The sequence below is a fragment of the Pipistrellus kuhlii genome, unplaced genomic scaffold (assembly GCF_014108245.1).
Source record: "Pipistrellus kuhlii isolate mPipKuh1 unplaced genomic scaffold, mPipKuh1.p scaffold_m20_p_3, whole genome shotgun sequence".
NCBI lineage: Eukaryota > Metazoa > Chordata > Mammalia > Chiroptera > Vespertilionidae > Pipistrellus > Pipistrellus kuhlii.
Genome location: NW_023425529.1, coordinates 103,753,417 through 103,814,364, shown reverse-complemented (window position 1 = coordinate 103,814,364; position 60,948 = coordinate 103,753,417). Strand labels below are relative to the sequence as shown.

At 40.8% G+C, this 60,948-nt stretch overlaps 1 protein-coding gene across 4 annotated transcripts; it reads right to left on the bottom strand.

Moving 5' to 3' along the window:
- Positions 1-5,573: 5,573 nt before the first annotated feature.
- On the bottom strand, positions 5,574-47,044 carry RUBCNL (rubicon like autophagy enhancer). 4 transcript variants are annotated; one of them, XM_045588625.1, is made up of 14 exons: positions 46,538-46,767; positions 43,976-44,715; positions 36,947-37,029; positions 36,029-36,239; positions 28,348-28,449; positions 27,806-27,866; positions 27,119-27,251; positions 24,904-25,049; positions 21,542-21,606; positions 10,990-11,228; positions 10,613-10,674; positions 8,844-8,997; positions 7,923-8,013; positions 5,574-6,074 (listed from the first exon to the last, which is right to left on the bottom strand). In XM_045588625.1, the coding sequence occupies exons 2-14, from the start codon at positions 44,493-44,495 to the stop codon at positions 5,962-5,964; spliced, it is 1,980 nt and encodes a 659-aa protein (XP_045444581.1). In that variant the 5' UTR covers positions 44,496-44,715; positions 46,538-46,767; the 3' UTR covers positions 5,574-5,961. The 4 variants fall into 4 exon arrangements, with proteins under 4 accessions (XP_045444581.1, XP_036313800.1, XP_036313803.1 ...); XM_036457907.2 differs by having other exon boundaries at positions 43,976-44,588; XM_036457910.2 differs by lacking the exon at positions 28,348-28,449 and having other exon boundaries at positions 46,538-46,764.
- Positions 47,045-60,948: the final 13,904 nt, after the last annotated feature.

The window sequence follows — 60,948 nt, the reverse complement described above, 5'->3', positions numbered from 1 at the left end:
CACTCCTGGCTCACAGGCTCTCACACCCCTGCATTTGCTGGCACAGCTCATGGCCATGTGGACCCCAAACAATGGACTAATGGACTATAACCAGCCTGCTTTCTGTTCCACCATGGAACAGAAACTTTGGACACTGGTTTTGCTTCTAGATCTACTGAATCTCCAGCTGCATATCTTCCAGGACTCGATTATTCCTCTTAATTGGGACTTTGGAAAACCAGAGATATAATTCCACACAAATAAAAGTCACTCATTCTCATGTACAAGTCTGAGAAAATTCTTCATCTCGAGCTATCATTCCCACTAGCAATAGAGAAAGACCATTCACGGTCTTTCAAATGACACAATCTCCTAAAGGTGAACTTTACTGCCCCCTGAGAGCAATAGGCAGCCAAGCACAGCTGCTTGTGGGATGGAGCCAGAGGTGACAAGAGAAAAGGGGCAGGCTCAGCCCATCACCAGCTATCCCTGAACCATCATACCAGAGCAGAGCACCAGGGCTCTGAGAATTTAAAATTCAAACTTGTCCTCTTGGGACCTGATGAGAATATATTCATCATGGTAAGAGGATATGTCATACTTTAATTTTTAACTATTGAGCTATATTGTATGTGAGCTGCATTTGTTTTCCTGGATAGCCTCTGCAAATGTTAGTGGTGAGTCTCTTCTCTCTGAGCCTCTGACACAGGCCCCTCCCTTTCTCCTCCACTGGATTATCTAGCCCCTGAAGGTGAACCAAGGCTTTCTTACCCCGCCCCCCCCGCCCCCCCAGCTCCCCTCTCTATCCCAACTCAGGAGCTCTGGCACCTGTTATTCTCCCAAACTCTCATTCTTAGTGGATTGTCAAGCTTTCTCACAGAGGGCTCAGTGTTAGCTCTAACCTCTTTCTCAGGTGTGTCCCTTTCTTAGTTAACAATGCTACCTTCCTCCTAGATGGCTCCACAGCCTCCCTTATCTTCTAGGACTTTCACTTGCAAACCTCCACACCCCTCCAGGCTCAACTTGCAGGTACTGTGTCTCCTCAGTGTCTTTCCTACAGGCTGGGATTTGGATGAGATGAATAAGGCCAAATTGGGCTAGTGGATGGTAGAATCCTGTCTTTATTTGAAATTTTGAGATTTTCTCATTGACTAGAGGCCTGGTGTACAAATTTGTACATGGGTGGGCCCAGCTGGCCCACCCCGATCAAGGCCAATTGGTGGGGAGAAGGACCAAGGAAAGTCAGCTGCTCCCCCCTCCCCCCGAACTCCTAGTTGAGGGGACAATTTGCATATTACTCTTTTATTATATAGGAGGATTTTTTTTTACATTAATTTAAAAATTTGTATAAAAACATGGCTTTTATTAAATACAGAGTTTTGGGGTTTCCCTTGAATTTTAAACCTAAGATGAATGCCTCAATCATTTCACCCTAGTCCTCTCCCTGTCACCCCGCTTTTTCAAACTTCCCTCCCTTTCTGTTTCCTCTGTGACAGCCCTCAATCTCCAGTCTCCATTCCCTGCTGTGATCCATCCTACAGTTGCACTCAGTATTTTCTTCCTTGAGTGGAAGTTGAGTTGTGCCCATCTCTTCTTCAAATTTCTTCAAAAAGAGTCTAACTCCACTCCCCCCACTACCTCCATATCACTGGGCTCCATGTCAAAGGTTCTGCTAACCTTTCCAGCTTCATTCTCAGCAAACCCCTCAGTTCTATGCTGGTCTACTCAGCCTTCCCCAGAGAAGCCTGTTACCCACCACACTGCCTCTGTGCTGCTCTTCCTGGAGTCCTTCCCCTCCCCTCTGTTCTCCTCCCATCTCCTCCCCTCCCCTCTCCTCCCCTTTCCTCAGAAAATATACACTGTGACTTCTATTTACTTTACCTGTCACCCTGCTCCTGCCAGCTCCTGCAGTGGGCACCTTGATTGCAGAGTCCATACCTTGTTCCCCATGCCCAGGGCTGGATGACAGCACTGCTGACTTACTATTTGGTGCCTCTTCAACCTCCAGCTGGAGCCTATACTTTGACAGATATCTTAGTCACCTCCTTCATGGCTTCTATATGGATCTTTCTCCACAGATCTTCCCTCCACCTGATGGATATCCCAGTGATACCTCAGACTTAGTTTGAAAATGGAGTCTTGTTCTTGACTGGCTTCCTATCCCCTAGGATTGTATATTACAGACACCTACAACTAAGGGCTGCAAAAGTGACCTGCCCACATTTGTTCACCTGCAGTTATTCCAGGATATCATGACACCATCTATTCAACAGCCTCTCTCACCCTCTGAGGTCCTCTACATGAAGCTGGAATGAGGAGGGGCCTAAGAACCTGTCCTCTGTTTTATGCAGATGCCAGCATGGGGCAGGTACAGGCGCCCTTGCTTCTCAGCACCAATCCCACTTCAACCCTGTGCAGACAAGAGAAGAGGAGGGTGTTCTTAACACTCATAATCAGGTTCTTAAGATTTATTTTAAGATATATCTCAGTTTCTATTACAGCTGAATATTAAGATGGTTTCATCTGTCTTTCAATTTGTGAGGTAACAGTGAGCATCCTCTACCTCCTTCACCATGATTCAAACCACTACCTTCCAAATTCATGGCTGTCTCCTAAAACCTGAGGATAGGCAGCTCTCTCCAACACTGAGAGCTGAGGTAAACGAGACAGTAGTATTTAGTTGCTAATGCTCTATTTTGGGGATCTCTGTCTATATAGACATCCACTAATCTACACGATGGGGCAAAAGTAGTTTTATATTGTGAGTATGTGAAACACAGTTATTTTTGTTATTATTTATTAATTATTGTATTTTCCATCCAAAAAAACTATAAACCTATTTTTGCCTCACCCTATATAGATAGTATAGTCTTTTATGTTATATTTTAAAGTCCATTTTCTGTGTCTTGATGCCTGAAGGTATGAGGTCTAATACTTGATAATGTCTCTTTCGGCACACCAGTTCTTCTACACAGGCTACTTAATCATCATTGACCTAATGACTCCAAATGGTAGATGTATTACCAAAAGTTTCTTAACAAACTGAGTGGTTTAGCACAACAGGAATGAATTCTCTCACAGTTATGGATGCTAGAAGTCCTAAATCAAGGTGTCAGTGGAATTGGTTCCTTCTGGAGGCTCTGAGGGAGAATCTACTCTGTGCCTCTCTCCTTGCTTCTGCTGGTGGCCAGGAATCCTTGATATTCCTTGGCTTATAGACATATCACCCCAATTTCTGTCACTTTCACATGGTATTCTCCCTGTGATTTCTGACTATATCTCTTTCCAAATTTCCTTCTTGTTATGAGAATACCAGTTATTGGATAAGGATCCACCCAAATCCAGTATTACCTCATCTTAATTCATCTTTAAACACTCAATTTCCAAATAAGATCACACTTAAGGTACCTGAAATTATAACTTCAACATTTCTTTTTTGGGGGGAGGAGAGGAGGAGGAGACACAACCCATTAATAGTATTATTCAATGTTCTCAATCTCATGTTAAATTTAGAATCAGAGAGTAACTAATACAAAGATATTGAATAGGTGGCATAATTCAGTGTTTTTAAAAAATATATATTTTATTGATTTTTTTTTACATAGAGGAAGGGAGAAAGATAGCTAGAAACATCGATGAGAGAGAAACATCAACCAGCTGCCTCTTGCACATCCCCTACTGGGGATGTGCCCACAACCAACGTACATGCCCTTGACCGGAATTGAACCCGGGACCCTTCAGTCTCCAAGCCGATGCTCTATCCATTGAGCCAAACCAGTCTCGGCACATAATTCAGTTTTTAATTTGCCTGCTTGTACTAGGCCTGCTTGTACTAGGCCTTCATTTCTAAGCCTGCAGACAGTTATTATACCCAATTTTACAAGCAGAGATTTGGATCATTTAAGTAGCTTGCCAAGAGTCACATAGGTAGGAAGTAACAGATCTGAGAATCAATCCAATAATTCTCACTCAATTCAATATACCAGAACATCTTTGGGATACCTCACCACTCTCACTTCCTTTATACTCTCCCCTCATACACTTAACTGCAGCTGAGAGTCATGGCTACAAAGAACAGGTTACTGGAATTTCCTAAGTGAGGGCATAAAATTAATCATTGGGATCACAGCACTGCAACTCAATGTCTCTCAGTGGGTGACAATCTGATGAGAAAGATCAAATCTTCATCTTCTTTCTGGAGGCCAAAGAAAAGTAGCATGGAAAAACCATGTAAGGAGTAAATGTATTAAAGAGCAATATATGTTACAACTAATTACTTCCCTACAGCGTGTTGCATGCGAGCTGAAGCCACTTTTCTGTTCAAACAGGCACCTTACTGGGAAGGAGACTTTGTGACCATAATGGGGAGGCACCTGTCTCAGCCAAATCCATACAATGGTTATTTAAATTGGTTTATTCTTGCTCAAAATAAAGAAACCAAAAGCATTACTTCCTGAGAGTTGCTGTGCCCTCTTCCTCAACATCAAAGTTGTGTCATACACGCACTCATCGGTGCCTTATAGACACAGCACCAGAACACAGAGACCTTCAAGCAATGCATAAGCCACAGCAACTTCCTCAAATCAGTGCAAGGCAATGTGAGAAACCACTCAGCCCAATGCCACTAATTAGATTGAAGCAAAACTTACAAGTTAAAGTTGTTTTGCTCATATTACCCCAAAAGAATAATACAGAAGTAGGAACATGGCTTTGGAGGCAAGTCAAGTAAAATGCCAACCCCACCAATACCATGCACTAATTATGGGGATCTAGGTGCATTACTTCTCTGTTTGAAGCCGCAGTTTCCTTATTGCAAAATGGAGATACTGACATGAACCTCATAGAGCTGTTATAAGGAATATCAACATTCCACTCTGACCTTGATTCGTAACATAGACTATAAGCTCTGGGTAGGAATAAAATATTTTTTATTTTTTTATTTATCTTATTTATCTCATCCCATGTAATAATATTTCTTTTTAAAAAGTCATGGCTTAAATAATAAATGGGAGCAGAGATCTGGCAGAGGCATCAGGATGGGAAAACAAATGACAGGTTGAGAAAACACCACATTGATAGGACATACTAATTTCTTTAATGTGCTCAATATTATCCAACTGAATAAAACGCACAAACATACACACACACACGTACACACACACTCACACACACGGGACTGGATGGGGTTAGGGAACAATTTGTACTACTTTATCACATTGTTACTAGTAATATTTTCTCACACCTTATTTATGTCTTCAAATATCTTATGCTCAACTTTATCTTATGCTCAACTTTATGAGACAACATCCTAAAGGGCAGGATAAAGTTCTACTCACACATGCAACCCTTGACTGAGTGTGTTGAAGAAATGACAAAAAAACAACTTTTGATTTGAGCCATCTGAAGGAGCGCCATCTAGTGGCCAATGATTCAAAGAGCATCTCCACAGGCAATTAAGCAACTCAAACTCATCTTGAAATAGAGGTAACAGCAGAAGTAATGTATACTCTCTATACAAACCCTGAAATAAAGTTTGTAAGACTGATACAATACAAAATGGTATTTAAGCCAAAATCAAAGCTTAAGCAAAGGTATTTTTGGTTGTATTTTTATTCAGTGAAAGTATCAATCCATTTCACAAACAACTTTACAGGAAGAATGGAGTAATTCATCATGTAAGTTAAAATTCATTAAAAAAAAGCTCTAAAATTAGTTAAATACAACTATGCAAATACATTATTAGTATAAAAAACTCTTAAAATAAATAGTATCAGTGTTAATTTGTAAACAAAACTGCCAGTAACAACCATTTGCTTAATGACAACAAATCTGCATTGTTTTAAAATACTAAAGATATAATAAAGAGAATATTGACCATTTTTTTTCTTAATATATAATACTCAATATCTAAAATAATGTTATCAATAACAGATTGGTGTTGTCATAGGCGTGTTGAACAATCTTTTTCATAGTACTGGGGCATCATGTCGCTGCAGAAGGCAAACTTTTCAAAAGTCTTCTCCTAGCTGTGATCCTTGCACACCGGGGGCACTCAGAGGACTGGAAGCACTGCTTGTGAAAGCAAGCTCTGCACTCTGCAAGCAAGAAGACAGGCATAAGTAAAGGCGCTATCTTGTTTTCTCAGATATGTATACTCATCCCCAAGAAAGAAAGGATCTGAATCCAGAAACTAGATTCTTAAAAAAAAAAAAAAAAAAAAAAATCAGAAAGATTAAAACTCAGAGGTCATTATAAAGTCTTCAACAGGTCATGAACATTGATCTCTGAGCCCGATGAGTGGATGCTGCAGTGGCCCCCAATTCTGCCCAAGGGACATTCTCCAAGTTGATGAGGATATTGTTAGCCAATGGCTCAGGAGGTGGTGTCCTTTCCCTGGAAATGGCCCAATTGGGAGAGCTGCCTTGCTCAAGGTCATGTCCCCTTGTTAGCACCAGCAGGTTGTGTGACTGACTGGTCAATGTGGGTTTTAAAGATGTGGCTGGCCCCCTTTCTCAATTTGAAACAATGCTGAAGGCCATCCCTGCTTCAGAGCTCCTCGTGAGATGCGCTAAGCCTTCACTGCAACCACATCACAGCTCAGCTTCTCCCTCTGCTCAGCCTTGCTGTCTTCACACCTCCATGGGTGTTGAGCCTAAGAATGTGCCACAGTGAATATATATATATATTTATTAGAGAGGAAGGGAGAGAGAGAGAGAATTAGAAACATCAACAATGAGAGAGAATCACACCCCCTAGTGGGGATTGAGCCTACAACCTGGGCATATGCCCTTGACCAGAATCAAACCTGGGATCCTTCAGTCTGCAGTCCAATGCCCTATCTGTTGAGCCAAACAGGCCAGGGCAAGCTTAAGCTAATTTTGTGCTTATTATTAAACTTACTAGAGGCCTGGTGCATGAAATTCATGCATGGGGGGAGGAGGGGAGGGTGTCCCTCAGTCCAGCCTGCACCTCTCTAATCTGGGATTTCTCAAGGGAAATCTGACTGCCCATTTAGGCCCGATCCCTCTCACAATCCAGGACTGCTGGCTCCCAACTGTTCGCCTACCTGCCTGCCTGATTGCCCCTTACCACTTCTGCCTACCAGCCTGATCACCCCTTAACCATTCCCCTGCCAACCTGATCAATGCATAACTGCTCCCTGCTGGCCTGATTGGCCCTAAATGCCCTCCCCTGCAGACCTGATTGTCCCCAACTGCCCATCCTTGTAGGCATGGTCCCCCTCAACTGCCCTCCCCTGCAGGCCTGATCTCCCCCAACTGCCCTCCTCTCTTGGCCTAGTCACCCCTAACTGCCCTCCCCTGCAGGCCATCTTCTGATAGCCATCTTATGACCACACGGGGGCAGCCATCTTTGACCACATGGGGGTGGCCATCTTATGTGTTGGAGTGATCAATTTGCATATTACTCTTTTATCAGATAGGATGTTAACTCTGCACTTATTAACTAGAGGCCCGGTGCATGAAAATTCATGCTTTGGAGTGGGGGAGTCACTCAGCCTGGTCTGCCCCTTCTCACAGTCCAGGAGCCCTTAGGGGTGGGAGGTGACCCAGTGATCAGGGGAAGGCAACACTCCCATCATTCCTGTGCTGCTGCCACTGCTGGCAGCACAAGCCTTGGCTGGCTTTGATTACCTGAGCCTTGGGTGGCCCTGGGTAGCTGGGCAGCCTCCATCCTAGGCTTACCTGTGTCTTGAGCCAGCCCTAGGCAGCTGGAAGGCTGAGGGTAGGTTCGGCCATACCATGTGCCTTCCCCTCATCCTCAGCGGGGGTGAAAGGACGGGGGACTCTGGTGGGGCAGAGGGGACTGGGTGTCGTCATCTTGTGGCTATGGGTGCCACCATCTTTGTGATGGTGTGACGGTCCATTTGCATATTTCCTCTTTATTAGATAGGATAAGCTTATGTTATTCATTTATTAAGATACCTGAACATCTTCTACACATTGTGATCTGAAATGGGAAGATGACAGCTGCACTCCGACAAAACTCACAAATGAAGCCCTTTCCTTGACACAGCTGTAAGAGGAACCAAAGAGTTAAAATCTTCATTAGTAATATCTCTTTTGATGGAGAATCTTAGTCACTACTTTTACAGAACTTGATAAGTAGCCATTTTAAAATGTCTAAAATTCCAGCCTCTGAAAGGAACGAGGTGTTATATTCTGCTGCAATGACTGGATGAGAACAATAAATGTACATTCATTTTGCATGGAAAAATGTCACATTGATTTGGATTAAAGCACCAGAGCAAGATCATGATTTTTAAACATGGCCTCTTACATTATCCAATTTTGTTTCTAATAGCTGCACTGCAATTCTCCAATCCCTATAGACAAAGAGCTCCTGCTTCATTGGATCCTGAGTTGACATTACTGCATTTGGCACAGATGGGACAGATGGGAATCCAGACTAAGAAGTCGCTTAGCCCAGGCTTGCATCCCGGCCCTGAGACTTACCACCAGGATTACCTAGACCACATGTGTCAAACACAAGGCCCGCGGGCCAAATCCGTCCCACCAGGCCTTGCAATGTGGCCCGCACCGCGCTGTCATCGCTGCACTCCGCTGCATTTCCATCACAATGACAGTTTATGACTGTTCAGTAAACCATTCGGCCCGAGATTTAGGCTGGATTTTAGATTTTGGCCCCTTCTCTGATTGAGTTCGACACCCCTAACCTAGACTCTTTTAACAGCTGTGAACCTCATTTTTCCCATCGGGAAAAGGCATTGCCACCTCTTTCTTCAGGATTTGTAAAAGTTAAATGATATGAAGTGCAGAATACCTAGCACAAGCCTGAAACACAAGAGGCAGTTCAGGGACTCACCTGCCCCTTGTGAACCTCACCTCACAGCCAGCCACATGAGAAAGGGAAGCGTTCAGAATGTCCTTGAGCGCGGGTGCCAGCAGCCCTTTCTTGACCCTGACCAGGTCCTCCAGGGAGAACAGGTAGAGCTTATCCGTCAAATGCATGGGCACCTGCTCAAACTCTTTTAATGTACTGCCATAGAGAAAACAAAAAGGATTCAAGAACCCACCCACACAGGCTGGGGGAGAAGAGGGAAAGGGGTGAGCAGGTAGTAGTTTTCTCCTGGCATTCACACTTACTTTTTTTTAACTCAATTTTTTTAAAAGAGCCCCAGGAACAAGTTAATCTTACTCATTCAACATCTTTAGATTTTGCAAGTTCACTTGGAAGCCAAGGTAAAATCCCATACTGATTTCAAAAACTGAACCAGTAGAGAAATGTGCTTCTTGCAGACTCACCAGGCAAACAAAACAAAACAAAACAAAACAAAACAAAAAACCACAGAATATTATTTCAAGTCTTAAAACTGTGTACTGGGATAAAACTCACTACCTTACTGATTCCACCTAAATTTCAAGTCTGTCACTGACAGTTGCTCCAGATGGCAGAAAAATAATGGTTCAGGCATATAACTCCCAAATCCCTGAGTTCAAAACTAAGCTTAAGACTATCCATCTGTGGGCTGGTCACAGGCACTTGGATGCACCAACAACATTCAAAACTGAACAAAACCTTCTCCAAATCCTCTGGACCTCCTCCTAAACTCCCTAAATCAGTGATGAGACGCATCACCACTCACTGCATTCCCAAGGCAGCCACTGCCTACACTGGACCTGAAGTTCTAGTGATGCCAAACCATATTTAATTCTCCATCCAGCCTGGGTACTCCCTCAGCCTGCTTCCATTCCCAGCTCGGGCTTTATCTCTGGAAGCCTTACCTGCTCCCTTTCCTTATGAACAAAATGCCCCTCTGCATGCTCAAGGCTCTGTACCTATGTACCAAACACACAATCCAGCAATGGACTAGTGTGCTGATTCCCTCCCTAGATCTAACATGAATCCTGTTTTGAGAAATAGCCAGTCAAAGAAAGATAAATATCACATGATCTCACTCATTTATTGAATACTTGAGGCCCGGTGCATAAAATTCAAGTACAGCGGTGTGTGTCCCTCAGCCCAGCCTGCCCCTTCTCCTATCTGGGATCCCTCTCACAATCCAGGACTGCTGGCTCCCAACTGCTCACCTGCCTGTCTTTCTGACTGCCCCTAACTGCTTCTGCCTGCCAGCCTGATCACCCCCTAACCACTCCCCTGTCAGCCTGTTTGCACCTAACTCCCTTCCCTGCAAACCTGGGTTCCCTACAACTGCCCTTCTCTGCAGGCCCGGTTGTCCTCAACTTCCCTTCTCTGCCAGCCTGGTCACCCCTAACTGCCCTCCCTTGCTTGATTGCCCCCAACTGCCTTCCCTTGCAGCCCTGGTCCCTCCCAACTTCTCTCCCCTGCTGACCATTTTGTGGTGGCCATCTGTGTCCACATGGGGCAGCCATCTTGTGTGTTGGAGTCATGGTCAATTTGCATATTACTCTTTTATTAGATAGGATTTTATAGAAGGGCTCTGAACCTATGTACAGAGTATTTGTTATCCTAGTGTTTCTGGAACCAATCCCCCTCCCAATACTGAGGGGAAACTAAGAGGCCCAGTGTATGGGAGGGGCCAGGCCAGGAGGCACACAGAGGATTAGCAAATGTGTGGAGGTTATCAGTGCTCCCAACTCACATGCCCGACTGTCCCAGCCAACAGTGGTACCTTTCAGCAAATCTGCAGGTTTTCAATAGCTTCTTGATATGAAACAGCTGCTCCTGGATTTCCTAATGTCAGAAACAAAATGGGATACTCATAATGTAATTAATGACACTGGAAATGTATGTCAAATTTAAATGTTATTTCTAACCTAGAAATGTTACAACACTATAAAACAAGCCTTTGAAGTAAAGTCTATTTAGCAAGGGTTGAAGACTGAGTCCTGAGACTTGCATATAGAGTGGATACTTCTAGAGGCCTAATGTACAGCATGATGACTATAGTTAACAATACTGTATTGAATGTTGGGAATTTGTTAACAGATTTGTGGCAGCAGACCCTTTCAGCAGCTGGACTGGCTTCCCCCAAAGGCCGCTGCTCACCTTCACTCTGTCCAGCTCCTTGGCCTTTGCACACCTGCTCTGGCTGATGTTCAGCAAATTGAAAATGGGCTGGTGCCATATACTATCCAGCAGCCATTTGGAGAAATTGCTGACGTAGTACTTCCTGAAGTCCCAGGCGGTGAGGATCCGCGCAGGGATGCAGGACTCGGCGTAAGAGTGGCAGCAGTCGCAGAAATACTTGCCCAGGTATTCGCAGTAGCGGAGCCGCTTCACAAACTCTGTGGAGCACACAGGGGATGAGCACCAATCAGCTAACGCTGAAATCTACCTTGTGGTCCTACTTCCAATTTCATGCAAGGCTCAATGTTGATTGCTGATTACATGCTGCTAAAGCCATACTCAACCTCACAGCAGCTGGGAAAGCGGGGGCGGCAGGGACTGGAGGCCTTAAATCTTGGCCATTCATGCACTTTGCTTGTGTGGAACAGATGTCGGAAACATAGAACCTTCCCAACCTACTGCTGGATTTGGAAGATGGGCGGGGTGAACTGCAGGGAGACTTAGGGTCTGCCATCTGGCGGGAGTCCAGACTGGGTCTCTCATTGGCAGGAAGCTAAAGGAGTTGGGGGTGGGCGAGTAGGAATTTCTCCTGGCTGACATGAGGCCACAGAGAGAAACTCAAAATGGAATTATAGGATATTATACATATGAGAAGTGCTTTATAAATTCTAAAACACTATATATACATTAAAAAGGTAGTAACCAAAAGAATTCCTGAATAAATCAGTGAGAAACAAATATAAAACCCAGATTAAGAACAGGCAATGCATGGAGTGGAGAAATGCTTATAACCAGTAACGATGTGAAAAGCACACCATCTCAGTAATGATCAAAGGCATGCATATTAAAAGACTGAAATACTTGATTTTGCCTCAGACTGTCACAAATTTAGAAAATCCAGAGCAGCTGAGGCATGGAGAATGGGCACTCATTCACGTGCTGACAGGAGCCTGCCCCAGAGGAGGACACTTCCATGCTATACTTTAATTTTTAGCTATGCAGCATGAATCCTAATGCTGACATCTGACAGAAATGCGAACGTGCACAAGTGGAGATATAGAATGGTTCTGGTTACAGCATATTTATAATGAAGTGGGAGCAATCTACTAGTAAACACCCATTAAGAAGCACCTGGCTAAATAAATTTGGTGCACTCCACAGTGAAATGCAAGAGAGCTTATGCAATACATGGAAGAGCACAGGCAGTGAACATCCATTTACAGGTATGTAGCACATGATCTTGATTTTGTTTTTAAAAAAGAATGCATGCACAGTCCAAAAAGCTAACACTCCTGGAAGGTAGGGAGGGGGAAGGGTCTTTGCTTTTTGCACTTTTAATTTGCTGAAATAAGCATGCATTGCTCTTGGGAGCACCTTCAATAAAATATACTGATAAGAAAAAGGTACAGAGACTAATGTAACAAATACCTGGGTACCCATCACCCAGCCTGAAGAAAGAAAACAGAGATTCAGTTAAGTCTCCTATGTGCCCCTTCCTCAACAGTAGGGTCTATCTAACATGAGCCAAGGTTCATATTTATCACTCACTATTTGACTCCTATTAGTTGACAGATATTGTGAGAATTAAAGGAAACAATGGTGGCAAAACAGCTCCCACAGTATAGAGCACACTGTAGATTCAGAATATAGTTTCCCTACAAGGACTTTACAAATAATCAAGGTCTGAGTGACCACAGAAGCAAACCTTTATTAAACATTTAGTCTGTGTATGCACTGGTTAAATGTCTTACGCATGCCTGTATCAGTTTGTGCTTGAACCTCTATGAGGTGAGGACTGGTGCTTCCCCTACTTTACTGATGAATGCACAATATAGTAAGGTTAAACCACATACCACAGACAAAAACAAAACAAACAAACAAAAAAAACACACACAACAAAACAGTAAGCAGGCAAGCAGGATTCCAACTCTAGTCTGGACTGGGAAGCTCCAGTTTTAGCCATCACATCCCACTTCCCATCTGCCACAGTCCATGGATGGGAAGGGCAAGAAATGAATGTCTCTGCACAGATTATCCTCACACCCAGTCACACTCACAGTTTGACTTTTAAATACAGACAAACAAATACTTGATTCTTATTATCTGTAGTAGTTAATGTTCTGGAAAGTTGCCATAAACACTGAATTGAATATAAAGCACTGCTCCTGAGGGAAATACAAGGTTAAGTTCCTATAAGTCTCTGGGAAAAGTATTTTTATCAACCGATCAACACATAAATTTGTTTTATTTGTGTTTTTTGTTTAAAGGCATGTTATTCAATATATTTTGCTGATTCATATAATTGAATTCAGGGCCAAAAGCACTGTGACTCTGCCTGAAAGAAACATCTCTAATACATACATTTTTCTGTAAGGCAAACAGCCTTCTTGTGCTTAGAAACACTAGACAGCACCTTAGCACTATGTTTGAGGGCATTGTAAATAGCAAAACCACCAAAAAAAGTATAAAATATTTTTTAAAAGAGATACTAAATAGACTGTCGAAAGGACTTGTTCACTGTATGAACTAAAGGAAAAGGCAAAGCATTGTTTTGTTCAACTTCAGCTGGGAACGTGTGCAACAGGAAACTCAAATTTCAGGCAAATCAAATTTTTTGGTGTTTTGTGCATATCTGTGCATGACAAAAACATGGTAAGCATTGATTTTGGAGTTACAAATACATTTTAGGGAACATGAGAATTCACAAATATGGAATTTGTGAATAATGAGGATAATTGTAAGTACATATATATATACATACACTATTATTTTTAAAAATGTATTTTTTATTGATTTCAGAGAAGAAGGGAGAGGGAGAGAGACATAGAAACATCAATGATGAGAGAGAATCATTGATCGGCTGCCTTCTGTATGCCCCCTACCACAGCCCAGGCATGTGCTCTGACCTGGAATCAAATCATGGTCTTCTGGTTCATAGGTTGATGCTTAACCACTGAGCCATGCCAGCAAGGCCATACATTATTATTAAACTCTTAATTATGTGACATCTCTCTAGGGTTGACAAATCATTTGTTAAAAACTTATTAAGTACCTGATAATTATGTCTGAGTTCTCAAACTTGAAACTTTGAAAAATCTATTATATTGCATCTATTCTCCCCCACCCAGATTAAAATCTCTGGTGTAGCAGATAATGAGTATTATTTTGCTTATGATAGGATTCCAATACATTTTATACTAAACTATTGTAGAAGCCTGGTGCATGACATTCATGCACTAGGAGGGGTGGATCCCTTCAGCTTGGCCTGTTTGCCCTCTAGCAGTCTGGGACATCCCTCGGGAGATGTCAGCCTGCCAGCTTAGGCCCCTGAGGGGTTCTTAGCACTGCTACAGAGGCAGGAGGGGCTCCCACCACCACCACTGCGCTTGCCAGCCATGAGCCTAGATTCTGGAGCGCACTGGCCACCAGGGGGCAGCTCCTGCATTAAGTGTCTGCCCCGTGGTGGTCAGTGAGTGTCATAGCAACTGGCCATTCCACCGCTTGGTTGATTTGCATATTAACCTTTTATTATATAGTATGGACAAAAAAGGAGATATACCCTGGCTCTTATACTATACATTTTTTTAAAATAATTTGAAATGTATACTTTAATACTCTGTCTTTTTTTTTTTTTAAATATATTTTATTGATTTTTCACAGAGAGGAAGAAAGAGGGATAGAGAGCTAGAAACATCGATGAGAGAGATACATCGACCAGCTGCCTCTTGCACACCCCCACTGGGGATGTGCCCGGAATCAAGGTACGTGCCCTTGACCAGAATCAAACCTGGGACCTTTCAGTCCACAGGCCGATGCTCTATCCACTGAGCCAAACCAGTTTCGGCTGTACTATACATTTTTATATTTATTTATTTATTTTATTATTTTTTTTAAAAAAAGATTTGAGGTATTCATTTATTTCTCATTTGTACTATACATTTTTAATCAAACTTTCCCTTTCTCCTCCCCATCAAGATTCTCCCATCATTTCAGCAAGATGGGAGAAAAAAAATAAAGGGCCTATAAATTTTCTGGATATAATTCATCTTTCCCTAACATCTAAAATACTAACATTTCAATAACCAATCATTCATTCATCAGATTTTATGGAATATATACTAAGCATTATACGATCAATTCAGAATAAATTATGTCCATCTTTTTTTTTTTCTTCAATCCTTTAATTAAAACAGAACAAAATAAAAGACCTGAAATCTGGTGCTTGACTAGGAGTGACTTTTTACACCAAGGGATATTTGGAAATGTATAGAGACTTTTTGGTTGTTACAATGCATAGTTGCTAATGATGCTGCTAAATATCCAACAGTGCATCAGACAGCAACCCAGACAAAATCAATAGTACTAATCAATAGTACCCTGCTCTAAACCACAATTGTTCTCATTTTAGGAAAAGTCAAAATTATAAGGGGGGCAGGGGAAAGGAAGCAAAAATCTACAATAGCACTATCAATAGAACTTTCTGTGAGGATGGAAATATTCTATATCTGTGCTGTCTATTGTAATATAGTATCTACTAGCCACATGTGGCTATTGAGCACTTAAAATGTAGCTAGCATCACTGAAGTACTGGATTTTAAATTTAAATTAATTTTTTTCTGGTAACTCTGCGCCTCCATTGGTTCTTTTCCTTTATGCTTCTATCTGTCTTTTTTGTTTTGTGGTATTCCATATATCTTTCCTCTGTTTCTTCTTTCTTTAAGCTTTGTCTTGTTTGGGGAATTTCTGTGTGTGGTTGCCATTAGTTTTATAAAAAGTGAAGTTGCATATATTCCATATTTTTTTCCTTTTAGAATATAGTCTTCATCTTCCTTTGCTTGTCCACACCTGTCCCTCTTCTCCTTGTATGTCTTTATTGTCACACATTATCCTTGTTTATGCTGTGAGTTTTTGGCAATCCTACTGGTAGTGTTACGATCTTATGTACTTTTTTTTCAGGTAGCATTTCCTGCAATCGAGGTTTTCCAGTGATAAAATCCCTCAGCTTCTGTATGTCTGGGAATGTTCTTATTTCTCCTTCATATTTAAAGGATAATTTTTCTGGATATAATATGCATGGCTGGTAATTTCTCTCTTTCAGGTGTTTGAATATTTGGTTCCACTCTCTTCTTGCTTATAGAGTTTATGCTGAGAAGTCAGGTGAAATTCTGGTGGGATTTCCTTTGTAGGTCACTTTCTTCTTTTCCCTGAATGCCTTGAGAATTTTTTCTTTGTCAATAATTTTTGACAGCTTCATTACCAAGTGCCTTGGAGAAGGCCTTTTTGTAGTTTTTTTTCCCATAGATTGGGAAGTTCTCATTACTATTTGTTTTAATAAACTCTCCATTCCATACTCTCTCTCTCTTCCTCCTCCACTATGCCTATGATTCTGATGTGTTTTTTTGTTGTTTTTTGTTTTGTTTTGTTTTGTTTTTATGGAATCAGAGAGGTCTTTCATAGGGCTATTTTGTATTTCTTTATTCTCTTCTTTCCTCTGCATCATTTCTTGATTCCTATCTTCAATATCACTATTTCTTTCCTCTAACTGGTTCTGTTTTCTATGCTCATCGGTTCACTCTTAATTTCTTTGCCTGCTTCATTTCCAGGATTTCTGCTATGTTCTTTTTTAACAATTCAATTTCTTTGGATAAATACTCACTTTGTTTATTAATTTGTTTTCTAAGTAAGCTGAATTGCCTGCCAGTATTTTCTCACATCTCATTGAGTATTTTCAGAACTGCAATCTTAAAATCTCTGTCATTCAACTCACATAATTCTGTGTGTTCCAGCCTGTTTTCTAGGGATTTTTCATTTTCTTTCTGGTCATCTTTGTTGTGGTGGTTGTTCACGGTGTTCCTTGTTCTCCTTTGTTTTCCCATTTATCTCTGAGAAGGTCTTTCTACTCTGTTCCAGTAGATGGCACTGAATTGTAAGATGTTTTTCCTCTGTGTCCTCACAGTTTTGACCCTCTGTGTCTTCAAAATAGACTCATCCAGGCTGAAAACCGACTTCTGCGCATGGGTCACAAAGTTTCAATCACACTGTACGTGTGCGCCCGCATACGGTATTTTGTGGAAGAGCCACACTCAAGGGACCAAAGAGCCGCATGAGACATGGTTTGCCGACCATTGGACTAGCCCAAGCACCCCTCCTGGGGTTTGGTCATAGAGGGAAACTGTGTTTTTACTATGACAGCTCTTGGCCTGCAGACAATACACTCCTGGAAACAATCCAAGGGCAATCAGCCCTGCCACTGATTAGACCTGGGAGTCTAATCAGTGGCAGGGCTCTGCGATCTACTTTCTTTTCCTGTAAGCAGGCAGCCAGGCCCAGCTGTGGAGAGTGACTATGTAGGGCAGTGTTTCCCAACCTTCTCTCATGATGAGAATCACCTGGTGGAGTTGTTAAAACACAGATTCCTGGATCCCAACTAAGAAGTGCTAAACTAGAATTTTTGAGAACATATAGGTAAAATTGCATACCTAACTTAGTGCTCTGTATATAAAATCTGTCTTAGAGCACTAGTTAAGTATACAATTTTACCTATATGTTCCCAAAAATTCTAGTTTAGCACTTCTTAGTTGGGATCCAGGAATCTGTGTTTTAACAACTCCACCAGGTGATTCTCATCATGAGAGAAGGTTGGGAAACACTGATGTAGGGAACTACTCTATAAGGAGGGTGTCTGATGACTTGAAGCTTATGCATGCAACTCAGATCTCATTCACAAGGTGCCACCATGGTTCAAACACTCTCTCTCACTGTTTGTGTGCCCAACCACACAATGCTGTCACTCTAGTGGCTATTCCAATAGCCAACAACTTGCTGGCTTAGCTTTCTGTTGGTCCAGACCAGCTGAAGAAAATGCCCATGACTGCTGCCTCAGTTCCCAGCTGCACTGTAGCCATATTCAGCTTCCCTCCCTTCTTTCGTTTCCCCACTTATTCCACTGAGTCCACTTTAGTTGTTCCAGTGTGCAGGTCTCTCAGGTATGCACCTGTGTTGAGCAGGTACTTCTTTGTTGAATTATAGGTGGTTATTTTGTTGAAATGTTAGGAAGAGAGGATAGATGTGCCCTTACACTGACATTCCTCTGATGTCACTCCCCCAAATTAAATAAATTTTAATTTAACTTTAAGTAGCTACAGGGGCTAATGGCTACTATCATGGATACTGCAGTTCTAAAAGAAAATTGACTAACAAGAAATACTAGCTAAATTCAGTGGATCAAACTTGGTTGAGTCCTGTATAGAAAAATTAGTTATAAATGACAACTTAAGGACAACAATGAATATGGACTAGTATTAGACAATATTGACAATTGTTATTTTTTTTGGTCTGATAACTACCCATAATTCTTAGTATTAAAATACTAGAGGCCTGTAGGGCTGTACTGCCTCTGTTTATTGGAAGGGAGAGGGGTTCCTCAGAGTGGCCTGCCCCCTCTCACATTCCGGGAACCCTCAGGGGTGGGAGGTGACCCAGAGATCAGGGGAAGGCAATGTTCCCATCACACCTCTGCTGCTGCCACTGCCAGCAGCACAAGCCTTGGCCAGCCCTGCTTACCTGAGCCTTGGGTGGCCCAGGGCAGCTGGGCAGCCACCATCCAAGGCTTGCCTGTGCCTTGGGCCAGCCATAGGCAGCTGGGCAGCTGCCATCTGAGACTTGCCTGTACCTTGGACTGGCCCTGGGCAGCTGGGGAGTTGAGTGGACTAGGGAACTCCAGAGGTAGGCGCACAGAGCAGCTGGGCCCAACTGGGGGCAGGCATAGTAGTGCCTTGTGCCTGCCAACCCGACGGGGCTGAGGGGACTTGGCACCACCATCTTTGAGGGATTGACAGTCAATTAGCATATTCCTTCTTTATTATATAGGATGCTTAAGTATTAAAGGGTAAAATGTCATGTTGTCTGCTGCTTGATCTTTAAGTGTCTCTGTGAGTATGAGATTAGAGGAGACTAAGAAGATATGACAACTAAATTCAAATGTATCATTCTTGATTAGACCCTAGAACAAATAAAGACCATTATTTAAATCTGAATAAAGACCGTGTAGTTATTTAATGGTATGGTAACAATTCTTATATCCCACATTTAATAATTATACTATGATTATGTTAGCATTAGGGGAAGCTAGATAAAGAGTATATGGGATATCTGTACTATTTTTGTAACTATATGTAAGTCTAAAATTATCTCAAAATAAAAAGTTTTTTAAAAATTACCATAAGTATGGCAGGATAGTAAGAAGCTAGGAAAAAATTCTGGGCAATTGGAATGGGAAAATTGAGACAAGAAAATTAAACAAGGCCAAACAGTTTGGGCAGCTTGCAGCCAGACTGTGAATCACATGACCTTATCTTCCCCAATCAAGGACACTTGAGAGCAAATTGTTTAGACAGCTCCTCCCTAACCAGAGATAACATAGCTTAAATCACCCTGGCTTCGGAAAATAGAGAACAAAGACCAAAATAATGTCATTTGTGCCAGATAAACACAAGGACAGATAAAGTATGAGGGACAAACAACAAAACCCCCAAAACTTTGTGATGGTATCACTTGGGGGATATTAGGCTGGAAAGATAGGTGCTAGAACAGGAGAGGGAAAGAAGAGAAAAGGGGGAGTTTATGTCAGCCACTAAACAAAGAAGTCAGCTGTTTTAGGTCTTGCTAAATAAGATGTCTAGGTGTATGTATAAACATTCTGAGATAAGCCACAACAATATAGAAGGAGACTTTGAAACTTAGTCTCCTTCCCAAAATATTTGGCAGCAGAGCTTTGAAACCTATAGGTTGGAGGGCATAAAACCTCTTGAATCCCCACCAGGCAAGGTGCTCTGATTAGCTGAGTTGCCCACTTATCTTTATGCCAACTGTATTCTTAATAAAATTCACTTGCTTTGCTTCCTTAGAAAATTCACTTACTTTTCTTCTTAAATAAATTTGCTTGCTTTGCTTCAGCACTGCTGTTTGTCACTCATTTGACTTCTTTCTCAAGAGCTAAGGAAGGGAGAGATCACTCCTCCAACTCAGGGGGCTCTCTGGTAGCATAAGAACTATAGGAGTTTCACAGGAAAAGTCCAAAATTGTTTATACAGTAAGGTTGATAGGGTCTGTGCACTGCCTATCTCTGTAGCATGTTTTCTCCTCTTATTCATAGTATCTATCATAGTAACACATAATTTCTTTGCAATAGCCTCAAGCCCTTTGCACATGGTGACTCTCCAACACACTCTTCTGGGGATAATCACTTCCTTACAAAAATTCTCACTCTACCCACCCCCAAGCTCAGATATATTTCCCTTGCTGTAAATCACATTGCATTCTTGACTTTCTCTCTCTCTCTCTCTCTCTCTCTCTCTCTCTCTCTCTCTCTCTCTCTTTTGCATTGTTCTTGTTATTTACTTGGATGATGACTGTAAAGGAAGGACTATATCAACAGAGTGGGAAAGCTACTTCATATTTGAATAAATTTAGGGAAGAACTTGAAAAGTTGGTGGAATCATAGTCATGTGTTCATAGTTTCTGATTCATGCATTCAATATTTACTGAGGCACCAGAATACAGTGGTTAATCACATATACACAGTTCCTACTAGACTGGGAAGATGAGTTATTTAAATAAAATTAGTTACAACTGTGATACATGGCTGGAATGATCATTGAACATTGTTAAAGAATGTCCAGATAGACTTCTGCTTTCTATTTTTATTTCTTGAGGGGGGAGGTCCTCAAAGTCTGCCTATCAAAAATCAAGGGAACCCTTTTCCATAAAGCTCCTCTTCCCAGTCTTTCTGGGGGTCAGACCTAAGGAAACACTCACAGCAGAACAAGTGATTCCTAGTCTCAAGTGGGCAACTTGCATTTCTGACTGGGCGAACCTTGATTTTCTAGGCCTCAGCTAACCCAGGGATGATCCCCTCAAACCCTCTCAGAGGAGTTTGGCTAGCTCCTTGGTAAGCTGTTCAATTATTCAACAAATTTATCTTTTGAGCTGTGTACCAGGCATCTTGTAGGAGCAGGGGCTAAAGCAATGAATAAAAGAGACAACACATTTGACCAAATGGAACCTAGAATCTAGTGAGGGGGAAGAAAGTAAAAAATAAGGAAAACCAGTAAAATCTAAGAAGGCATTTTAGACAGATATGTGCTGGAATAGGAAGGAAGAGTAATATAATGCATACACATGTATGTTTGTGGCAAGGTGAACATTTTCAATGGGGCAGCCAGGGAAAATGTCATGGCTTTTGAACAAAGATTTGAAGAAAGTAAGGAAACCAACTTTGGGAATGTCTGCCATTTCAAGTCAGGAGTGAGCCTGCCACCTTCAAGGACCAGCAGGGAGACCTTCAAGGACCAGATGGGAAGGGAACCAGGAGATGAGTCTGAAAAGCCAGTCACATAACCCTGTAGGTCACAATGGCCTCTTTATGGAAATTCTCATACTAACTTCTTTCACATAACCAATGCAGTGCCCAATTTTGTTATTCTTTGCCCTGTCATCACATAATAAGCAGTCAATCCATTTCCATACTTACTAAGTTCTATTGGGGTTCCACAGCCAGCACAGAAAAAATTCTGGGCTGCTACTACAAGATCCCTCCTAGGAGTAGAAAACAATGACAGTTACATGTCAGAAAAGGCCAATGGAGCAGTTTTCACTTATTGAAAAATAAACTGATATCATGATACTTTCCTTGGCTTGGGCCTTAATTTTGTCATTTTCCATTTGTGAAGAAATAGAATTACTCAATAGAGTTCTCTAGTTGAAATCCCTGGGCCACTAAAACAGAAGTTATTATAGTATGACACATAACACTTCCACCAAGTTCTTTAGAGACTTCACACTGTGTATACGCAGGATCCTCTCTCCAGAGAGAACTAGAAACAGGCAATGCAGGGAGAAAGTTTTGGTAGACCAGACATCAAGAGGTGATGTACTTGGGAAGTTCATAAATGGATCCAAAGAAATTTAGACAAATAAGGATAATGTAAGACAAAACTATATATTTCTGGTGAGAAACAATTTGGTAAAGTGTTTTCTATTGACTGTTGGTGCCATGACTTCACATGTGATTTGGAAATACAAAATAAATTATAAAATTTTATTATAGTTTAGGGCCAGCATGGCAAAAATATGCAGAACCCTACCCATGTGCCTTTTTTTTTTTTTTACAATAAGACCTCTTCTCGAGATTAAATTTCTTTAAAAAAAATCATTGATTTTTATTTCATGCCAGAGCTAGAGGTGCACGAAATTTGTGAGTGTGTGTGTGTGTGTGTGTGTGTGGGGGGGGGGGGTTCCTCAGCCCAGCCTGTCCTCTCTCACAGTCCAGGAACCTTCAGGGGATGTCCTACTGATGGCTTAAGCTCGTTCCCAACAGGGAGTGGGCCTAAGCCACAGTCTGGCCTCCCTCTTCGGGAGGCAACCGGGCTGATCAGGGAAAGGTGCCAGCCCCATCACCCCGCTGCTGCTGCCACTGCTGGCCACTGCAGCCACCAAGGTGTTTTCATCAACATGGACTCCAGTCCCTTCACCATGAAAAAAATGATAACTTTCTTTAGGCATTTTTAAGATGTCTCTTTCATAGAACATTTTTTTTTTTCTATCCTCACCTGAGGATATTTTTCTATTGATTTTTAGAGAATGTGGAAGAGAGAGGAAAAGACAGAGAAAAATATCAATGTGAAAGGCACACTTTGATTGGTTGCCTCCTGAATGAGCCCTGATCTGGGCCCTGGTCAGGGAGGAGCCTGAAACCTAGGTACATGCCCTTAATCAGAATCAGACCTGGACCCTGCAGTCCGCAGGTTGAGGCTCTATCCACTGAGCAAAACTGGCTAGGGCAGGATATGACATTCCTTAGCCCCTCCAGCAGGGGACCTTCGTTTTTTCCTCCAGGAGTGTGGTGGAAAAGCCCCAGATCACCTTCTTGAATTCTTATTACCCAAGTGAGTGGCATACCACAAGCTTAGCCAATGAGCGGTCAGAAAAGGTGTTTCCTCTCAGCTCCTGCACAGATGCTGGACTGCTGGGCACCCCAGCCATGAGGCTGCTGAGGGTCAGGCCCCCCTGCGGGTTTGCATCTCCACTCCAGCCCTCCTGCATGTTGTTCTCTCTGGCTCCAGGGCCAGGGCATGGTCAGCCCTGTCTGTTGTTCTTTCAGGCACTGGGCCCACGTCTGGCCCCTCCTCCTGAGCTGGTTGTGACCATTATAATGTCCCAGCCTAATTTCTCTCTCTCTCTCTCTCTCTCTCTCTCTCTCTCTCTCTCTCTCTCTCTCTCTCTCTCTATATATATATATATATATATATATATATATCTCCAATCTTTTAAAATTATTGTATATGATTTTTCAGGTTCAATACTAGACAATTAAAATAGTCCCTTTAAGCCTATTTTAGTTGCTAGGTAATGTTCATAATTAAAAGACACATAGTTAAATTCTCAACTTGTCAAAACTTACAGAGCCCCTCAAAAGCCAGGTGCCAAGAAAGCTAACTCAGAAAAATATGCCCAACCTACCTTTTCCTAAAAAAAAGTTTTTCTTTATCCCTAAGTGTATTATTTTTTTCCTTTTCCTACTTCCAGAGTCAGGTAGGAACTGAGACAGTTTAGGGAGTTGGGCCTAGGAATGGAAAAAATACCAGGTAGGAAGGAAGACAAGTGGCCAGAGGAACACCAGATGAACAGACGGCAAGAATGTCGCCATTCCTCCACTCCCTACTTAAAAATGCAGAAGTAGCTGATTTTATTTCCTTATAACTGCCTGCTTTTCTTTCTTACAGGTGTTGTAACTACTGACCACACTCAGTTGATCAAGGTTTGACTGCTATATGACCTTCCTAAGGTGGTGGTAGTGAACAGTCTGCCATCTTACCCTCACAGTACAGGTGGGAACATAGTTACCAGGCAACTCAGCTGGAAAGTGAAATCACCCCACCCTGAAATAGAAATTTTGCAAGCCTGCCTTTTTCAAGAAGCCCACCTTGTTCAAGAAGAACTGCCTTTTTGCACAAGCTTGCTTTGTCCCCAGCTCGTAAAAGGAGTCAAGCAGAATCAGCCCTCAGAGCCAGTTCAGATTACCTTCCTTTACTCTGTGTGCCTCCCTTGTGCTCCAGCATAAGCTTAATAAAACCTGCCTGTGGATAAAAAGGGGCCACATGCTAACCTGACAAGCCCAGGAAAAGTCTGCATAGAGGCCTTGCAAACTCAGAGACTTAAAGTAAACCTAAAGGATGGTCTGAAATCAAAACTTTAAAAGCAATTTATGTCAGGTAGTCATGTCCTAAGCTAGACTTTTCCCGAAAAAGTCAATCTTTACCTTAACTAAGGCTTTTGCATCTATGATAGCAGACCTTTGGAAATGTCAGGGTAACTCCCCGTGTTCTTCCAGACCCCCTCAGGCACAACCAATACACCAGGGAACCGGCCACCAATTCTCTCATTGTTATTGTTAGCATGTTAATTGTTAACTGTTAACTATCCCATACCCACCTGTGTAAAAGATGTATGAGTATCATCTTACATTTAATTCAATACCATCGGTTTCCCCTGCTTTGCTTTCTCCCACCTCCCTAATCTATCACCAATGGATTTCATGTAACCCACTTGAGTCTTCTCTTTTGATTGTAATGCATAAAATAAGGTGCAAAACTGCCATTCTCTGAAGTATTATCTCAATCCACTGATATTTGCATTCTGGCAATTGTCGACAGTTTGGTTCAAATAAACTCCAAATTTTCTATAGGTTTGGTTGTTTTCTATGTTGACATGTCTGATAATTTCTCAGGGGCTTATTCTCAATTTCTATATTGGGGAACCCAAGAACCCCAACATGGGTAACAGAACTAACTTGTTTTAACTGGACTGGAAGCCCAAACAGCAACCCCAACTTACTTCTGTGGTGGATGAACATTAACTATGACTTGAAATCTAGGGGGTGCCCAGTCTTCTGTCTCTCTGATCCTTGAGTTAAATTTAATTTTCTCTCCTAAATCCACACTGGATTCAAAGTCTTTTCGGATATGCTCTTCATTTACAACCTGCATAACAAGAGAGAATTTAGGAACCTAAACAAGCCTATTTCAGGAACTGAAATTAAAAAGAGCACTCAAATGTGTTTCCAACATTAAAACTTACCATGATAAATTAAAACTGCTTTCAACTGAACTAAAGGACATAGCAAGAGCCCTTCATGTGTCTGAAGCCATCTGGAGAAAAATTGTTTAAAACACCACCCAGCTGAGGTCACTTTTCTTTGTTTCTTAGTTATTTTAGTATTTCATTTGTTTCTAAGCTTCACATTACTGCAAGTAGGTCACTGTGACCTGCAATGCTTTTATAGAATGCATTTTAGTAAATAGTAGGCTGATAGATGCTGCCAATCAGAACCTCCTGTGGTTGTCAGATTTCCCCAGAAACATCTTTCAAGACCATTCCCCTGCTTGGCTCCCCTCCAAACCATTAAATTTCCTATTATCATTTAAAATCCAAACTTCTCAAATCAGCATTCTAGGTCCTCCATAGTTGGGCCACTAGTATTCAAGCCTTATTTCCCAGGATCACCACTGCCCTCCCCCAACCCACCAACATACACAGCAGGCAAACACATGCTATCCAACCACACCAAATCACTGCTCCATAAACACCTCATGCACCTCAATGTCATTTTTGCTTCAGCTGGCCTTTGCTCCCTTGCAATTCCAGAGATTTTTGCCTATCCCTAGTTTATTTGTTTATTTAATTTTATTAAATTTATTGAGTATAGGAGGGCTACTTCTATTTTACCTTCTGCCACAAAGTTCTCTGTTCCCATGAGCTGCATGCTGCCAGAGAGCAGAGTGTTCTACAGGGAACTGTGGTGGGCAGTTAGACAGACATGAGCAGAGCAGGACGAAGGGCCAAGTACAGAAGGTCACCGGGGTGGGAAGCCCCAGGTGCCTTACAAAGGACAATTGTAGGGTGGGACCTTGTCCCCAGGGTGACCTTTCCTGCCTTAGTATATATCTGGTCATGAGATTTGGAACAGTACCTTCTGGCCTTCCCTCCCTAGAGATAACATTTATGCCTAAAGTTGTATTACAGCTCCAGGCCCAGAAAAGCAACAAAACCAGTCACAACTGTCCTCAGGACCCGCTGCACTGAATAATCACCCTTGTCTGGTCCTTGCCAATCAATCAGTGGAAACCTAGACCCTGAAAGGACACACCTAGAAAACTGCTGAAATTTTATTGAGATCTTCCCCTGGGACGCCCCTAAAATCTCCACTCTTAAAACCCTTAAGACAGAGGAGCCTGCCAGCTCCAGGGACTCCAGGGACTCCAGGGAGAGCACTTTCTCTCCCTCCAGGGAGGGAGAAGGAGAGCATGCTTTCCCTGTGCCTTTTCATTTCCCTTTCCCTTCCTTCTCCCTGCCCCAGGCACATTACTGTTAGCTTCCGCACTCCCAAGCTCCAGGAGCCCTTCCTTCCTTTACCACTATAACTTGTTTCCTAAACCCATTTCTTCTAGAAATGACTTTTTCTACTTCAGTAATTCACTCCAAAAACGTTTGGGTCTTGGCTCTGAATTCTTTCCTGGCCAGAACCCAAGTACTGAGGTTGCTGACCCCAGGTTTGGTCTGACCCCACCAGTCAGACACCTGGTGCCTCAGAACCAGCCTGGACTTTCAAATTAGGCAGCATGAGGCATAACTCCTGCTGATACATGAAGAGTATCTAAATCTTACCTACAATAAGATTTAAATTTTTTTTTTATTGATTTCAGAGAGGAAGAAAGAGAGAGATGATATAGAAAGAAGTCAGGAAGGAATGATCTAGTCATATCCAAGGAGTATCTAAATTTTACCTACACTGACAAGCCCTGCTGGATGTCTTAATATAAAAATGATAATAGCATCTGCCTAATAGAACACATGAGAATTTAAATGTGAATATCTGGTGCATAATAAATACTCAGTAAATTTCAGATTCATCCTTTCTTTCAATCCCTCCCCTAACATCCAGGGACTATAAAGGAAACATATACGTGTCTAAAGTGAATATCAGGCAAAATATGAACTTAGGAAACTTCCTAGAATTCAACTTTCAAAGTCAATCTTTTTTGATACTTACTATGGAGCCAGATGCATTCAGGGAAACTGCCAGCTGATAATTAACTTCTGACAGCATCCAGCACTTACGGAATACTTGGTACAATTCTTTGGCTATTAGCTCAGCTGAATTGAAGTTTGGCTCATAAATAACACTGAAATGTAAGAGATGCAAAAAATTAACAATTATATTCATGGGGAGTATAAGGTTCTTCTTCAGATTTTCAACTATCTTTCCCTCTCCAAAAAAACTCAGAGGAGACATCTTATAAGAGACCATGCATCAACCATGGTACCAACAGTTATCTTACTCAACACAATTCCTCCATGTTCAACAGAGCAGCTTTATTTATTGAGGGTACCAAGACTGAGAGTATAGTGAAAAGAGCACTAGATTTAGAGTTAGAAGAGCTAAGTTCAAATCCTACCTCTGTGATTTAACAGTATTGTGCCCCGAGGCACACCCTGTCTGAACCTTAGTTTTTATATCTTTAAAATGGGGTTTTAAAAAAGCCTATCCATGAAGATTACATAAGAATGTATACAAAAGTCTTTTAAACATTATAAAAATGTTGTAGAAACTTGAGTGGTGATTGTTGCATTTCAACTGACTGGACTTGGCCTGAGATGTTCACAGAGGCCTGGAGTTCAGTATCTGAGAGGTGATGGCCCAGGGACCTATGTGAAGGAGGACACGAAAGGGAGATACCTCTTGGAGGAGCTACAGGAACATCCACAGGTTTCTGTGGTATTGCTGAACTCTCCAAGTTCTGTGGGAAAATAGAAGAAAGAGTAGAGAGGTCTTTTAGTCTGTTTCACTTAATCACAGTCAATTTTATAAGCACACAAAAATAGCTCCCTGCATTTCAGAAAGAATCACTTACTCAGCATCTTCATACATCAGTGTCCTTTGAGTTTCTATTATGAGGCTACAGCTAATAACCAAAGATGGAATTTTAAAATATACTCACCTGGCCTGGCCAGTGTGGCTCAGTGATTGACTGTCCACCTATTAACCAGGAGGCCATGGTTTGATTCCCAGTCAGAGCACATGCCTGGGTTGTGGGTTCAATCCCCAGTGGGCTATGTGCAGGAGGAAGCCAACCAATGATTCTCTCTCATCATTGATGCTTCTTTTCTTTTTTTTTCTTTTTTTAAAAAAATAGCATTTAAAAATATTTTTATTGATTTCAGAGAGAAAGGGAGAGGGGGAGATAGAAAGGGGGCAGGAGGGAGGGATCTACATCTTACCTACAATAACAAATTTATCAAAGTCACATTTGCAGGCCTCTTTCACCACATCACAGTAAGTAAGTGTTTTAACAATTAGGCTGACTTGTAATAAAGCACAACCTTGAGAAAGAAAAAGGGGGTTTCACCAACAAGAAAAAAAGCACACAATCTGTAACATGCAATTATATAGAAGTTAGGAATAAAAAAGGCTAAGAATTTTAAAATTCAGCTTCAATAAATTTTTTTTTTTAAAGCAGCGAAAATGGCACCAGGTGTTAGATCAATGGAGTCAGAACAAGCTTTCATTTAGCAGCTTCAGAAATGGAGTTCTGGTTAGGAAAGAATTCAGAGCCAAGATTCAAATTACATGAGAAAATTTATTTAGAAAGTCATAGAGTTAGAAGAAGTAAATTACAGAAAAAAATGAGCTCAGGAAACAAGTTACATGGGGAAAAGAAGGTCCTTGGAGCTTAGGAGAAAGAGAGAAATCAGGAAAATGAGCCTTGGGAGAAGAAGAGTGGGCTGGGGTGGGGAAAGACACTGGGTTGCTTGTCTGGTTTTGCTGCTTCTCTGGGCCTAGAGCTGAAATGCAACTGAGGCCTAGATGAATTTGATGCAGGTCAAAACCTAGTTGTCCTGGGAGCTTTCTGCTTAAGGGCTATTCTCTGTGCCCCCTGTTTGTTTTCCTTCTGAGGGGTGGGGGCCTAGCTATATGCCTAGCAACATTCCATGGGAGGATAGATCAGGGGATGGTCCGAACCGCATGACCAGTGTTATAAAGGTCAGACAGAGGGTCTAAACAGCATGACCAACAATATGATAGGGAAGAAAAGGTCACCCTGGGAATGAGGTTCTTGTTTTCCCAGTTTTATCCTTTGCTAGACATCCAGAGCTTTTCACCCTGGTGACCTTCTGTAGCACCTGACCCATCGCCCTTGCTTTGCTCATGTCTAACTGCCTACCACACAGGATTTATTTTTGTGTTGTTCTAACATTCACTATCACTAAGTAAAGCACACTGAGTCTGTGGGAGTTCATAAAAAGTAATTTGCCTGCTGTTACATATGTTTGAAAATTCCAATAATGCAAAGGTTTAAAAAATGGTAGTGGGGGGGGGGGGGAAATTCAGCTTCACAGTGAGGGAAAAATATAGGTGACATAAACACTGTACTGAGTTGAATAGTGTGGCATCCCTCCCCACCCACCCCCCCCAAAAAAAATCATATCTACCCAGAAACAGAGAATGTAGCCTTATTTGGGTCTTTACAAGATGAGGTCCTACTGGAGTAGAATAAACCCTAAATCCAATGACTGGTCATAAAAGAGGGAAATTTGGATACAGACACATATATATAGAGAGAGAATACCATGTGAAAATGGAGGCAGAGAATGGGGTGATGTGTTTACAAGCCAAGGAACATCAAGATTACCAGCAACAACCTGAAGCTGGGAGAGAGACATGAAGCAGATTCTCCCTCAGAGTCTCCAGAACTTCCCACAACTTCATTTCTGACTTCTGGACTCCATAAATGTGAGACTGAGTTTCTATTATTTTAAGATACCTAGTTCATGGTATTTTTGTCACAGCAACTCTAGGAAACTAATAAAATATGTACATACTTTTCTATCCCTAATACCAGTCTGGGGAATTGTCATAAGAATGTCATTAAAAAGAAAATGTAATGAAAGAGGAAGACTTTAGGACCTGGTTGGATAGCTAAATTGGTTAGGGTGTCATCCCAATACACCAAGGTTGCGGGTTCTATCTCCAGTCAGGCCAACCAATGAATGCATAAATAAGTAGAACAACAATCAATCTTTCTACCTCTTCTTTCTCTCTCAAACCAATAAGTACTTTTTTTTTTTTTAAAGGAAGAAGAAGGCTTTGATCACTAAGGAGCTATTTGTAGTCTATTTAAAATACTGAAAGCTACTTTAATGCCAAATAATAGGGAATTGATATTGTAAATCACTCTGTTAACTCAAGAAATAACATCATTGAAAAATGTGAAAGTCATAACAACTTGAAAAACTGGACATGAAATACTGATAATATAATCATACTAGTGTCCCAGAGCATGTATTTGTGCACATTGAAAGAAAATTAATTAGAAGAAATATTTTAATAACGCTATTCACATCTTGCTAATAAAAAGAAAATAGGATTCTACCGAGTCTCCTATCTACCTACTTGAGGACTTCTGTGAAGATCAAATGAGATGAAGCTCGTGAAAAAGCTTCACAAACATTTGGTTGAATGTTAGCACCTCGCTATAAAACAAGTCGGGTTCCTAAGCTAAAGAAACTCCAAGGAGGCTAGTTGCTAGGAAGAGGAAGTGGAGTGCTGCTATGTGATGTCATTACCCAGCAACCACAGTGACCATTTCCGGGCTGGGCTGGGCCGCATTTTGTACCATGGGGTCTTGGCAGCATTGGCTGCAATTTGGTGGGGTGTCACTCCGGGGTGGTGGCAGGGCCTGTGACCTACTTGGGGGAAGCTGAGTGTTACTTTGTGGGTGCCATGCCATTTATTTTTAAATGGTTAGTGTGCATGATAGCAGCTTCTGCATTGAGCATCTGCCTCCTGGTGGCCAGTGTGCATCATAGTTACCAGTCAGACAGATGGACACTTAGTCAGATAGATAGATAGACAGACAGAGAGAAAGAAAGAGAGAGAGAGAGAGAGAGAGAGAGAGAGAGAGAGAGAGAGAGAGAGATGAAAGATGAAAGATAGATTAGTGATGTAATTACATTAACATGAGCATATAATTACTGTAAAACTAAACTCACTTGAATAAACATAGAAATGAACACAGGTGTTTAGGGAAATAATGTAGTTCATATGTTACAGAGAAGTTATATGAGTGATCTTCATAGTTGACTGACCAGTTTAACATTGCATTGCCCCATCCCTGCCAGGTGACAATAGGCAATAAACTTCTCAGCTTTGGGTTCCTCATGGATAAAATGGGGGCAATGCCACCTATTTCTGTCTTTCCCACAATCTTTTGACCATGATCTACAGTAGTATACAATTTACATTGCAACTTAGTGTAAGCCCAAAAATATATTTAACTGTTAAAGTTCCAAGAAGCACTCCTTGTTCATCCTCATTAACCTCACTGAGGTGCACACTGATACTTCCTTTTCTTTTTTCTTTTTTTAATTTAATGCTCTCATGACCAAACTGCAATTTAAATATTTTTATTGATTTCAGGTTAGTGAGAGGGAGAGAGAGATATAAACATCAATGATGAAAGAATCATTGACCAGCAGCCTCCTGCATGCCCCACAAAGGGGATCGAGTTTACATCTCGGGCATGTACCCTGAACGGGAACCTCCTAGTTCATAGGTCACCGCTCAACCACTGAGCCATGCTGGCAGGACCCAACTTGCAATTTAAAGAACTGACCTACCTCATGGCATATCATCTATCACCATAATGTAAGGTGACCAGATGTCCCGCTTTTGGATGGACAGTCCCGACTTTTAACAATTTGTTCCGCGTCAGTGTTAAATACATTCACATTGTTCTGCAACCAATCTCCAGAAATCTTTCCTCTTGCAAAACTGAAAATCTATATCCATTACACAACTCCTCATGCCTCCCTCCTTGACTCCCTCTAGCACTAGGAGCCTAGAAATTTGACTACTATCTGTCCCTATGAATTTTACTATTCTAGGAACTTCACATAATTGGAATTATGCAGTACTTGTCTTTTAGTAGCTGGCTTATTTCACTTAGCATAATGTCCTCAAGATTTATCCATGTTGTAGTATATGTCAAAATTTCCTTCTTTTTTAAGTCTGAATAAAATTTCATTATGTATATAAAAAAAAAAATCGGGTCGCGGGACAAATTGTTAAAAATCGGGACTGTCCCACCAAAAGCAGGACGTCTGGTCACCTTAACCATTAGACATCTATTATCTGTTCCATGCATTCATACTGCTGGACCTATTTTATCCATCAATTTATTTTGTTCATTAGACTCCACATATAAGTGAGATTGTGTGATAATTTGTCTTTCTCTAAATGGCTTATTTTGCTTAACATAATACTCTACAGGTCCCTCCATGCTGTCTCAAAGGGTAAGAAATTCTTCTTTTTATAGCCACATAGTATTCCATTATGTATATGTACCACAGCTTTTTAATCTACTCATTTACAGATGGGCACTTGGGCTGTTTCCAGATATTAACTATGGTAAGAAATGCTGCTATGATCATAAACATGAATATATTCTTTCTGATTGGTATTTTTGGGATTCTCAGGATATTGCTTTGGGTAGAAAGGACATTTTAATTATATTAATTTTTCTAATCCATGAAGATGGTATATGCTTTTACTTGTTTATATTTTCCTCTATTTCAATTTTTAAAGTTTCATAGTTTTCTGAATACAAGTCTCTTACCTCATTGGTTATGTTTATTCTCAGGTATCTTATTTTCATTTGTTGTCATTGTAAATGGTATATATATATATATTTTTTTACTTTCCCTTTCTGAAGGTTCATTACTGGTGTATAAAAATGCCATTGATTTCTGGGTGTTAATTTTTATCTTGCTACTTTGCAGAATTTATTTATTAAATCTAGTAGTTTTTTTTTGGTGGAGTCTTTAGGGTTTCCTGTATACAATATCATGTCATCTGCAAATTATGACAGTTTTACTTCCTTCTTTCCAATTTGAATGCCTTTTATTTCTTCTTCTTGTCTGATAGCTATGGCTAGAACTTCCAGTATTATTATATCTACACTAATAAAAGAAAAAGATTCAAATTGACCATACCTCCGCAACACCCACCAGTCAATCTGGGGTTAGTATGCAAATTAACCCAACAAAGATGGAAAGTTATTTTGCATATGCAGGCGCCAAGTGGCCTAGATCCCAGGAACATCCTCAGGACCCAGGCCACTCAGCTAATGGTGGGGTTGGGAGGGGACAGGAATAAATTAACAAAAGAACATATATGCATATATTCATAAGTCATGGACACATATAATAGTTTGGGGAAGGCCTGCAGTGGGGCAGGGGTTGGATGGAGGGGGCGAAAATGAGAGATAAAAAATAAGAATAAAGAAATTTAAAAAGAATGATACTTAATACTAGTAAAAGATAAATATTTTATTTGGATGGTAGAAATATTTTTAAATTTCTTTAACATATATATTCTTAGAATTTTGTCTAAATATTAGTATTCAACCATTTTATAATAGATATGTTTATAAAATATCTATTTCAAGCAAGGCACTATGCTGAATGCAAATACAAATAAGATAAATCTCATCTATCAAAGAATTTAAAGAAACACAGTTGTGTGTTTTAAGAAGTTCAGAGGTGAGCTCCACATTGCACAACTCCAGGGGGAGACATGAGACTAGACAATTAGAGAGCATTCCAGAGAACAACTTATGTTTCATCCCATATGAATGGTACTCCTCTCCTGATAAAAATCAGGGAACACATCACAGTGCTGGTGGCAAAAAAGAAAAACACAAAAAACTGCTTTGAAAGAATGGGAATGATGAAGGAACTGATGTATGTTCCAAGAGAGCCTCGCTGAAGTAAAAGGAGGGAGGCCGGAACTTATGAGAAATGTCTACAAACAAGCATAACAGGCTAGTATAACTGAAGCCTAGGGTATGACAGAAATGGCAGGATATGCCTGGCGAGAAGGTAGGGAGAAGTTGGTTCCCAGAAGGCTAAAAATCCCAGGATTAAATGTGGAACAAAATCAGCAGGCCATTTTAGAGGACTAGAGAGACAGATGTATGTAGGGTCAATAATAAGGGAAAAGAGTTTGAAAGCAAAGAGAGAAAATTAAAGGCAGCAGATACATATGGAGGACCTAAATGCAGTTCTTACCAAATAACTGGCCAGAGCGTTGCTGCAGTGGTTTAGGTAAAAGGCAGGAATGAAGAATGGATGGAGGGGATGTCACTATTACTGAGAAGTCAGGATTGATTTGTTCACTAACTACAAACTGGACAGGGGTACAGGCACAAGGAAGAAGAAAAAGTCAAAGATAGTGTGCTGAGCCCTGGTTGGTTTGGTTCAGTAGATAGAATGTTAGCCTGCAGACTGAAGGGTCCCTGGTTTGAGTCTGATCGAGGGCACATGCCTGGTTGCTGGCTCAGTCCCCAGGGCAGGGCATACAGGAGGCAACCAATCAATGATTCTCTCTCATCATTGATATTTCTCTCTCTCCCTTTTCCCCTCCCTTCCTCACTGAAATCAATAAAAAAATATTAAAGAAAAACGATAGTGTGCTGAAATATGAACCACGTGCCTTTTCTCTCCACTGGTGGCCTCAGAGGGGATGATAATCTATATTGCATTCCCTGGCCCAACTGGTCACACAGCTAGCTGACCAGCTGTGGGCACCTAATTAAAGCAGGTGACACCACATGCTCTTCCTGGTAACCTAGACTTGGGGTCCAGCAAGACTAGGCTGAGCTGTGAGGCCCTGACTGAGAAGATTCCCAAGGATATGGCAGACAGAAACAAGGGCTAAGAGCTTGGTAGGCATGAAGAAGTCAGGCTGTGGAAAGGGGAATGAAGCAACTGCATGCATGAAGAGTAGCAATTGCATTTTGTTGCCCCAGAAAATACAAATGCCAGAGCTGCCTTTTTACTGGTCAGTTTTATATTTCCCATCTCTGGGTTCAGTGAGGATGCTCTATATACTTTCTAAATAATGTTCCTTTTTAATTTGAGCCAGGTAGTGGATTCAACAATTTGTTACACACCTATTTTATGCCAGGCATTGTGTTACATGTGTACTACTGGGAGGGAGTACTTCCTGAAAGGGTCCTGATTAAAATGCAGGTAAAGGATGTCAAAAAGAAAAGCAAGCATTCGTTTTTAATCTTTTTTTTTCTTCTTCTTACTTTTTTCAGAAAGGGGCTTGTGAGCAAATGAAAGAGAGATGACTGGTTTAGACGTGTTAAGCTGGAGATCCTGGGAGGCCATTCGGGTGTACGTGTTCCACAAGTCCCAGCCATACTGAGCAAGCACATGTAAAGAGTTGCAGGACTGAAAACACAGATTTAAGATATGTCAACAGAGAGGGAATAATGAAAAGATGTTGCAGTAGATAAAATCTCTGGGTAGAAAGAGAAGAATCTAAGACCGAAGCAGGACTCACACTTAAGAAATGGTAAGAAAATGACAAACCCTGTCTTCAGTTCTCGGCTTAGGTATCCTCCCCTCCAGGAGCTCTTTCTACTCTGAGACCCGCTGCCCTGGGTCCCTGCCTATTACCCAGTGATCCCACACTGCCGGACTCCACCACGAGAGCTCCTGGAGGGAAGGAGCACATTTTGTTGCCTGGAGATGCCCAGCACCCAGCACCTCTCAGGCTCCTTGTTTGTGGAGTGAATGAAAGAGGACTTGGAAAGGAAGAAGAGTCAGGAGAATGCTATGTTGACAGAAAGCAAAGGAAGATGGAAAACTTCAGTCATAGCCAAAAGAAAAATTAGGATGAAGTCCAAGAAAAACAACAACAACACATTGATTGTTGGAGCATACTAACTGATCCCAAGACCAAATGGCACAAATGATGAGGATAATATAGTAGTAGGTTATTTCAGAAGTTTTAGACAAAGGATTTAAAGATGTACTTCCAGATTTGACAGAGGAGACAAATATGTGTAGAGATTACAGCATAAAGCTTTCTCATATTTGCCACACTTGCCTTCATAGCCACTGTTTGAAAAAGTGGAAGACCCAGATTCCTGCTTTATATTGGTATAAAAGGTCATTTCAGAGTCAGTTTGATCATTCCCAAGTGACCCACCGGCTTCTTCTATACTCCAGTTCTCTGTGTGCTGTTGACTCAGGATGTTACACTTCATTTTCTCCATTGCTGATATAATCATATCTGCAGCATAAAAGTGGGCATTTTCCTATAGAAAAAAATCATCAGTTAAAATGCAAAAGGATAATCAACTCTTTTTTTCATTGAGGTATATTACATTAAAAAAAAAAATCAAGAAGCAGGCATTCTCCTTCCCAGGAGCATACCTGTGCCTTTCCCTTTCCTTTTCCTTTTCTCTCCACCCCCACCCCGCCACCTCCCACCCCAGGCACATTACCATTAGCTTTCTCACTCCCAAGCTCCAAGGGCTCTTTCTTTACCTCCATAAATTGTCTCCTAAGCCCATTTCTTCTAGGAGTTACTTTTTCTACCTCTGTAGTTTACCAAATAAATGTTCTTGATATATATATCAAGAAGCTGTATTTAAATGGAGTTAATTAGAGGTTATTTTGTAAAGGACAGCCCATATCTTTCAGACATAAGACATAGCCACTGCAATCAATAAACAACCCAATTTGAATTTCTTGTGATATAAAACCCTAGATTGGTGATGGCCCAATGGTTGGCATCATTTATCAATCATGACAGACTTTCCAGCTGAGCATAGACACTGCCTCAAAACCATTCTCAGCTTGGAGCTCTTGACAGCCTCCACCCTCTATCAATCAATTGCTGAAATGAAACCTACTTGCCATGCTTCATGAAGTGAAATTTCCAAATTTAAATCATGACAGCTCTATCTAAAGGATTAACACTCTCTTCGGCATAAAAAGAAAGTAATAGTAAAATATTCACCTTTTCTACATCAACTGGAAGCATGAATGCTTCTGGTGAGAAGGAATTTAACAAGATGCTTCTTCCATTTATTTGAACAGCACCTGACAATACAGCAAGTTATTAAAAATAGAGAAAAAGAAGTCCAAAGATTACTTAAGAAAACAAAATGATTGTAGGGAGTGGCTTTTAAATATTGTTTTTTAATTAACACAACTCTAGAATAAATTAGGATGACAAAAGAAGAATGACTCTTCTGGCTTGCAGATATTGCCTTAATGGTAATCATTCTACAAGAGGCCCTTGGAACAATAAGAACACCTGGAAGAACCCTGGGATGGAGGAGACCAATGAGGCAGAAAGACAAGAGAATCATGGAAACTACTTAAAGGAGATGAAGAAAGGTGAGAAGAAACAATCTAGAAACAGCCATAAGAGTCATGGATTCACTTCTCTAACTCCCTGCAATTGACCACAAACTTCCTGTTTGCAGAAAGAAAGTATCTGAAAAATGTCAGCTTTGTTTCTCTAAAATGGTCTTCCTCCAATCAAAAACAAGAAGAAATTACAGAAAGTATATTCAGTTGACTCATCCAGTCTGTACCCTTAAGCAACTCCATTACTGGCAATGAACACCAGCAAAACACATGCAATTTCTTATTATAGCATTTAAGTCAAAAGATTATTTGTGAGAGCCTTAAAAGCTGGGTTGTCCCAACCTATTAATACTAAATTAGAAGAAAATGATGCCAATGTCTTGATGATTATACAGTTCTCAGGGTGACAGAGAGACAAGCAGGATCACTCAAATCACTCAAGGAAGCTACTGTTCCATGGAAAAAAAAATTTTCTTTTCTTTTCTTTTCTTTTTTTTTTTTTTTTTTAATTTCAGAGCAGAAGGGAGAGGGAGTAGGAGAGATAAAAACATCAATGATGAGGGAGAATCATTGATAGGTTGCTTCCTGCACACCCTATAATAGGGATTGAAATGCAACATGGGCATATGCCGTGACCAGGAATTGAACTGTAAACGCCTGGTTCTTAGGTTAATGCTCAACTACTGAGCCATGCTGGTCGGGGCCATGGAAAACTTTGAACCTCTTAGATTCAGAAGCCATCTAGAGTGGGCAAATTTTTTTCAGAAAAGAGCAAATAGCTAGTACATATTGTAGGATATGAGGTCCATATAGCATTTGTTCCAACTACTCAGTTTTTCCATTGTAGTGAGAAAGCAGCTATAGATAAAACAAGCAAAATATTATTTGTGAAATCAGGAGGCTGGCTGAATTTGACCCAGTCATTATTTTTGGACCCTGAAATTAGAGGAAAGTACAGAGATTAATCAGTGTAGATTCTAGTTCCAGCTCTCCATGTACCAGCTGAGTCTATGCATTGAAATTTCCTCATCCCTAAAAAAGAAGGAATTTTTACCATTTGCAGCAGCATGGATGGACTGGAGAGCATTATGCTAAGTGAAATAAGCCAGGCAGTGAAAGAAATATACCACATGATCTTACTCATTTGTGGATTAGAGGCCTGGTGCACAAATTAGTGCACGGTGGGGTCCCTTGGCCTGGCCAGTGGTCAAGGCCTATCGGGGGGCTGGCTGGCAGAGGGGAGGGAACATAGGAGGTTGGCTGTGGGACTGCACTGACCACCAGGGGCTGCTCCTGCATTGAGCATCTGCCCCCTGATGGTCAGTGCATGTCATAATAACTGGTCAACAGGTCTTTCCAGTCATTCAGTCGTAACAGTTGCTTAGGCTTATATATATATATATATATATATATATATATATATATATATATATATATATATATAATAAAGAACATTATAACCTGATGAATAAAAAGAAGGATACAGAGGCAGAGAAGCATTGAACAGACTGTCAAATTATAACATGAAGGCTGAGAGTGTTGGGGGGGGGGGGGGTAAGAGATTAACCGAAAGACTTGTATGCATGTATATAAGCATAACCAATGGACACAAGACACTGGGGAGGGGGGGTATACAGGGGGCAGGGGAAGGGGAGTAGGAGAGGCTGGGGAAGGTCAATTGGGGGGAAAAGGGAGATATATGTACTATTATTTTTAATACTTTAAAAAAATAAAATAAAATAGCCGAAACCGGTTTGGCTCAGTGGTAGAGCGTCAGTTTGCGGACTGAAAGGTCCCAGGTTTGATTCCTGTCAAGGGCATGTACATTGGTTGCAAGAGGCAGCTGGTTGATGTTTCTCTCTCATTGACGTTTCTAGCTCTCTATCTCTCTCCCTTCCTCTCTGTAAAATATATATTTTTATATAAATATATAATAAAATATATATATTTTTAAAATAAAATAAAATAAAGTGAATATATTATAGCCCAACAGGCATGGCTCAGTTGGGCATCTGCCTATGAACAAGAAGTCATGGTTTGGTTCCTGCTCAGGGCACATGCTCGAGTTTCAGGCTTGATCCCCAGTAGGGGTTGTGTGAAAGGCAGCCAATCAATGGTTCTCTCTCATCATTGATGTTTCTATCTCTCTTTCCCTCTTCCTGCCTCTCTGAAATCAATAAATATATATTTTAAAAAATATATTTTTCCTGCCCTGACTGGTTTGGCTCAGTGGATAGAGCGTCGGCCTGTGGACTGAAGGGTCCCAGGTTCGGTTCTGGTCAAGGGCATGTACCTTGGTTGTGGGCACATCCTCAGTAGGGAGTATACAGGAGGCAGCTGATCGATGATTCTCTCTCATCGATGTTTCTAACTCTCTATCCCTCTCTCTTCCTCTCTGTAAAAAAATCAATTATATATATATATTTTCCCTCATTCCTTGAACTGGGGTATTTATTAAGTTAAAAGAGTAAAGAATGTGAAAGTGCTTTGTAAATGTGGAGATTCTATGCAAATGAAGAAACTGGAATTGTTTCTGACAGCCCAAGGGGTCTTTTCCTACCATTTTATCTAGGGAAGGAAAACCCTGCTGCTACCACTAGAGGTGCACCAGTCACAGGAAAATCCCAAGTCGTAGAGGCAAATGCCTGTTCTCCCATTGTTGCCACACACACCAGAGACAGAAAGACCTGATCATCAGGATTTTTTTTTTTTTTAATCCCTTGGAATCCCTTCACCAAGTTGAATACTCCCAAAAGACAGAGTTTTTTTTGTTTGTTTGTTTGTTGTTGTTTGTTGTTTTTTTAAGGTACTCAGAGAGATTGTTGGGGCTGGAGTACCTATTTTCTATAAAGACAAAGACAGGATAATTTAAAATTTCACAACCATTTCTATGCAGTGATACAACAAATGATTTGGGTCAAGTGTGTACTAGGCCCTAAAGAGACCCTTCTATTGAAGCATCCATCTTATATGAAAACTGCTGTTTAAAATTTTAACCCTGTTAATTGGCTCCTGTAAATTCTTGCTTGCTAAGACTACTCCCACTTCAGCTAAGCTACTGAACTTCCCCAGACAAGGTCATCAGTGCTGGCACCAGGCCAGGCCTCTGTTTGAGGTCTCAAGGCTTCAGTACACACTGGCTCTTTAAGAACTTGCAAAAGGGGGCTGGAAACACTCCATATTTGGGAGACAAAGAGAATAGGATCATATAAATAGGGAGAATTCCTGCATGTTGGGGCCCAGAATTTGAGATACATTATCCTCTAGACCACATGTGTCAAACACAAGGCCCGCGGGCCAAATCCGTCCCGCCAGGCCTTGCAATGTGGCCTGCACTGCGCTGTCATCACTGCATTCCGCTGCGTTTCCATCACAATGACAGTTTATGACTGTTCAGTAAACCATTCAGCCCGAGATTTAGGCTGGATTTTAGATTTTGGCCCCTTCTCTGATTGAGTTCGACACCCCTACTCTAGACCCTCGCATAATAAATGTGACTCCGTGTTTCTAAGTATTGCTTTGTTCTTCTTCGGTTTTCTGTAACACTGTACTACATAACATGTCATAGTGGTGGTGGTTTGCAGGGGAAGAAGGCATTCCCTTTTCTCTATTTCTCTTCACTCTTCCCTGTGAGGCAATCTAGTAGGAGACTAATCTCCTATCTGGCAACCACTAAATTTGCAAATTACTCTTTGCCATAGAACTATCCCAGCAGATGAGCAAAAAGATAGAAAAAAAGGCCTATACTCAAAGTGTTTTATTTTGCTCAAATTTGGTTCTTATTCTTAGTTAGTCCGTTGAAAGATTGCCCCAAATCTGCTACTCTTCAGCAATGATTAATGTGTTGAAGACTATCATCATCTTTGACTTTTCCAAGTTTTCAATAGAACAAATAAACCCCATACTTTAGGAAAGGGGATGACTAGTTCCTGCTGAAATATAGTGGCAACCATACTTTGGTAAAAACTGCTGTTTGAATTTTAACCCTGCTAAGTCTGGCTCCTGCCTGATTAAACACGGAATACTTACCTCAGCTTCCAGGTGGAGACCCGGAGGCTAAGGCAATTTTCCCCTGCCTGGGACCAGGACCACAGGAGATTGATTCCCACTGACTCAGTAGCTTCAGGGATAGAAACTGTAGATAACCTTTAGAGACTAACCACTGAGCTCTGCTTCTGTGTTATCGCTATCACAAGATAGGGCCACATTCCAATGTCCAGCAGGATGTGACTGGGAACCGACCCTGCGGGCTGTCCCCAGTCTTTAGAATTTAGTCTTTAGGATTTAGGAACAAAAGGAAAATTCTTGCAGTTTAAACCTTTAAAAGGGATTGCCTACTTCTGAAACGGTGCAGTCGTGTGAGACCACCTGCGTGTGGTGCTCTCTCGGCTGTCCTGGCCAGTTCAATAAATCCTTGCCTGCTTTTTTTAATTAATCATCAGCCTCCGGTGGTCTTATTTTGAACCCAGGTTTCGACCCCACAACACTGCTAGTGAGATATAAATGAAATATGGTAGCAACCATACTTGAGTAAAAACTGCTGTTTGAATTTTAACCCTGCCATTCTGGCTTCTGCACTTGCTTAAACATAGGGTAGTTATCTCAGCTTCCAGGTGGAGTCCCGGAGGCTAAGGCAATTTTCCTGTGCCTGCTACCAGAACTACAGGAGATTAATTCCTACTGATTCAGTAGCTTCAGGGGTAGAAACTATAGATAACCTTTAGACATTAACTGCTGAGCTCTGCAATGTTCACAGCCTTTAGATTTTAGAATTTAGAACAAAGGAAAATTCCTGTGGTTTGGACATTTAAAAAGACTGCCTACACCTGGGACGGTGTGATTGTGAGTGTGGCCACCTGTGTGTGGTGCTCTTGTGGCCATCCTGGCCAGTTTTTCAATAAATCTTTGCCTGTTGTTTTTTTTATAATCAATCATCAGCCTCCGGTGGTCTTATTTTGAACTCAGGGTTTGACCCCACAACAATAAATACATACAAGCATGCACACATACAAATTCACACATAACACACAGGCAGCTTTTAAAATTGTTCTGACAGAAGAACTTACATTGACTACTTGACTTCATTGACTAACAGAAATATAAATTAATGCAAAGCATGAATATAAAAATAATGAATATTTTTATACATGCATATAAGTACAACCAATGGACACAAAACTCTGGGGAGGGAGGGGATGTGTGGGAGGGAAGGAGGGGGGCAAAAAAAATCAATAAAATATATTAAAATAAATAAATAAATAATAAAAAAATAATGAATATTTTAAAATAAAATAAGCATGCTACAAATTATAACAATGATAGCTAATTTATTGACTCCTCAATGGCATTTTGCATGGATTATCTCCTTTTAGGAATTTCAGTATTTTAGGAATATGTGCATCACTTCATAGCTGGAAACCAAAACCGAACATTGTCACTGGTAATAATATGTAAAGGGAGCTGGCCAACCCTGATAGCTCTGAATGGCTGGAGCTATTAACTCATTGTCAAGGTTGAGTTGCTAGTGGTAAAATGTAAAAAGAGCTGGCCAACCTGGATGGCTCTGAATGGTCAGAGCTATTAACTCATAGTCTAGTTGAGATAGTGGTAGTTGAGGCAACTTTAATTTGTTAATCATAGGTAAATTCTTATTGATTCTCTATTGTTGGAATTTCCTGCCTAAGAGATGTCTTTGTCTCAGAATCTCAATAGAAGGAATGGTAAAAGGCCAGAGGAAGTAGTCCTCCCCTAGAGGTGGACTTCTGCCTGGCCCCCATTTCCCCAAATTAACTCTTTTCCAGTCCATTCATTTTAGTGTGCGGCCTTCTCCAGAAACCAGACGCTGAGTGGGCCCTAAACCACACAGGTCATGTTAAGGAATCCCACAGGGAGCCCTTAATTTAATTTTCTAAAAAAGTTTTGCATAGCCTTTGGGAAATTGTGGTTACTATTTTTGTTTTTATAAATATATTTTTATTAAATTCAGAGACGAAGGAAGAGGGAAAGATAGAAACATCAATGATGAGAAAGAATCATTGATTGACTGCCTCCTGTATACCCTCCACTGGGGATGGAGCCTGCAACCCAGGCATGTGCCCTTGACCAGAACTGAACCCAGGACCTTTCAGTCCGCAGGCTGATGCTCCATCCACCAAGCCAAACCAGCCAGGGCATGGTTACTATTTTTAATACTGACAGCTTTCTAGTCACACTCTATCCAGGTAAATATAACAGGAAAGGCAAGTTCATTTCCTAGTAAGTACTGGTGTGCTGGTGTGCAATGGAGCCCACTCTGTCAGGAAACACCAGCACAGTGAATTGAGAGTACTTCCAATGCCTGCCTTGCAGGTAATTTCATAAGCTGGAAGTCCCTGAAGGCGCACAGCAGTTCAAAATTAACTGGTGGCATTGATTAACAACTATGTTGACCTAGGATGGCATTTCCCTGCAGTCTAAGGAGAAAGGAAATACTTGAATTCACAGCTGTGATGGTCCAGGTAGATGGGCCAAAGGTAATATTAAATGACTTAATGCACTGGCTTCTGGTCTATGAGTAAACTCTTGACATTTTTTTCTTATGAGGAAAACAGTGAGGCAGTCTTTAGACCTTTAGATCAAGACAAAGCAAGTGTGTGAACACATAGGAATGAGGGAAGTCCCTGACTAAAGTTACCTTCATCAGTGGAAGCTGTCAGGTGAGAAGGCTTGAAACAAGCACTGTCAGCTTCAGGACATAAGGAAGCCGTCAAAATCTTGGAGCTTGTGAACGGAGACATCCAAGGAGAGCGTCCTGGGGGCTCTGCGTGCTCTTGCACGGGGTTAAAAGAAAAGTCACTGCTCTTTTTACCCGAGATATCCATGGAGCCCGCGGTGTCCTTCCACAGTGATGTCTCCACCATGGAGTTCTCAAGAGACAAAGGTGAAGTGCCCAAGGGAGAGGCAGTATCCCCCACAGAGTTGCTGCCAATGTTCCTCACTGTTGGCACCTGAAGCGGCAAATCCCGCAGCTGAAGCTGCATAGCCTGGGGATTAATCCAGGCAGCTTTGTGCCTCGTGAACCTGACGTCTGATGGGCAAGAGGGGCAGTCAGTGTCCAGGAGGCTGGGTAAACCATCAGTGTCACCGGAGTCATCACTCACCCCTCCGCAGGGCTCCACAGGAAAATCCTGCTGGCCCAAGGACTGTGACACCATCTTTCCAGGCTCAGGGCTGATGTGAATTCCGTTGTCCTACTAGATCAGGGCCACGGGGTCACCATGTGCCAGTAGGAGGGCTGGAGAGTTGATCTGCAGTGAGTAAGAAAAATTCAAGATAAATGAGGGCTCAACCATATTTTTTAATGTAATTTCCATTGAGGATGTAAAAAATAAAGTTTATACTTCACCCCAAACAACACAATTAATCCATTTGGATCTGTAAGTCAAAAAATAAAATAAAGCAGTGTCGTGAAGGCCTGGGGTGCAGAGTAGAGGCAGGCTAGAAAGAGATAATGAGGGGAAAGGAGACACTTCAACAATAAAGATAAAAAAATAAAATAAGCTGGGACTGGTTTGGCTCAGTGAATAGAGCGTCGGCCTGCGGACTTAGGGGTTCCGGGTTTAATTCCGTCAAGGGCATGTACCTTGGTTGTGGGCACATCCCCAGTGGGGGGTGTGCAGGAGGCAGCTGATCGATGATTCTCTCTCATTGATGTTTCTAGCTCTTTATGCCTCTTTCTTTCTCTCTGTGAAAAATCAATAAAATATATTAAAAAAATAAATAAATAAAATAAAATCTGTCATAAACTAACAGCAAACATGGGGGTAAGAAAAGGTTTTCAAAGCATAAAAATAATTGAAGAGTGTTTTTATTATAAAGATAAAGTTGTATAAGGAAACTGTTGATAAAACAAATAATGTAAAACATCCATGCATTATCCCAATAAAAGTAAATGTCAAAACAAAATTGGAAATATTATCTAGAAGTAAAGGCATACTTTCATAGTTTCTTATTTTATTTAGTTCGTGTTTGTATTTCAACAAAGTAGACGATGGCACATGAGAATGAACAATCAATAGCATTAAAAACTTTGTTTCATGTAACTTACATTAGCATATGATGTTTCTATCATAATAGCAATAGAAATTTATGATTAGTTCATCATAGCTAAAGAACACAGTCTAAATCTAGAATCTATCTAAAATATGGTCTGCTCACTTTAAGCTCAGTTTTTAGCTTTAGTAAATGAGGTAATGTCAAGAGCTTCACAAATGAGAAGCACTCTTGTCACTGTAATTACAGGCCACCACAGTGTCTTTCTACTCTTCTCCCACTGTCCTTCACACGGTAAGGCTTCAAAGCAACCATCAACAGCAAAAACAAGGTTAGAAAGGGGAAGACTGAGAAACAAGCATTCTGCTTAGGCGAGTTTTACCTAAATAAATGGTGAGGCACACAATGAGTATGAGACTTTGGAGTCATGTCCACGGTTCTCAATACCACCATTATGTATGGAGATGGTTCCCACATGGATCTCTTTTCCTGATCTCTCCTTGAACTCCAGGCTCGCATATTTTACTACCTAACATATGTCCAGTGGGCATCATACATACAAAAAAGACGCTGATTTCCCCCAAATCTGTTTCTCCCTGGTTTCCGATCTCAGGAAACACACTTTCCAATAGCTGAAGTTACCAAATCTAGGAATTATCTCTGATCCTATATTTGTCTAGCAAGTTTATATCTATAGCTACCACCCTATTCTAAAGTCACCATCTTCTCCCACCTGGACCTCCTCTATTTTTCCAGTGGGTTTCCCCACTTCTATTCATATATATATATATATATATATATATATATATATATATATATATATATATATAATTTTTTTTTTTTTTTTTTTTTTTTTTTTTTTTACAGAGAAGAAGGGAGAGGGATAGAGAGTTAGAAACATCGATGAGAGAGAAACATCAATTCAGCTGCCTCTTGCACACCCACTACTGGGGATGTGCCCACAACCAAGGTATAATATATGCCCTTGACTGGAATCGAACCTTGGACCTTTCAGTCCGCAGGCTGATACTCTATCCACTGAGCCAAACTGGTTAGGGCCATTTCTACTCTTGTCTATTTATAATCAAAAGATAGTCAGAGATATTTTTAAAAATAAACTTGTATCAGATTTCTGTAATTAACCTCCCTCCAGATCCTTGCCCATAGCAGCTCATCAAATAGGGAATAAAATTAAAATCCTTACCTTGTCCTTACAGCATGATATGTTCCTGCTTTTCTCATTTATCTTTGTCCAAACCGTGCAGCAAATTTTTGAGTCCTACAAACTCTTACACACCCTAATCCCTCTGCTCGGAATGTTTTTCCTCCAAATGATCACTCATCTGGCTCCTTCCTGTCTTGTTGTATGCCTTGGTTTATGAATTACTTCCTCAAGAAGTCTTTCCTAACTACCTATCTTAAAGTCGTTTCCCCATTACACCCTATCACATCACCTTGCTTAATTTTCATCACAGGAGTTCTCACTTCCTGGTATTTTTATTAGCTCTTACTGTCATTCACCTCCACCACCTGACTATAATCTCTGTGAGAGCAGAGGCCTTGTTGTCGGTTCTCTGCCAGGTCATAGAGTTGTATACAAGGACTCAATAAAAATTACAAACTAAATGAACAAATCCAAGTGGAAATAAAGTCACAAGCTGGAGATACAATTTCGGTGATAGATATAACTGCTTTTTTATTGTGGCAGAATTATTCATACAGAGATAGGAATAATCCATGTTTCATAAATATATAAAAAATTTCCCACAAAGCAAATAGACAAAAAGGTGCATGTGAAAATTCTATGAAAAATCCTTAGCTTTAGTCTATTGGGGGATCTTCTGGTCAAGGTCACATATTTTGGAGTGATGTAGATATATTTATATATCATCCTGAAACCACTGTGAAATCTCCAAATCATTGCTCATAAAATTTCACAGAATACGGTGATAACTGGCAGAACTTGCTACCCTGAATTGCTTTATCTTCCTTCTCCTAACCTAAAATTTTACCTTGTATCTCAATTGCTCTTTGTCACATCTTTTGCTCTCCAATAATTTTAAATGTTATAATTACAAAAGAAAACCATAACTTTAATAAAATGTACAAAGCACAGAAGCTTAGAGCAGAAAGTAAAGAACTCTGATTGCACCAAGCACCACCAACCCTACTTCATTCCCATACATACCATTGTTAACCATTTTATTCCTCTGAGACCTTTTCCTGAGTTAATATACATATCTCAGGTTAGAAATATGCTTTGTTTTCTTTTCTATATATACACATGGGGTTATACTGGTCATATTCTATAACCTACCTTCTTTTCTCTCAATACTATGTCTTGAGGGTATATATACCATTCATCTTAATTGTCTTACCACCTGTTACAGTATAAATGCATCATAGTTTACTTATACATAGTTTTCACTACAAAAAATATACAGCACTAAACATTTTTGCTCGTGTTGCTTTTTGTTGACTTTCTTTTACCAAATATTTTCTGTTACTATTCCAATTTTAATGCTGCCTCATAGTTCATGATGACATTCGCTATTTCCAAGAGAATGATGTCATGGTTTAAGTCATGTTTTACTCTCAATTCTCTATACTTCATATCTGCTTTTGTGTGGGGGAGATTACAGATATAAATCATATGAAAAATACAAAGTCTCAAACAAATTCTGTTTTTTTTTAATAAACAGATTGAAGTCAATAATTAAAAAAGAATGATATTATTTACAACCTCTCTCCCCCTTGCCAGGTACAGAATTGACTTAACTGCCTTGAACAAAAACAGACTTACTTATAAAAAGTAATTTTCATAAGCAGGTGCTTGCTCCACTTCCTTTAGAAATGTATTATTGCATTACACAAATGGGTGTTGGCTTTTCCAGGTTATAAAATGAGAATCTTTGAGAGCTGAAATAGGCTGAGATCAAAGCCATGTCTAAGGTCATAACTGGGTAGTGGTAGGGAGAAGATGAGAAGCCAGGTTGAACACTCATTAAGGAACATGAGTTTCTTTGAGAGGCAGATTGACACAGAGGAGAGAGCAACAATTGGGACCTACTGATAAGTCCAGGCCCTACTGATAAGAGGTCAACATGTCCATTTCTTGATCTTCAGATAATCCATAAGACACTATCATATAGTTGCTAGTTATGTTGCTTGTTGCCACACTGCTTAAAGTCTGTTAATTATTCAATTAGACAAATATTTCTTGAACATCTACCACATTGTCTTTATTTTGGTAGCACTAGGTTAACAGTTGTGATTAAAATAGGCTTCCTTTTCTCCAGTCATTTACATTCTGATGGAGGGAAGATAGTGACTAAACAAACATTCATATATTCCAGGTGCTGATAGGCAGTAGGTAATGTGTGACATCTTCTCAAAGTGCTTCCCACTGTCATAAATGGGGTCTTTTGAATAAGAGATGGTTAGGTACAAAGATAAAATCAATTTTCAAAAACACTTTAAAGGTAGAGAAGTCAAGTTGCAAAGCTTACTGTCATTTCTATTGAGATTTTCCTACACAGGCAGCAGCCAAGGCCCTAGAGACACAGATAGACTCCAAGACTCCCCAGCCAAGTCATTCTAGATGGGTCCCTGTCCATCAGTCAGTGGTCTTGTGGAGAATGACTGCATCACCAGGACTGCTACAGAACCACATTAATGGCTGCAAAGATGCGACCTTTTTAAGAGGGTTGGGCATGAGCCACCATGACCTTTATAGGGACCTCACAAGTCTTTCAGACCACTCTGTTGGCAGATGAGTGGCTTTAGCTCCTAATTTCCCTAACAATGTTGAAGTTACTTCTTGAATTGGCAGACTTGGGATTTAGGATTTCTCTGCCCCAGTTCTACTAACTGAAAACATAAATAGGACCATCATAGCCAAGACTCATCTTAAATGCTAATTCCTCAGTGAGGCTTCCCTGGTCATTATAAATAATGGCAACTGCTCCGCTCCCTAATAGTTCCTCTCCCCTTCCCAATTCTTATTTTCTCTTTACTCCTTAGCACTAATCCCTATTTTATTTAAGCTCAGTGATTAATACCCACTAGAATGTTAAATCTCTTAGAGCAAGTTATAAATTTTTTATTTTAGACATTGTTTTGTTCCCAGAACTAGAAAGAAGCACATGTAAGTGTTCAATAAATATATACTGAGTATGTACGTGAAAGAATGAACAAATGAACAGTATCTAAATATGGTTATGTTGATTATTTCTGTTGCCCAAGAAAGTAAGTCAAGAAAAGATATCACCCTTTAGAAAAAAATTGGAGATCGTGGCCTAAAATATCTGCCAACCACTTCCTTAGAAAGAATGTTAGAGAATAGGAATTACAAACAAGATTTGAGGCTAAAAAGTAAAATTTATTTCTATCCATTTTATGATGTCTTAATGCAAGCAAACAAAAAATGAATGGATCTTTAACCATAGCAAGCATGTGAGCTCTTTGGTTACCACAGTTCCCCAGAACCTCTTCACATCTTTTTGTAACCAAACACTTCTCTTCATGCTTTAAGTTTAAACAAAGATTCATATCCCCAAAGATGTTGATAGACTCAAACTATCACATATCAAACAGAAAGCATGAAAAGTTCAATAATGTGATGCCACAGCTTTCATCACAGTGGCCAGGAATTAGAGTGAACTGCAATCTCACACAACTGCACCTTCACCACAGTACAAGCTGCCCGCTCACCACAGTACGTGCTGAACACTCTGTTCTAATACTGAAAAACCAGGAGGGAAACTTATTGTAATGGTGGCATCACATTGACTCCTCTAAGACCAACTTACCCTTTGGCAATGACTTAGTTTTGTCTGAAGAACACAGAGGAAGCACAGAAAACAGTTAAGGGAAATAGGTGGGGTGGGGTGGGGTGGGATTAGAAGGGGAAAGCCCAATGAAGGCAAAGATGAAGGCACGCTACGTATTTTATCTAAAAATACTGCATGGTTGCCCAAGACACATAAATAACTAACATCCTGTGGTCATTACATATGTTATACTTCCCACTCTCACTCTACACAATGATAAGTTGTGATATTTCAGGTTTTATTATGCCTATTTGAGAACTGAAATGGAGACCATTAGGGGACTTGCCCAATGTCTCACCATTAGTAATTAGCAAAAGTAGAACAAAAACTTAAGTCTGAGGCCTGATCCAAAGCTCTTTCCACTGGTATTTACATGTTCTGTCTGGACTAAAATTAGCAAGAAATTTTCTATTTCGTTAGCAGAGGAGGGCAGTTGGGGGCGATTGGGCCAGCAGGGGAGCAGTTAAGTGTCAATCAGGATGAGAGGGAGTAATTAGGGGGTTTTCAGGCTGGCAAGCAGAAGTGGTTAGGAGCAATCATGCAGGCAGGCAGGCGAGCGGTTGGGATCCAGCAGTCCTGGATTGTGAGAGGGATGTCTGACAGTAGGGGGTGTGCAAGAGGCAGCTGATCGATGATTCTCTCTCATCGATGTTTCTAACTCTCTATCCCTCTCTCTTCCTCTCTGTAAAAAAATCAATAAAAATATATATTAAAAAAACACACACACACAAAAACAATAACCTTAAAAGAAAATGGATTAAATACCCCAATCAAAATACATAGAGTGGCAGAATAAATAAAAATATACAACTTGCCAAAACCGGTGAGGCTCAGTGGACAGAGCGTCAGCCTGTGGACTGAAAGGTCCCAAGTTCAATTCTGGTCAAGGGCATGTACCTTGGTTGTGAGCACATCCCCTGTAGGGGGTGTGCAAGAGGCAGCTGATTGATGATTCTCTCTCATCGGTGTTTCTAACTCTCTATCCCTCTCTCTTCCTCTCTGTAAAAAATCAATAAAATATATCTAAAAAAAAAAAAAGAATACACAACTGATATATATATGTTATCTACAAGAGACACACCTCAGAACAAAAGACTCACACAGACTTTAAGAGAAGGAATGGAAAAAAATTTTTAGGAAAATGAAAATGAAAAGAAAGCTGGGGTAGCAATACTTATATCTGACAAAAATAGACCTCAAAATGAAGGCCATAACAAGAGATAAGGAAGGCCACTTCAAAAAACCAAAGGGATTGATACAACAAGAGGATGTAACTCTGGTAAATATATATGCACCCAATATAGGAACAACTCTATACCAACAAACTGGACAACCTAGACGAAATGGACATATCCCTAAAAAAAATAAATAAATAAATAAATAAAAATGCAATCTTCCAAAACTCAATCAGGAAGAATAAGTAAACCTAAATAGGCCAATAACTACTGATGAAATTGAAGCAGTAATTTAAAAAAACTTACAGAAAACAAAACCCTGGTCTGGATGGCTTCACAGGGTAGTTTTACCAAACATTCAAAGAAGAATTTGCACCTACCCTCCTCAGACTACCCAAAAAAATTCAAGAGGAAGGAACACTTCCAAGCTCTTTTAATGGAGCCAGTATTACCCTAATCCCCAAACCATATAAAAGCACTACAAAGATAGTTCATTACAGGCCAATATTCCTGATGAACATAGATGGTAGAATTCTCAACAAAATATTATCAATGCATTAAAAAGATAAGAAACCATGACCAAGTGGTAATTATTCCAGGGATGCGATGCTATGTCAATATCCACAAATCTATAAACATGATACATCACATAAACAAGTTGAAAGACAAAAAGCACATGATCATATCAATTGATGCAGAAAAAGCATTTGACAAAAACCAACACTTTTTAATTGTTGTTTTTTAAATATGTTGTTATTTATTTCAGAGAAGAAGGGAGAGGTAGAAATAGATAGAAATATCAATGGTGATGAGAGAATCATTGATCAGTTTACCTCCCGCACGTTGTCTATTGAGGATCGAGCCCCAAACTCAGGCATGTGCCCTTGACATGAATGGAACCTGGGATCCTTGAGTCTGAAGGCTGATGCTCCATCCATTGAGCCAAACCAGCCAGAACCCACACATGTTTTATAAAAAAACTATCAGCAAAGTGGAAATAGAGGTATCATACCTCAACATAATAAAAGCCTTATATTACAAACCTACAGCCAACATCATACTTAATGGGCAAATACTAAAACCATTTCCCCTAAGAAAAGGAATAAGACAGGGATGTTCACTTTTACTACTCCTCTTCGACATAGTACTGGGAGTGCTAGCCATAGTGATCAGACAAGAAGAAGCTATAACAGACATCTAAATTGGAAAAGAAGAAGTAAAACTGTCATTATTTGTAGATGGCATGATTTTGAACATAGAAAACCCTAAAGACTCCATTAAAAAAAAACACTTAGATTTAATAAATGAATTTGACAATGTAGCAGGTTACAAAATTAATATCTAGAAATCTATGGCATTTTTTACACCAATAATAAATTCACAGAAAGAGAAACTAAAAAAAAAAAAAAAAAAAAAAATCCCACTTACCATTGCAACAAAAAAATTAAGATACCTAGGAATAAGTTTAACTAAGAAGATAAAAGACCAGAGCTTGGAAAACTACAGGATGCTGAAAAAGAAATAAAGATATAAACACATGGAAGGTTATATCATGTTCATGAATTGGTAGAATCAGGATCATTAATATGTCCAGACTATCCAAAGTGATCTATAGGTTCAATGCAATCCTCATTAAAATAACAAAGGCATATTTCACAGACTCAGAACAAACTCTCAAAAATTAATATGGAATAATTTTTTTAAAAAGACCCCAAATAGGTGCATCAATCAAGAAAGAACAAAATTGGAGGAATCACAATACCATATATTAAGTTATATTACAAAGCCACTATAATCAAAACAGCCAGGTATTGGCATAAGAACAGACATATAGACCAATGGAACAAAATAAAGAATCCAGAAATCATCCCAAACCATTATGCTCAATTAATATTTGACAAAAGAGGCAAGAGCATACAATGGAGTCAAGACAGTCTCTTCAATAAATGGTGTTGGGAAAATTGGACAGATACATGCAAAAAAATTAAACTAGACTGCCACTTACACCATACACAAAAATAAATTCAAAATGGATAAAAGATTTAAGTATAAAAAGGGAAACCATAAAAATCTTAGAAGAATCCATAGGCAGCAACATATCTCCTAGCAATATGCTTACCGATACATTTCCTAGGACAATGGAAACTAAGAAGAAAATAAACTAATGGGACTACATCAAATATAAAGCTCCTGACAGCAAAAGAAACCATCAACAAAACAAGATACACCACTACATGGGAGAACATACTTGCCAATGTTACTTCTGATAAGGGTTTAACCTCTAAAATTTATAGGAAACTCATACAACTTAACAAAAGGAAGATAAACAATCCAATTACTAAACGGGCAAAGGATCTAAATAGGCACTTCTCAGAAGTGGACGTATAGAAGGCCAAGAAACATATGAAAAAATGTTCAAAGTTACTAATAATCAGAAACGAGCAAATTAAAACTACAATGAGATATCACCTCACACCTGTCTGAATGGCTACCATCGGCAAATCAACAAATGACAAGTGCTGGTGAGAATGTGAAGAAAAGGGAACCCTACTACACTGCTGGTGGGAATGCAGACTGGTGCAGCAACTATGGAAAACTATGGAAAACATTTTAAAAATTAAAAATGGAACTCCCATTTGACCCAGTGATCCAAATTCTAGGAATATATCCTAAGAGACTGAAAAAAACAATGAGAAAGAATGCATGCACCTCTATCTTATAGTAGTTCAATTTACAATAGCTAAGATTTTGAAACAACCTAAATGCCAATCCACAGTTGAATGGATTAAATAACTGTGGTACATCTACACAATGGAATACTATGCTGCTGTCAAAAAGAAAGAACTTTTACCATTTGCAGCAGCATAGATGGACCTGGAGAGCATTATGCTAAGTGAAATAAGCCAGAGAAAGATAAGTATGACATGATCTCACTCATTTGTGAAATTTAATAAACAGCATAAATTGATAAACAAAAATAGATCCTAGAAACATCGAACCAATCATCAAACCTCAATGGGAAGGCAGAGGAAGATCTGGGGGGCATTTCTTTCTTTTTTTTGGTGGGGGGAGAAGGGTAATAGATCAACCAAAGAGTTTGTATACATATAAGCATAACCAATATAACCAAAGGACACAGACAATAGGGGTGTGAAAGCCTGGACTGGGAGGCATGGACAAGCTTGAAGATGTCAGTGGGGGAAAAGTGGGTCATATTTAATACTTTCAACAATAAAAAAATTAAAAATAATCCTTTCTAACAAAGGGGTAATATGCAAATTGACCATCATTCCAATACACAAGATGGTCACCCTCCTGTGGTCAAAGATGGCCACTCCCATGTGGACATAAGATGCCACCACAAGATGGCCAGCATTTGTAGGGAACAGGCCTGCAAGGGAGGGCAGTTGGGGGCAATCAGGCCTACAGGTGAGGATAGTTAGGGGCGACCAGCCTGCAGGGGAGGGCAATTAGGGAGGACCAGGCCTGCAGGGGAGGGCAGTTGGGGTCAATTGGGCCAGCAGGGGAGCAGTTAGGTGTCAATCAGAGATGCCTCCACAAGATAACCAGCAGGGGAGGGCAGTTGTGGGCAATCAGGCCAGCAGTCAGGTATCCCTCGAGGAGTCCCAGATTGGAGACAGTGCAGGCTGGGCTGAGGGAGACCCTCCCCCTTCACCTTGCATGAATTTTGTGTACCAGGCCACTGGTAAATAATAAAATAAAATAAAATAAAATAAAATAAAATAAAATAAAATAAAATAAAATAAAATAAAATAATAAAATAAATAAATAAATAAATAAATAAATAAAATATAAAATAAAATTAAAAAATAAAATAATAAAATAATGATCATTTTATATGTGAAAATAAAATAAAAACAAATGCTGCATTAAAAAACAAACAGATTTTTATATAGGTCCTAGGGCAGTTTAAATTGCAATCAAAATGTGTCAATTGAGTCTGAGTTTGTTGTCTTGTAAAATTAATGAAGTCTCAGACAAAAACAGTCAGTGGTACTGAAGTTTATTGAGAGAAGCCAGTCCTGAAAAGGTGCAGCTGGGGTTCCAAGAGTAGGCCAGTGTCCAGAGCTTCCTTTCCATGTTACAGTCAGGAGTAGTTCAGCATCCAAAGTAATTAAAGTCTAACAGTCCATGGGTGAAGGCCCACATAGCCATAAGCCACATGGGCAACAGGGAACACATTTCCTGCCATCAACCCAAGAACCTAGCATGCCGGGAGGAGAGGGTGAGAGGAAGTGCATACCTCTTAAGGAGACAGCCTTTCTAGTTCCTGATTGGTCTTTACAAAGAATTCTGCCTTAATAACATTCTTGGGATTGGTTAGATGCCTCATTGTCCTGTGATTGGTTATCTTAAAGCTGCCTGTCAAAAAGTTCATGCCTCTTGCATGTGCCCTTCCTTCCCCATCAAGTTGGGGTGTCTTAGTAACTCCACCTAGTTGGGTTCCTGTTTTTCTTCTCCTTCCTCCTCTAAGGTGCCAGTTCCTGTTCTATCTAGCTTCCCTTAATCTCCTCAAAATGATTTAACATTTGAGCAATATTGTTAAACTACGCATTCACAAATGTTCAAATCTCCTCACCTACCAGATTTAAAGTGGCCAGATGTACCAAAATCTGTTTTATAAGTCAATCTTATATAATAAAGCCTAATATGCTGTGTCTGGTCGTCTGGCCAGCCATTTAACCAAAGTGTAATCTATATACTTTTAATGACAGGTCACTATGACGCCCCACTGTGGCCAGTGAACTGCCTAATCAGGTACATAGGTCTCCCTTTTTTCCCATTGACCCAAGATCTCTCTATGTGGTTAGCTGACACTGATCACTGGCCAGCATTGCAGCTTTACTTATTCCTCTGCTCAAACCTGCTCTTTTTCCATTCTTCCCAGTTACTGTTCTTAAAAGTATTCTATATAATTAAGAGGGAATATGCTACTTGACCCTCATGCCATTGCAAAGATGGTGATGCCCTCAGCCAATAAGGAGGAAATATGGGAGCCTGAATCAGGCCCCATTTTAGATGAGAGAATTGGTTGTGGGCAGTGACACAGAGCTTTTAGAGTTATCAGATTTAACAAATAAAAATATAAAACCCTCCAGTAAAATTTGAATCCTATCTAATAAAGAGGGAATATACGAACTGACCCTCACACCATCACAAAGATAGCAGTGCCCATAGCCAATAAGGAGAGAATATGCTAATTGACTGCCACACCTCAAAGTTGGCAGCACCCACAGCCACAAGATGATGATGTCCAGTCCCTTCAGCCCATTGGGATGGCAGGCATGCGGCAATGCCAGGACCGCCTCCAGGTGGGCCCAGCTGCTCTGTGCACCTGCCTCCAGAGTTCCATAGTCCCTTCAGCCCCCCAACCACCCAGGTCTGGCCTGAGGCACAAGCAAGCCTTGGATGGCGGCTGCCCAGCCTCCCAGGGCACCTGAGGTGCAGGTAACCAGCCAAGGCTTGTGCTTCTGACAGTGACAGCGACAGAGGTGCGATAGGTCATCACCATCCCCTGATCGCCAGGTTGCCTCCCACCCCTGAGGCCTCCCAGACTGTGAGAGGGGGCAGGCCAGGCTGAGTGAGCCCCCCATCCAGTGCATGCATTTTCATGTACTGGGCCTCTAGTCATTTAATAAGTACTGCTCACTACCAGACTCTGCCATCCCGATCAAGTGCAGGGCTGGGTGGCCAAACGCCCCACCTTCTACCCTGGCCAGCCCAACCCCCAATTGGCCTGCCCCACCATGATAGGCCCACAGACTCTCCGCCTGCCGGGCCCCACCTCTGATCACCCCACACCCCAATAGGAGGTGGGGCCAGCAGGCCAACCTCCTGTAGGCTCTTCTCCCACCCAGCCCACCCAAAATTGGCCTTCCTACCCTGATCGGGGCAGAGTTGGCTGGCCAAACAACTATGGCCCCTCCCCCAGGCCACTGGCCCCCAATCAGCACCCCCACCCCATTCGAGGGCAGGGTAAGCCAGCTCACTGCCCACTGCCCCTTCCCATGGCTGGCCCCTCACAGCCCCTTCTCTGAGCCAGCTTGGCCATGATCGGCCCTCATTGGGGTGGGTCAGCTGGCCAACCTCCTGCCATCTCCTCCTCCCGACAGACCCAGTCCCAATCTGTCCTGATTGGGGTCAGGCAGGCCAGACCCCACTTGTGCACAAATTTGTGCACTGGGCCTCTAATATGCTAATGATATGCTAAGGCCGCTCAACCACTCGCTATGATGTGCACTGACCACAAGGGGGCAGACAGTCAACCAGTTGACCAGTAGCTATGATTGCATTGACCATCAGGGGAAGACACTCTGACCAGTAGGTTAACTTGCTGCTGGGGTCTAGATGATTGAGATTGACACACCCTGGAGCCCTCCCATGGTCCCTCCTCAGTTGGCCAACCTCATGCATCCCTCCCTGTCCCCAATCGTGCACCAGTGGGGTCCCTCAGCCTAGCATGCACCCTCTTGCAGTCCCAGCTGAAGCACCACCACCCCTGCCCCGAGTGCATGAGTTTCATGCACTGAGCCTCTAGTTTTCAAATAAAGAGAGAATAGGAAAGTACTTTACATATCGATATATATTAATATTTTCAGGACTCAGTTGATTGCTGATCCATTATACTTTGTTAGAATAAAAGAAAGTTGGAAAAAAGTGTAAAGATAAAAATATAAACTCCACCCTCCAATTTTCATCACCTGAAATAAACTAGAAAAAAGAAGCTGCTTCTTTTCAATGTTACTTGTGAAGAGGAGTAAGTAGAGTTGCCACCCCAAAATATGCCTCTTTGGGATTATTGATTATTTTAGATTGGTTAATTTCAGAAAAAAACCAACAGACATGGAGAAGCTCTGAAAATTAAGAAGTTACCTTTTGTAAAAGGACATTTGTCTAAGGACATTTGTAGAGAAAATATCAATTTTTAAAAGTGTTTCCTTCACTGCACCAGGAAGCAGAGGCTATCTAAATTTCTAAAAATAAGTTATCAATGAAAAAAGCAAGGACCTACGTCTACATAACTATCTTACTCTTGTTTGCTATCCTATTCCTGGTAACTTCCCATATCTGACTCTTTACTCTCAATTTCTTTTGTCTTTATCTGAGAGTGGTAATTTAAGCTGTTGGCTTTTGACATTTTGGTAAGTTACTCCCATCTATACAAGAGGTAGACATGTTATTAAACTTTAACTTTTTTTTCTCCTGCTAATCTATATCATGTCAATTTGACTATTAGACCAGCCAGCAGGACCTAAAAGGGTAGAGGAAATGCTTCCTCCTTGACAAAGCAAAAAACAAAAACAATACAAAACAAAACAAAACACAACAACAGCAACAACAACAACAAAAAACTTTGAAGCTTAATTTATATTTAACTCTTTAAAAAAATATATATATATTTTTTTTTTATTGATTTTTTACAGAGAGGAAGAGAGAGGGATAGAGAGTTAGAAACATCGATGAGAGAGAATCATTGATCAGCTGCCTCTTGCACACACCCCCACTGGGGATGTGCCCACAACCAAGGTACATGCCCTTGACCAGAATTGAACTCGGGACCCTTGAGTTCGTAGACTGACGCTCTATCCACTGAGCCAAACCGGTTTCGGCTATATTTAACTCTTTTACTAAATGTAGGGAGGATGATCCAAGAGCAGAACTAAAGTTATTTTAGTGGGGGGGAGTGGGGGGGGTGGGGGGAAATCAACAAGCTATCGATATGTTCAAACCTAACTCGGGCAAATCACATGAAGTGTGTTGTTAATTTTATAACTGCAGAAATTTCCTCTCTTCTTTGTCTCCTCTTGATTTAAAATGGCCTTGTCCAGCCTAGGAGCATCATGACTCACCTGCCTCCCTCTTTCCTTGCCTGTCCATTCCCTGAATCACTTAGCTCTCTGGACATCAGATTCTGGTTAGCATCTAACAGTCTTAGAAACAAAGGCTGGGTCTGTTTACCATAGAGACAGAGCTTCAGTCAAAATAAAGATAAGATCTAAGCCCAGTTGTGTTTCAGCTCCACACCCAGAAAGGCAGAAAAATCCTACTGATCACATCCTTGCTAAGCCAGACACAATGGCCCTATGGCTGACATCAGGACCAAATGCAGACCCTAACTCCCTTAGTCATCATAATTTTTGTTTTCCCTCTATAGAGTCTATATAATCCATCCCCTGGGGAGCCAGGTTTTAGAGAATTAGCTCACCTGTGTATATGGGCTTAGTGCCATTCCTTAAATAAATCCTTGCTTTCTTTGCTGTTGGCATTTTATTGGGCTTTGATGTCTGCAAACAAACCCCTTCAGTTCTGTAACAATTTTTAGCTTTTATTCATTTGCCACTTTCCAGTCTAATGTTAAAAATGTGACTCTGAGTCTTGTTTTTTATCTCTGAGAACTGTTTCATTGCCACAGTTCACTCTTTTAGTGAGAAATAAAGCATTCAATTTGGAATCATTATCATCATTTTGTGGATGAAGAAAATTTAGGGACAGAAAAAGGAAGAAAAGTAAACACCACACAGCAACCCAGTGGCATTCTCAGGGTCCAAGCTCTGGAACCTTGTTCCAGAGCCTTTAGTAGCACCCCTCAGGCCACCCCTATTTGTGGGATTAAACACAATGCAGAAGTTAAAAAAAAGGGGGTCCCAATTTTAATTTTTATACCAGTCTGATAGAAATGAATTACTAGCCACATCATCTTGGGCAAGGCTCTCTGCTTCAGTTTCTTTACAGGATTATTGTGAGAATTAAATGAATTGTATTATGCATATCTCAGTCTGACACACAATATATACTACTATAAAATTTAGCTTTATTATCACCATCAGTATGATTTTATAAAGACTTACAGTTTAGTTTAAGTCAGCATAATAAAGGAAATCCAGTTTTATTTTTCACCTCTTAACTGAGTGATGCTTCAACTCCTGTTTGTTAATCAAAATGAAAAAAAAAAATCATGGTAAGATACAATATGACACCTGGGCACTAGTAACACTCATGTTTATAATCTCCGGCAAGCTGAACATGCAGAGAGAGAGAGAGAGAGAGAGAGAGAGAGAGAGAGAGAGAGAGAGAGAGAGAGAGAGAGAGAGAGAGAGAGAGAGAGAGAGAGAGAGAGAGTCCATAATGTCCAAAATGACGGAATGGATGACCAAACAGAGAGAGAGAGAGAGAGAGAGAGAGAGTCCATAATGTCCAAAATGACGGAATGGATGACCAAACACTGGAAGTCAGTCCTCTGATGACCCAGCACTGACTGCTGAGGGCTTTGCGGATAAGGCCCAGAGAGAGGCCCAGAGAAAGAAGCAGGGTATGATCCACAGCATCTGAGGCAGCTGTTGATCAGCACCTTGCCTCTTTTTCTTTCCAGGCCTCACCAGCAGCTGCAGGGGCCGCTGATCAGCCCCGCCTCTTTGATCAGGCCCGGAGATAGGCCCAGAAATGCTGACTGGCATAGAAACCAACCAATCAGAACCTAATCTGGGTAAACTGTGAAGGCAGAACCTAAGGTTGGGGCTGAGGAGAGATTTTAAGGACAAAAGCTGTTTCATGTAAAGTATAAGAAAGCAGTTCAATGGGAGATCCAA

What these genes read in the sequence shown, in the direction of transcription:
- RUBCNL (XM_045588625.1), bottom strand. Translation starts at nt 44,495, where the DNA reads ATGGTGTCACAGTCCTTGGGCCAGCAGGATTTTCCTGTGGAGCCCTGC. An exon ending in GACAGCTTCCACTGATGAAG is followed by an intron (nt 37,030 to 43,975) that starts GTAACTTTAGTC and finishes CTGTATTGTCAG; the next exon opens with GTGCTGTTCAAATAAATGGA. An exon ending in TGATAAATTTGTTATTGTAG is followed by an intron (nt 27,867 to 28,347) that starts GTAAGATGTAGA and finishes ATTTTCCCACAG; the next exon opens with AACTTGGAGAGTTCAGCAAT.